Source organism: Somniosus microcephalus, unplaced genomic scaffold (genome assembly GCF_052327205.1).
Source record: "Somniosus microcephalus isolate GS21.2 unplaced genomic scaffold, FLI_Smic_1.0 unresolved_chr1, whole genome shotgun sequence".
Classification (NCBI taxonomy): Eukaryota; Metazoa; Chordata; class Chondrichthyes; order Squaliformes; family Somniosidae; genus Somniosus; species Somniosus microcephalus.
The window spans coordinates 41,322,543-41,394,631 of NW_028225179.1; the positions used below are offsets into that span (position 1 = coordinate 41,322,543).

General features: G+C 45.1%; 4 non-coding genes across 4 annotated transcripts; all 4 read right to left on the bottom strand.

Annotated features, from left to right (window-relative positions):
* Positions 1–13,363: 13,363 nt before the first annotated feature.
* trnat-agu (transfer RNA threonine (anticodon AGU)) lies at positions 13,364–13,437 on the bottom strand. Its single transcript has one exon. It is a non-coding gene; the product is annotated as a tRNA-Thr (tRNA).
* Positions 13,438–28,160: 14,723 nt separating this feature from the next.
* trnas-gcu (transfer RNA serine (anticodon GCU)) lies at positions 28,161–28,242 on the bottom strand. Its single transcript has one exon. It is a non-coding gene; the product is annotated as a tRNA-Ser (tRNA).
* A 2,440-nt stretch (positions 28,243–30,682) lies between these two features.
* Positions 30,683–30,756, bottom strand: trnat-agu (transfer RNA threonine (anticodon AGU)). The gene has a single exon. It is a non-coding gene; the product is annotated as a tRNA-Thr (tRNA).
* Positions 30,757–43,394: 12,638 nt separating this feature from the next.
* Positions 43,395–43,489, bottom strand: trnar-ucu (transfer RNA arginine (anticodon UCU)). The gene is made up of 2 exons: positions 43,453–43,489; positions 43,395–43,430 (listed from the first exon to the last, which is right to left on the bottom strand). It is a non-coding gene; the product is annotated as a tRNA-Arg (tRNA).
* Between the last annotated feature and the right edge of the window lie 28,600 nt (positions 43,490–72,089).

Sequence of the window (72,089 nt, forward strand, 5' to 3'; positions counted from 1 at the left end):
TCTCTCTCCGATTCACGATCTCTGTTTCACCTTCATTTGAGAAGGTGAAGAATTCCAATGGCCCGTGATATATAAACAAGATATGAACAATGAAGAGGCCAAGACCAGTGGTTTAGACGAGTTTAGAATTTAAAGCTAATTTTATGTAAGATTCAGTCAAATGCTGGGGAGGTTTATCAGCATCAAACATTCAACACAATAAATAAGCACAATGGATTAGCATTCCATCGTCTTAACCTCTCGTCTCCCGTCTACGACAACTCAGCCATTCCATTTCCTGCTTTTTGCATCCAAACAGAAATACTCCGCAAGAAAGTCCCCTTTACCGCTTGTCCTGCCCGTGCACCCAGATCAACAATGCTGAAAATGTAGAATCAGCTTCTGCAAGCAAAAGGCATTCCATTAATTCAGGAAGGCAGTAATGCGCCTGATCGAAAGAAGAGGTGCGCACCCCCTTTAATCAGACCAGGCAGGCTGGTCATGCCAGTTTGATTGCAGGCCAGTACAGAACCCTGTACGGTTTGAATTCGGCACCCAAAGGACCAGTTCACAAGCCAGCTTCTCACATCCTTTCAGCGCTAGAGAAAGCATGACTGACTAATATTCAGGGAAGAGGCTGTATCAAGAAGATTGACGCCGAATGTAAGTTTATCCCAATTCAGGCCAGCTCATGGGTGCAGAATGCAAAATGTAAAGGTCCCGCATTGGCCGGAATCCAACACGGGTCCAAGACGTCCAATGATACACCGAGCAGAATACACCTGGAAGCCTTTAACTTTTCTCAGTTGGTTTGTTTTCAGTTGCTTAAGTGAAGCTCTATGATTTCGAAATATATGGGCAAAATGACACGAAATCTCATGTTTTTAATGGAAAGTATTTATGGTTTCTGAAATGTCGATCAGCTGTAAGAAGCTGAGTTTTGACTAAAATCTAGCGGGGTTGTTCCGGGATTTGAACACGGGGCGTCTCGCAGCTATGAAACACCAAAGCAAGAATGTGAGCAAACCTGTTTCAAAGAGATATCGAATGATCTGCTCCGGACGGCAATCCCAATTACGATTAGCAATGACGTCAGATGCTTTATCCATTAGGCCAAGAAAATTTCTTGTGCAATCCGGTTGTTTTGCTTCCAAAAGCCAGCCCTGCTTTCTAAATGCTTGTCTGTCGAGCGGTCCCGTAGTTCTAAATGAATCGACTGGTCTCAAAGCATCAATTCAGATTGCTGCGAATGGGACATGTGCCGTCAGGAACAGCGGTGGTAGCAGAGCAAACTTAACGGTGTAAGTCGGTGAAAGTAAGTGTTAGGCTAAGGTAATGCCGCATGAAAGTGACAAAGAAACGGAAGGAGGAAAGTGAAGGAGGGCTATAGATTGTGGACGGAAGAAAAAGCTGGGACAAGAGGCGTGTTTGAATTATGGAGCATCAAGCTCAGGCATGTGAGAGCGCACATTTTGAAGGAGTAAATAAGTTTTCACCATCAATAAAAAAATACTGTTTGATGCAGAGAAGATTGATTTCTTGCTGTGCTCTATCAGCAGGTGCTGCAGAGAACAGAAGATATAAAGCGAACTATACCGTGATTTAGATTCAAACTAAGGTTGCTGTGGCCGCAACGCAGAGTACTGGACCACTAAACGATCCTGCATCACACATCAGCTGCGCCAGCTCTGCCCTGACCACAGCCAAGTCACGCACGGCACTGCTTAGAAAAGATCGATTTTTGGTGAAGATGCCAAAATCAGCACCGCCAGAAATTTTGACACCGGTGGAATCCGACCCATGACCCGCAGCGAATGGAGCCTTAATCCATAATGGGAAGTAGTGCAGCCGCAGTTACATTAAAAAGGATTGTATCCCTTTCGCACGAGAAGAAACTCACCCCTGGAGATTCATTCGGACAAAGAAAAAGGCCCTGCTGGGAGTCGAACCCAGAATTATTCTGTTTAACCACAGAAGCGCTTTAACCAGCTAAGCCACGAATCCAAAACACACCTCAATACTTCCGCCTCCTCTCACTGTTATCTATCAGCTACCTGTCACTGTCTGTTGGAGGCTGAGGCCGTTTATTATTGATTCTCCTCTCCTGTCTATTCCGCCATGTATCCCGATGTTGTCTGTATGTCACTGTGTTTATCTCAGTTTCAATCTGTGGGTTGATTCTGAATGAATACCTGTGTTAGTGTCTTACATGAAATAAATGAGGGGATCAGACAAATCTTCCTCTGACACTGGGGAACTAATGAGCCAACATTTTTAACAAGATTTTGATTATTGTGATGCAACAATTACAATATTCGAACTTGAATGATTTAGGTTCAACTCTGTGCAAAAACACCTGTGATCCCAACGGAGGAAGCGGGAGAGGCAAGAGAGACACAGGAAAGATCACCTTGGAAATTACTGGCCCCGAATCTACTTTAAATCCCCCACTGTATTTAAACACATTTAATGTCATATTTACATATTGATGCATTTGAGCAATATAGGACATCTATCGCTGTCTCTGGTCTAAAATAACTGATTTATATATTTGATCTCTCCCGCTGTGTTCAGTCTCTATCCTGAATATTGATCTCCAAACGTAGAATCAGTTAATAATCTGGAGACAAGGTTTCTGCAGCCGGTGGGCGGGGAGCAGAGGCTGAGGCTGATCTGTGTCTTGTGGCAGCAGAACACAATGTTCCTGCTGTTTATTGTCATTATCCTGCAGAATATTCCGTACTGTTCTCAACATCTTACATTACCGTTAAATATCGGAAGTTTTGTTTTATTGTAATGATGATCACTGTGATTCTTCTGGACTTGCTGAACTTGCAGCAAATTAAATATCACGAAGCTGTCATCACCAATAATAAACAGGGTCAACGATTTGAGAATTTAACTTGTTGGAGATAGCGTTTTTGCAGCTGCGATGGCCGAGTGGTTATGTCGTTGGACTTGAAATCCAATGAGGTTTCCCCAGGCAGGTTCGAACACTGCGCACAGCAGATTCTCTCATTATTGTAATTAATTACATCAAATAATTTATTTTCTTCAATCTTCTCCCTCTGGAAGGATTTTGGAATTTTCAATGCAGGTTTTAAGGAAACTAAAGGATTGCCGAGAGACCTGGATCACTTACTTACTTCAAGTATTTTTGCTGACCGAATTCCAAAAGTGTTCTGCAGATTGTCTGGAAGCTCCAGATAAGGAGGCCTCGACAGTCTCTGAGGTACCTTCGCATACACTCGGTGCTGTCCGGTAGTATCAGTCTATGTAACCATGGGAGAGAGAGAATGGAAAGTCACTGGAAGGCTTGTTTCTGTCAGCAGCAATGGTACAAGAGCAGCAATTCTAAAGTGAAAAGCAGAACACATTCCAGGAGACAGGCCAGGAGACAGACACACGGAGTGGAGATCTGGAAGACTGACCAGAAAAACACCAAGAAGGACACCAACACATAATTCATCTCTCCGTCTCGCGAAGCAGAAGAATTGACCATTCTGAGTTTTGAGTTGCACCACTGAGGTTGTACAAATCTCTCTCTGTAAAACTTGTATTATTATGTTAATAAAACGATTTGTTTGAAAAGTTTAAAGCTTTGGTTGATCTGAGCTCTGATTACCCTAAAGTGTGAAGAGAGCTAAAACTAAAACCCTACAGATCCGTCTGTCCAAAGTCACATTTTCCTCCCAAGCTTGCTACACTTAGCTCATGGCACGGCTTAAATTACTAATATATAGGTGGAATGGAAAATCTTGTCCAACTATGGGGGAGAGCAGCGGAGTGGTTCGCGGTCTGTTCACTCACTGGGCGGAACTTGTTCTTCTCTGCTCTGAATCCAGCTTAAAACCGACCATTAAATCCGACGGTCATTCGTACTAATCCATTGTGCTCTGGACTCGTGGGGTTGAATCCCATCCTCATCATTGCTGGCCACACTGGGATTTTCAGTCTGTGCCTCTGCGCTGTTCATGCGAATACTAAAATGAACACGGGCTCATTGCATAAACGTAGAACAGAGATCGCAAATCACAGATACACCATTTCCTCTCTATTCTTTCCTCTGAGATTGAAACCCAATGAAAGACTAGCGGGAAAACAAATGATTAGAAAGCAGAAGCATAATTTTAAATTTTAGGAAAAAATGTAATTTTAAAAGATTTTATCGACAGTAATGACCAGATTATCTGTTTTTTTCTCTTTCGTTGAGAGATAAATAATGGGCAGTGCACTGGGGAGAAATCCTCGTTCTTTTCAAAATAGTGCCATGGTATCTGAGGTCTCGGTGTTACGTCTTTTCAGAAAAACGGTCCCGTCGTAAGTGCAGCACCCCCTCAGTACTGCACTTGAGTATCAGCCTGGATTATGAGCTCAAGTCTCTGGAGTGGGGCTTGAGTTTGCTACCGCTGAGCCACGGCTGACACCTAAACTCAGTTCATTCGGCTCAAGTGAAATGGCGAAGACAAATAAATGACAGTGGACTAAAACTTCAAGCTGGGGCCCAAGAATAAACCACATCATTGTATAACTGTTTAAAAGGGATGAGCTGTCATTCCCGGATCATTCTGTGTCTGTTTAAAAGGGATGTTCTGCCAGTCCCGGATCATTCTGTGTTTTTTTAAAAGGGATGTACTGTCAGACCCATTCATTCTGTATCTGTTTAAAAGGGATGTGCTGTCAGTCCCGGATGATTCTGTGTCTGTTTAAAAGGGATGTGCTGTCAGTCCCGGATCATTCTGTGTCTGTTTAAAAGGGATGTTCTGCCAGTCCCGGATCATTCTATGTCTGTTTAAAAGGGATGTTCTGCCAGTCCCGGGTCATTCTATGTCTGTTTAAAAGGGATGTTCCGCCAGTCCCGGATCATTCTGTGCCTGTTTAAAAGGGATGTTCTGCCAGTCCCGGATCATTCTGTGTCTGTTTAAAAGGAATGTTCTGCCAGTCCCGGATCATTCTGTGTCTGTTTAAAAGGGATGTTCTGCCAGTCCCGGATCATTCTATGTCTGTTTAAAAGGGATGTTCTGCCAGTCCCGGATCATTCTGTGCCTGTTTAAAAGGAATGTGCTGCCAGTCTCGGATCATTCTGTGCCTGTTTAAAAGGAATGTACTATCAGTGCCGGATCATTCTGTGTCTGTTTAAAAGGGATGTCCTGCCTGTCCCGGATCATTCTGTATCTGTTTAAAAGGGATGTGCTGTCAGTCCCGGACCACTCAGAGTCCGTTTAAAACAAATGTGCAGTCAGTCCTTGATCATCCTGTTTCTGTTTAAAAGGGATGTGCTGTCACTCACATATCATTCTGTTTCTGTATAAAAGGGATGTGCTGTCAGTCCCGGATCATTCTGTATCTGTTTAAAAGGGATGTGCTGCCAGTCCCGGATCATTCTGTGTCTGTTTAAAAGGGATGTGCTGCCAGTCCCGGATCATTCTGTGTCTGTTTAAAAGGGATGTGCTGTCAGTCCCGGATCATTCTGTGTCTGTTTAAAAGGGATGTGCTGTCATTCCTAGATCATTTTTTAACTGTTTAAAGGGAATGTTTAAACAAGGAAGGAGGTTGTATGATGCATATCAGGCGAAGGCGAATTCTTCAAGGCAGAATCAGACCAAATATAATAAGTTGAGAGGGGATGTGAAGATAAAAATAACATTGGCAAAGAGAGTATGAGAGTAGAATGGCGCGAAACATAAAATGGAACCCAAAAATCTACTACTGGCATGTAAACAGTAAGCGAGTAGTAAGAGGCGGAGTGCGGCCTATTAGAGACTTGCCATAATTTTCCAATCTTCCCTCGATGCGGGGGAGATGCTTGAGAACTTGAAAGTGGCAAATGTGACACCATTTTTCAAGAAAGGATGTAAAGATGATCCAATAACTACAGGCCGGTTAGTTTAACATCAGTGGTGGGTAAAGTTTTAGAAACAAAAGTCAAGGAAAAAATTAACGGGCACTTGGAGAAGTTTAAGCTAATTAAGTAGCGCCAACACGAATGTGTAAAATGCAGAACGTGCTTGGCTAATCTAATTGAATTTTTTGATGAAGTAACAGAGTAAATTGATGAAGTGAGTGCAATGGATGTTGGCTACATGGATTTTCGGAAGGCGTTTGACAAAGTACCACAGAAAAGGCTGGTTAACAAAATTGAGGCTCATGGAATAGGTGAGTCAGTGGCAGCTTGGATAATGAATTGGCTTAAGGACAGAAAACAGCGAGTTGTGGTAAATGGCTGTACTTCAGATTGGAGGATGGTAGACAGTGGTTTTCCCCAAGGGTCAGTGCTCGGGCCACTGCCTTTTTTTAAATATATATAAATGACCTGTATATTGGAATACAGAGTAGAGTTTCTAAATTCGCCGATGACTGCAAACCTGGGGGTGTGGCAAACAGTGATGATGATGCCAATCGACTGCAACAGGACATAAAAAGACTAGCAGAACGGGCAGACAAGTTGCAGATGGGATTTAATACAGAGAATTGTGAGGTGATGCATTTTGGCAGAACGAACAGGGAGAGGGAATATACACTTAAAGGCACAGTTTTAAATAGTGTGCAGGGACAGAGAGACCTGAGAGTTAATGTGCATAGGTCCCTAGATGTGGCAGGACATATTGAGAGAATGGTTAACCAAGCATTTGTGATCTTGGGCTTCATATATAGAGGTATTGAGTACAAAAGTAGAGAAGTTATGCTAAGTCTTTATAGAGCGCTGGCTAGGCCACAACTGGAGTATTGCGTCTCATCTGGTCACCACACATTAGGAAGGACGTGAAGGCCCTTGAGAGGGTGCAGAGGAGATTTACCAGTTTGGTTCCGGGGAAGGGGGATCTTAGCTACAAGGACAAGTGGGAGAAGCTGGATGTGTTTTCATTAGAGTAAAGGAGGTTGAGGAGTGATTTGATAGAAGTGTACAAGATAATGATGGGTTTCGATAGGCGAGACCGGGAACGGCTTTTCCCACTAGTTGATGGTACAAGGACTAGGGGATTTAAGATTATAGGCAAAAGATACAGGGGGGGGTGAAGAAACAAAGTTACGCACTGGTGATGACCTGCAATTCACTGTCGTTGGAAGTGGTGGAATCAAAGACACTCAATGTTTTCAAGGGGAGACTGGATCGGCATTTGAGGGAAATAAACTTGCAGAAATACGGCGATAGTGCGAGGGAATGGTACTGACTTGATTGCACTACAGAGAACCGGCACTGGTTTGCGTGGGTTTCCTCCGGGTGCTCCGGTTTCCTCCCACAGTCCAAAGATGTGCGGGTTAGGTTGATTGGCTATGATAAATTGACCCTTAGTGTTAGGGGGATTAAATACGTGGGGTTACGGGGATAGAGTGGGATATGTGTTGGTGTAGGGGTTACGGGGATCGGGTGGGATATGTGTCGGTGCAGGCTCGATGGGCCGAATGGCCTCTATCTGCACTGTGGGGTTTCTGTGATTCTGTGATTCTGTGATTAAATCGGGTGAGTGCACAGTCATGGATCATCAATTGTATAAGTCTTTTTAACAGGAGTGCGAAATTAGCTGTGATGACCCCGTTGTTAAGGTTGGGGTTCAGGCTGGGATTTGAATCCGGGATCTCTCGCATTTTTTAAGCAGCGAAATTTCCTGAACGAGAATCAGACCTCTAGACCAACGAACCGCCGATTTTGGGCACGAAGTTGTATTAGGTTTCCCTGCGCTGTTGCGAACCCAGTTCGCAGGGGATCTGTTCATTAATATGAAATATGTTTATATTTTCCTAAATCCACTGCTTTATATGAGCCGTTTCCCTGAATCTGCTCACAATTCTCTCCACCACAAGAAGATGGTCACGTGGCCAAATGGATAAGGGGTTTGACTTCGCTGCAAATCGTTCAGTTAGCAGATGATTGCAGATTCGAGTCCTGCCGCGGTCGTTTAAATAACTAGGCGAAACTTTTTCTTCCCTGTTCTGAATCTGACAGCCCCTCACCTGAAGATAACGGAAGGCCTTTTCCTTATATGAGCTGATTGTACGTTTTCAACATTGTAGATCTGTGTGCACGGGAAGGACAAGCGGTTAAGGGGACTTTCTTTCAGAGTATTTCTGCATGGATGCAAATTGCAGGAAATAGAAACATAGAAACATAGAAGATAAGAGCAGGAGTAGGCCATTCGGCCGCTCGAGCCTGTTCCGCCATTTAATCAGATCATGGCTGATCATCCAAATTCAGTACCATGTCCTCGTTTTCTCCCCATATCCCTGGGAAGGGTTGAGCGCAGTGTAATCCATTATGCTTTGCACGTGAGGGTTCGAATCTCGTCCTCGTCGTCATTCCATTACACGTTTGATGTGGATAAACCTTCCGAGCATTTCACAGAATTTTGCGTAAAATAGGCTTTGTAATCGCAATCTCGTCAAAATCACACTGGTGACTCAGGTCTGTGCCCCTGCACTCTTCATATTTTGTTAAAATTAAAACAGACCACTGGAGTTCTTGAATGAAGGTAGAGCGGGAATCGGAGATTGAGAACCATCCCTACCTGTCTTCCTTCCTCTGCGATTGGCACCAAATGAAAAACGAGTGGGAACAAAGACAAATGATTAGGGAGCAGAAACATATCTTTATCGTTTAGGAGGAAAAGTAATTTCAAAAATATTTATCAAACTTAATAAGGAGATGTTCTGTTTTAGTGTCTTTAGTTGAGAGATAAATAATGGGCAGTACAATGGGGAGAAATCCTCGTTCTTTTCGGCATACTCTCATGTGATCTGAAGACTCAGTTGAACGTCATACTAGAAAGATGGGACCGCCGACAGTGCAGCACTCCCTCAGTACTGCAATGGAGTGTCAGCCTGGGTTATGTGCTCAAGTCTCTGGAGTGGGGCTTGCGTTTGCTACCGCTGAGCCACGGCTGACACCAAAACTCAGTTCATTCGGCTGGAGTGAAATGACGGAGCTAAATGGAAAAATCATAGTGGAGTAAAACTTCAACTTGGCGCCCTAGAAAAATCGCGCATCGTAATCGGCCGCCCGTTATACAAACTGCCCGATTTATCTTTCCATCGATTTCATAAGCAATAAAATCAGGCCTGTCTATAATGGGCGGGCTCGTGGTCAGTCAAGGTTCACTCTGGGTCTGTTTCAACCGGGTGCGCTCACAATCCCGAATCATGTAGCGTGTTAGTCCATTTTAAAGAAAAGCAATTCCAGTTGTGATGACCGAGTTGGTGAGTTTTAACTAAATGCGGCGGGGCTCTCGCATTTTAATTTGCAAAATTCCCTCAGCGAGAATCATGCCCCAAGACCAACGAGCCGCCGATTTTTGTACGAAGTTGCATTAGGTTTCTCTGTTCTAGTGCGAACCCAGTTCACAGAGGACGTGTTCATTAATTTGAATTATGTATCTCTTTTCCTAACTCAACTTCTTTATATGAGCAGTTTCCCTGAATCTGCTCACAATTCTCCCCATAACAAGACTGTCGGCGACAACCTAATTGTGGTATGGTGTTTGGGCGATTGTCTACACGTAACTTCCGTCCTTGTAATTCTCAACATCATGTTCCGGTGAATCGTTGTTTGTGTTCAACATGATGTCGGAAAAATGTACAGATAACTCGTGAGTTTACACATCTTCTCACTTCTGCCAAAGAGTTAGTCACTGCGTTCAAATCGAATCTATTTCCATTCACATTAGTGCTGTAAAACTCTATGACTCTTTGACATTATTCTTTGCCTGATAGTTGCTGGTTTAACAGTTAAAAGTGGCCCCACCTGCCCTCCTGTCAATAAGTAACACTGAAGGGCTCCTTTAAACCTCCCATCCGTTATTGGAACACGGTGGGCCTGAGAAACCTAAGAGCCCACGTGGAACAGCTAATAAATAGATATTTGTGGAAACACCACTCATAGCTTCGGCTCCGGTCGAAATATCACACCGCAAAAGCATTGACTGCTCTAGGTGAAGCTCGAACGCACAACCTCGGCATATCTTGAAGCCTGGCACTGCTTTATAAATACCGCACGCTAACCGGTTGCGCCACTAGAGTTGCGCTTGATTGGTGCTAGTTTTCGGTGCTCATTTACTTGCACATCTCAGGTTGTCCAATCGTGCAGGGGCGCAATGTTGTTTAATTGAGGCGCATTGGCTGGGTTTATAAGAATGATTGAAGCAGGAGTTACTCTCATGTGTTAGCGAGCTGGTGAAGTTACCAAAGGCTGCAACGAGACCCTGGTGTCATAAGCACTGAACATTTTTCCCCAACTCCTAAAATACAGTCTGCAAAATGTGAACCGATGAAAATTCATCACATGCAAAACAATTTTTTTTTTAAAGTTTTGCCCATGAATCGTTAACCATGTGAGTTACCGGTTGATTAATGACGATTACAACAAACTTCTCACACAGTCTAATTAGATGTATGTAATAGAATAAACAATTTTCGTAAAGTTTACTCCTCGACGTGGAATGGAATCTGTATTGCAGGGTAAGAGTATTTGTAGATTACAATTGCTGTTCTGAGCTGTTTCTCTAATTATTTAATGAGCAGCAGTTTCCGAAGTGTAGCGATTATCACTTCCGTTTAAAGTACAACAGGTCCCTGGTTCAATCATGTTTTGCAGGTAGAGATTAATAAAACACATTAACAGCCACACGGTATTCTCCTTTTCTCTATACAGTTCTGTACACACTCAAAATCTACAGAGACACCGACAGTGTGAGAGGTTATTACAGAATCCTGCAGCGCTGCCTCGGTTAATAGCAACAGTTCGGAGCCGCATTTCAGACGTGGCAACAAACCCATGAGTTTGTTTGCTGTTCCCCAGCTCCCGGAGTGAGTGAGGCCGCGACAGCAGCGAATTTCAGGCCACCTGTCCGGCCCCGTTCTCTCAAAGCGCCCGCTGCCAGCGGAAAGAAGCGATTACAGCCTCAGAGAGCATAAATTGCCCATCGCTGCGAAACAAGAAATCACTGAAGCAGAGGAGCGCAGAGATTTGCATCTATAGCGTGTAGGTGAGGATGTCGAGTTTGATATCGATCGACTCATTGTTTTAGAACCGTTGAAATTCAATCTCTCTCCGGCAGATGTTGAAAAGTGCCCTCGAGGTGCAATCGACAAATTTGGAGAGGCCGTGTAGTGGGACAACTTACAGGATCAGCACAGTTAATGCCGAGAACAAATTAAACAGTAGCTCAAGCTGATGAAACATGCACTGGTGGAAATCCTGGAGTGAGATTTAGAGGAAGTGACAATGGGAAGGGCTGTACTGCGATTCTAACACTTCTCCAAGCACATTCCGGGCAAGTCATCGACAGTAATAAGTGGGCTTGGAACCGGAATGGAACCGCGGGCACATGTCTCAGTCAAAATGCAATGGACAATAAATGACAAATCCATTTGATTTGCCTTTGATAACCAGTTGATTGGGCCTGTATTTTAGACAGAATGACTCTTTAGTCTAGGGTTATGAATCTCGCTTTGTGGATTGTAGATTGAAATTTACGAAAGGTGAGCCTCTTTATAACGTCGACTTCTAACTTTGGACTTGCGCTCAAAAGTTGTTCTAATCCGCCTAGGAAATGATTGATCAGGACCAAAATCATTCTCCATCAATCTCCAGCGGCTTAGGAGGAAGGTCAATGCAAACTGTCATGTAAATATCATGGGTTTAAAGACAAACAATTAAAGTATTTTTTTATCAAACAATCACCGGTGATGGTTGTAAGTATATTTGTGTGTGTCCATAATAGATACGAACGTATTTGTGAGTTGATGTTGTGTTAGATGTAAATGCATTTGCACTTCTGTTGATTACAAATATGTTTAGATGTATCTGCAATATTTATTATTGTGTTGAGTGGGGGAATCTGTGTCAGTTATAGATGTATTTCTGAGCGCTTCAAATATCCAGTCCGGCCCCACTCTACCTTGTCATTGCCCCCACGTGGGACACGGCAGACCATCTGTTACATTCGGATTCAACTTTTGCTTTTATTGACACTTAAAAAATGTGAGGTTTAGAAAGTAATAAATCTGCATCCATCAGCCTCTCTGATACCTCTTGAGCGTCCCTTACTCTGTCTGATTGGCCCTGAGCGTCCCTTACCCGCTCCAGAACCTCTTGAGCATCCCTTACACTGTCTGGTACATTCGGAGGGTCCCTTACCCTGTCTGGTAAATCGGGAGCTTCCCTCACCCTTTCTGAAACATCCGGAGCATCCCTTACACTGTCTGGTGCATCGGGAGCTTACATTACCCAGTCTGGTACATCCGGAGCGTCTCTTACCCTATCCGATGCATCCGGAGCATCCCTTACCCTGTCTGATACATCCGGAGCGGCTCTTACCCTGTGAGATATATCCGGAGTGGCCCTTACCCTGTCTGGTAAAACAGGAGCGTTCCTTACCATGTATGGCAAATTCGGAGCGTACCTGAATCAGTCTGGTACATCCGGAGCGTCCCTTACACTATCTGCTACATCCGGAGTGTCCCTTACCCTGTCTAGTACAACAGAAGCATCCCTTACACTGTCGGGTAAATCCGGAGCGTCCCTTAAACAGTTTGGTTTATCCGGAGCGTCCCTTCACCTGTCTATTACATCCGGAGCGTCCCCTACTCTCCTTGATAAATCCTGATCCACCATTTTAATTTTTGATACCAAGTTTGCCAAAATTGCACATTTCACCCTTCATCCGCAGCTAGGTAGCGCATCCCGTCGCTCACGCTCATCAACTGTTTAGGGAAAAGCGGCAACTACCAGGTGAACAATCCCAGTTGTTCAGTTAGCCTCCCCAGTGCACTTCATTTCCCAAGGAATGTTCTTGTACAATCGGGCTGCTTTGGTTCCAAAGGCCGGTCCTGCTGTCGCAGACCTTGTCTGTCGACAGGTCCCGCTGGTCTAAATCAATCGACTGCTTTCAATGCACCAACTCAGACTGGGGAGAATGGCACATGTGCCCCAGGAACAGCGCAGGGAGCAGAGCATATTTACCGGTTTAAGTAGGTGAAAGTGAATGTTAGCAGGAAAGTTACAATGACATTGAAGGAGGAAGCTAAAGGAGGGCTATTGATTGTGGAAGGAAGAAGAATCTGTGCCATGACTCGGATTCGGACCGAGGTTGCTGCGGCCACAGCGCAGAATACTAACCGCTATACAATAACGGCGCGACACATCAAGTACTGGAGCTCTGCTCTGACCACCACAAAGTAACACATGGCACTGCTTAGAAAAGATGGATTATAGGTGAAGAGTTATAAATCAGCACCGCCAGAAATGAGGAAGTGGTGAAATTCGACCCAGGCCCCACAGCGATTGGAGCCTTCATCCAGAATGGGAACTAGTGCAGCCGCAGTTACATTTAAACGAATTTTAGCCTTTTCACACGGGAAGAAGCTCACCCCTAGAGATTCATTAAAAAAATGGCCCCGCTGGGAGTCAAACCCAGGATCTCCAGTTTACTAGACAGACGCTTTGACCAGCTAAGCCACGGGGCCGAATCCCAATACAATTTCTCGCCTCCACTCATTAATATCTATCAGCTACCAGTCACTGTCTTCTGGACTCTCAGACCGTTGTTTATTTCTCCAGCTCTCTTGTCTATTCCGCCATGTGTTCCATTGCTGTCTGTATCTCCCGTTTATCTCAGTGTCAATCTGTGAGGTGATTCTGAATGATTACCCTATGTTTGTGTCTTATATGAAATAAATGAGGGGATCAGACAATTCTTCCTCTGACACTGGGGAACTAATGAGCCAACATTTATAACAAGATATTGTGTATTGTGGTGCAGCAAATACAATATTCCATCTTGAAAGATTCAGGTTCAATTCTGTGCAAAAGTAACTTTGACCCCAACGTGTTTGCATTTGGCCGCCTTTTAATTTGACGCCACAAAAGCCACCATTGCACCTCAAGGTGATTAATATCTAAGAATCAGAGAAGTCAAGCAGTGAAAGTGTATTTCTAGAAAGGGTTGTGAGACTGTGGAATGCACTGGCCCAGCAGAGCAGCAGATTTAAAACAAGGTTTAAAAACCGGCTGCGTGTGTGAGGAAGGGGAGAGGGAGGCAAGACAACCACAGAAGATCTCAACAGAAAATGCTGGAAAAACTCAGCAGGCCAGTCAACATCCGTGGAGAGAGAAATAGAGTCAACGTTTCAGGTGGAAACACTTTGACAAGACTGAAAAAGCACAGGAAATGAAACAGATTAAAATGCCAGGCTGGGAGAGAACAAAAGAGAAGTGAAGAGACATTAGGAGATATACAAAACGAGACGAGATGATGATAAGAGTAGTGGAGACAAAAGATGGCTCGAGATTAGCTGTGAAATGCGCTGTCAGATTGGGAGACAGCTGGCATGTGGGAGAGAAAAAAAGGGGGTGGGCAAAAATAAAGGTGTGGATAAAAAATATAAGTGAAAATGTAATGGGGGCCGAGGTTATGATTTGAAATTTTTGAACTCTATGTTGAGTCTGGAAGGCTGTAAAGTGCCTAATCGGAAGATGAGGTGCTGTTCCTCGATCTTACGCTGAGCTTCCGTGGAACAATGCAAGAGGCCGAGGACGGTGAGGTCTGAGTGGGAATGGAGCGGTGAATTACAATGACAGGCGACTGGAAGGTCGGGGTCATCCTTACAGACTGAACAGAGATGTTCCGCACAGCAGTCACCCAATCTGCATTTGGTCTCCCCAATGTAGAGGAGGCCACATCGTGAGCAGTGAATACAGTATACTTGATTGCAAGAAGTAAAAGTAAATCGCTGTTTCACCTGGAAGGGGTGTTTCGGGCCATGGACAGTGGGAACGAGGGAGGTATAAGGGCAGGTATTGCATCTCCTGCGCTTGCACGGGAAGGTGCCGGGTGAAGGGGCAGGGGTGTTGGAGGTGATGGAGGAGTGGACTAGGGTATCACGGAGGGAGTGGTCCCTAGGGAATGCTGAAAGGGGAGGTGAGGGGAAGATGTGTTTGGTGGTGGGATCACGTTGGAGGTGGCGGAAGTGGTGGAGGATGATCCGTTGAATGTGGAGTCTAGTGGGGTGAAAGGTGAGGACAAGGGGAACCCTATCATGGTTCCGGGAGGGAGGGGCAGGGGTGAGGGCAGAAGTGCGGGAGATAGAATGGACACGGTTGAGGGCCATGTCAACCATGGTAGACGGGATTCCTCGGTTGCGGAAAAAGGAAGACATCTCGGAAGTACTGATGTGGAAGGCGGCATCATCGGATCGTATGCGGTGGAGATGGAGAAACTGGGAGAATGAAATAGAGTCCTTACAGGAGGCGGGGTGAGGAGGAAGTGCAGTCCATGTAGCTGTGGGAGTCAGTGGGCTCGTAGTGAATTTTGGTCAATAACCTATCCCCAGAGATGGAGACCGAGAAGTCGAGGAAGAGGAGGGAAGATTCGGAGATGGACCATGTGAAGGTGAGGGAAGGGTGGAAATTGGAGGCAAAGTGAATGAACATGTCTAGTTCAGGGCGAGATCAAGCAACGGCACCAATACAGTCATCAATGTACTGGAAAAAGAGGTGAGGGAGGGGACCCGAGTAGGACTGGAACAAAGACTTTTCTGCATACCCCACGATCAGGCAGGCATAGCTAGGACCCATGCGGGTACCCATAGCAACACCTTTGATTTGGAGGAAATGAGTGGAGTCAAAGGAGAAGTTGTTATCGTACATTGAAGATCACCTTGGAATCCACTGGCACCGAATCTGATTTAAATCCCCCCACTGTATTTAAACACATTTAATGTCATATACACATTTTAAAGCACTTGAGCATATTTTTGAGATTTAACATAGAAACCTAGAAGATAGGAGCAGGAGTAGGCCATTCTGCCCCTCAAGCCTGCTCCGCCATTCAGTGCGATCATGGCTGATCATCCAAATACAGTACCCGGTCCCTGCTTTCTCCCCATACCCCTTGATCCTTTTTGCCTTAAGAAATATATCCAACTCCTTCTTGAATATATTTATTGAATTGGCCTCTACTGCCTTCTGTGGTAGAGAATTCCAGAGGTTCACCAATTTCTGGGTGAAGAAATTCCTCCTCATTTCTGTCCTAAATGGCTTACCTCTTATCCTTAGACTGTGACCCCTGGTTCTGGACTCCCCGACCATCGGGATCATCCTTTCTGCATCTAGTCTGTCCAGTCCTGTCAGAATTTTATAAGTTTCAATGAGATCCCCTCTCATTCTTCTAAACTCCAGCGAGTATAAGCCCAATCGACCCAATCTCTCCTCATACGTCATTCCTGCCATCCCAGGTATCAGCCTGGTGAATCTTCGCTGAACTCCTTCCATGGCAAGAACATCCTTCCTCAGACAAAGCGACTGAAACTGCACACATTACTCAAGATGTGGTCTCATCAAGGCCCTGTACAACTGCAGCAAGACATCCTTTTTCCTGTACTCACACCCTCTCGCTACGAAGGCCAACATACCATTTGCCTTCTTAAGTGCCTGCTGCACCTGCATGCTTCACTTCAGCGACTGGTGCACAAGGACACCCAGGTCTCGTTGCACTTCCCCTTCTCCCAATTTATTGCCATTTAGATAATAATCTGCCTTCCTGTTTTTACCACCAAAGTGGATAACCTCGAATTTATCCACGATATATTGCATCTACCATGCTTCTGCCCAATCACCCAACCTGTCCAAATCATCTGTAGTTTCTCGGCATCCTCCTCACAACACACATGCACACCCAGCTTTGTGTCATCTGCAAATTTGGCGATATTACATCCAAATCCCTTGCCTAGATCAGTAATATATATTGTGAATAGCTGGGGTCCAAGGACTGATCCCTTCAGTACCCCACTAGTCACTGCCTGCCACTCGGAAAAAGACCCGTTTATTCCAACTCTTTGCGTTCTGTCTGTCAACCAGTTCTCTATCCAAGTCAATACCTTGCCCCCAATCCCATGAGCCTTAAGTTTACATGCTAATCTCTTATACGGGGCCTTATCGAAAGCCTTCTGAAAGTCCAAATACACCACATCATCTGGTTCTCCCTAATCTATTTTACCAGTTACATCCTCAAAACATTCCAGTAGATTAGTCAAGCACGATTTACCTTTTGTAAATCCATGTTGACTTTGTCCGATCCTGCCACTGTTTTCCAAGTGCTCTGCTATTACATCTTTTATAATGGACTCTACCATTTTCCCCACTACCGATGTCAGGCTTACCGGTCTGTAATACTCCGTTTGCTCTCTACCACCTTTTTTAAATAGTGGGGTAACATTAGTTACCTTCCAATCCATGGGTACTGTTCCAGATTCCATCGAATGTTGGAAGATGATCAGCAATGCATCTAATTTTTCTAGGGCCACTTCCTTAAGTACCCGAGGATGTAGGTTATCAGGCCCTGGGGATTTATCAGACTTCAATCCCATCAATTTCCCTAACACCATTTCCCTACAAATACTGATTTCTTTCAGTTCCTCCCTTTCATCAGACCCTATGTTCCACAGCATCTCTGGGGGGTTATTTGTGTCCTCCTTTTTGAAGACAGAACCAAAATATGTATTTAATTGGTCCGCCATTTCTTTGTTCCCCATTATAAATTCCCCTGACTCTGACTGCAAGGGGCCTACGCTTGACTTCATCAATCTTTTTCTCTTCACATATCTATAAAATCTTCTACAGTCAGTTTTTATGTTCCCTGAAAGCTTACTCTCATATTCTATTTTCCCCTTCTTAATTAATGCCTTTGTCGTCCTTTGTTGAATCCTAAACTGCTCCCAATCCGCAGGTTTACTGCTTCTTCTGGCCAATTTATATGTCCTCTCCTTGGATCTTATGCTATCCCTAATTTCCCTTGTTAACCACGGTTGAATCACCTTTTTTGTTTTATTTTTATGCCAAACTGGGATGAACAAATTCTGTAGTTCATCCATGCGGTCTTTGAATGTTTGCCATTGCATATCCACCGTCAACACTTTGAGTGACATTCCCCAATCAATCCTACCCAACTCGTGCCTCAGACTATCATATTATGATCGCTCTGACCCAAGGGGCCTCGTAAAACAAGATTGCTAATTAATCCTTTCTCATTACATAATACCCAGCCTAGGATGGCCTGATCTCTGGTTGGTTCCTCGACTTATAGGTCCAGTAAACCATCCCGTAAAGACTCCAGGAATTCCTCCTCCACAGTATTGTTACTAATTTGGTTAGCCCAATCTATATGTAGATTAAAGTCACCCATGATGATTGCTGTGCCCTTATTGCACGCTTCTCTAATTTCCCTTAACACTGTCTCTGATCTACAATATCTGCTTTATGTATGTGAAATTATCATTGCTGGGGTTAAACAGATTGTGCATGGTTAGCGGTTCTCAGCTCGCAGGGTGTGTTTCACGTTTTGGGACTTCACATCAATTAAAATGCAAGTTCACACAGAACCCACAGTGCAGATAGAGGCCATTTCGGCCCATCGAGCCTGCACATATCCCACCCGATCCCCATAACCCAACGTATTTAATCCCCCTAACACTAAAGGTCAATTTATCATAGCCAATCAACCTAGTCCACACATCTTTGGACTGTGGGAGGAAACCGGAGCACCCGGAGAAAACCCACGCAAACACGGGGAGAATGTGCAAACTCCACACAAACAGTCACCCGAGGCCGGATTCGAACCCGGGTCTCTGGCGCTGTGAGGCAACAGTGCTAACCACTATGCCACCGTGCTGCCCTTGTATCGGGTTCAAATCCCAGACGCGCCCCAATATTTTAATAGAAGCACTTTCCTCGGCCAGGAGACATTCATCAAGTCTTCAAATAATAACTGCCAGAAAAATCAGCGTGTGTTCAGTACATCGCAAGAAAACGGCAATTTTATTATTTAAAGCAGTAATTCAGTCCCAGAAGTGCCGAAACTGTGAGGTAAATATGTAAATCCATTTGTTTCCAGAAGCCTGCTCCACATTTTCCACATTGTCAATCTGGGAGCATGGGCAGGACCTGCGTGCGGTAAAGTGCCTTTATTAAAGGTTGTTTCTACCATTTGGAAACAGAAATAATGAAATAAAAGGGATTTTTGGCTGAGTCCTTTTGGATAATAATGTTAGTTCGAGGTTGGTAAGAGGTTAAAGTCTCAGGACCATTAATCCGGTTGGAAGATACGAAGACTAAAAATGTTACAGTCCCCAAGTTAGACGATATTTTCTCTCCCTGATTGGTAAACTTCTCCCAATTTCTCAACCTAATATTTCACCCCGCTCTAATGGAAAGAAGCTTGAATCGAGAGCGCCTTCCTCCTTCCTCCCTTCCTTCCCTCCTTGCTTCATTCCCTTCCTCCTTGTTCGTGGTTTCCTGCCTCATTGGACAATGAGCCTGACTTTGATTTTAACTCTCTGATCGACATCTTATCAGTTGCAGTCCTAACCTCGTCTTTTTGCAGATTTGTTCAAATCTATTTGATGGAAACTCTCCAACATTTAATAAAACCGTCCATTAATGCCTGTGAGTTAAAACAGGCGTTTTAATGGTGAAGGGAATATTAGAGGGCCAGAACAACTCCTGCAGCAATCGAAATAGAGTCAGTGCCCAGCTCTGCTGTTTGGCGCAATCCTCGACTCCTCGTGTTTCATTTTCACTTCGATGCGAATAGCTGAGAGCGAACTCCAATCTACACGGGCTTTACAAATGTTAACAGACATAAAACAAAGAGCAGGGATAAACGAGTCGTTTTGAGGATGGCAGGCATTGACTGGTGGGTTACCGCAAGGATCGGTGCTTGGGCCCCACCTATTCACAATCTATATCAATGATTTGGATGAGGGGACTAAATGTAACATTTCCAAATTTGCTGATGATACATAGTTAAGTGGCAGGGTCGGTTGTGAAAAGGACGTGAGGAGGCTTCAAGGGGATCTCGACAGGCTCAGTGAGTGGGCTAGAACATGGCAGATGGAAGATAATGTGGATACATGTGAGGGTATCCACTTTGTTAGAAAAAACAGAAAGGCAGAGTACTTCCTAAATGGTGAACAATTGGGGAATGCAGAGGGTTAAAGGGACCTGGGTGTCCTTGTATATCAGTCACTAAAAGTGAATGTGCAGGTGCAGCAAGTCATTAGGAAGGCAATTGGTATGCGGGCCTTCATGACAAGAAGATTTGAGTACAGGAGTGAAGAAGTCTTACTCCAAATATATAGGGCATTGGTGAGGCCACACCTGGAGTACTGTGTACAATTTTGATCTCCTTTCCTATGGAAGCATATACTTGCCATAGAGGGGCTGCATCGAAGATTCACGAGATTGATTCCTCAGATGGCGGGACCATCCTATGAGAGGAGATTGAGTAAACTAGGCCTATATTCTCTTGAATTCAGAACAATGAGAGGGGATCTCATTGAAGCCAGCAATATTATTATAGGGTGGATGCTGGGAGAATGTTTCCCAAGGCTGGGGAGTCCAGAACCAGGGGCCACAATCTCAGTATAAAGGGTAGGCCATTTAGGAATAAGATGAGAAGACTTTTCTTCACACAGAGGGTGGTGCATTTTTGGAATTCTCTATCCCAGAGGCCTGTGGAGGCTCTGTCATTGGGTATATTCAAAACAGAAGTCGATAGTTTTCTGACTAGTGAGGGCATCAAGGGATATACCGATAGGGCCGGTGAATGGAGTTGAGGCAGAAATCAGCCATGAACTCATTGAATGGCAGGCTGGGCTCGAAGGGCCGAATGGCCTACTCCTGTTCCTATTTCTTATCTTCTTATGTTCTGACACCGCTTGAACGATTAACAGAAAAAGCAAATGATGAGGGAGCTGGAAGAAAGGGTTAAATTTATCCTTTGGAAATGAATTTAATTTCAAACGTTTATCGATCATAGACCAGTGCAGTTTTCTGATTCGCAACAAGTCAGTACATTTTATTTCTGTTAATCTTTACCCCTGCTCCCGCTCTTCATAGAGAGCACAGCGTCCTGTGCCACGAGCATTCAAAAACATTTCAATTATGGCCATCCTCCTGTAATCGCTGCTTTCACCCACTGGCGCTCTTTCCAGTTATCCTCTATTTATTTCAATCACGCACTTCAAAAGACTTGTTAAGAGTAAGACGGAACACTTCCAATCTAACTGCACCATAACAGCGGGCCAATGGCTCACATTTAAACCCTCGTTGGCAGCTAGGTAGCGCTGCCCGTCGCTCACGCACTGCAAAAGTTTTGGGAAAAGCGCCAGCCAGCATCAAAACAAAACCCAGTTCTGCAGTTAACAAGATATCGCAAGATTCTCAAAGGAAATTTCGTGAACAATCCGGCCGCTGTCGTTCTAAAGTCCAGTCCTGCTTTCGCAGCGCTTATCTGTCAAGCGGTCACACAGATCTAAATATATCGACTGGTTGTACATTGGTGCGAATGGGACATGTGCCCCCATGAACCACGGTGGTAGCAGAGAGAACTTAACCACGCAAGCACATGAAAGTGAATGTTAGATTAAGGTAATACCGCAGGCAAGTGACAAAGAAATGGAAGGAGGCAAGTAAAGAATGGCTACTGATTGTGGAAGAAGAAAAAGCTGGGAGAAGAGGCGGGTTTGAATTATGGAGCATCAAGCTCAGGCGCGGGTTTAAAAGGAGTAAATAGGTTTTCACCGCCAACAAAACATCATTTTTCACGTCGTAAAGCTTGATTTTACAGTCTGTTCCATTAGCAGGTGCCGCAGAGGACAGAAGATGCAAAGCGAGCTGTGACGTGATTTAAGTTTGAACGGAGGTTACTGCGGCCACAATGCAGGGCATTAACCATGATGTGATCACAGCGCCACACGTCAGCTTCGTGTATTTTTTCTGACCACAGCATAGTTGCGCACGGCACGGATATTTTTGCTGTTAAATATGAATAAAAGGCGACGTATGTTTGCAGCTGTTGATGTTTCTGTCCTGTTACTGTCATAGGAACATAGAAACAGGAGGAGGCCATTCAGGCCCTCGAGCCTGCTCCGCTATTCAATTAGATCATGGCAGATCTGTATCTGAACTCCATCTACCTGCGATGCTTCAATAAACCTCCACATCCTCGCTGAACACAAACCTATCGATTTCATTTTGAAATTGTCAATTGATCCCCAGCCTGAGTAGCTGTTTCGGGAAGAGAGTTCAAGATTCCCACTACCCTCTGTGTGAAGGAGCGCTTCCTTACATCATCCCTGAACGGGGTAGCTCTAATTTTACGGTTATGCCCCATTGTGTTGGACCCTCCCAACTGAGGAAATAGATTATCTCTCTCTTACACCTATTTGTTTGCAGCTCTGACCGAAGTTCTCACCCCAGAACATTAACTGTCCCTCTGATCGTGTCCCGCTAATTTGGATTTTGAGTTCATGCCTCTTTCCCTGATGATTCTTTTCGCCCTCTCTCTGCAAATGGATTTGTTGCAGATTACTGGCAGCAGGCGGCAGAAGCAATCGGGATATGGGCGCTGACAGGGAATGCTGCTGCTCAAGGCTGTCTCACAGCGCTAGGGAACCGGGTTCGAATCCGGCCTCCGGCGACTGTCTGTGTGGAGTTCGCACATTCTCCCCGTGTTTCCGTGGGTTTTTTCCGGGTGCTCCGGTTTCCTCCCACAGTCCAAAGATGTGCGGGTTAGGTTGCTTGGCTATGATAAAATTGTCCCTTAGTGTTAGGGGGATTAAATACGTGAGGTTACGGGGATATATGTTGGTGTAGGGGTTACGGGGATCGGGTGGGATATGTGTCGGTGCAGGCTCGATGGGCCGAAGTGTGATCTATCTGCACTGTGGGGTTTCTGTGATTCCCAATACCAATGCTCTGTCACGTGTGCCCACAGTTCCATACCCGTTCCAAGCCCTCTTTTTACTGTCGATGACTTGCCCGGAATGTGCTTGGAGAAGTGTTAGAATTGCAGTACAGCCCTTCCCACTTTCGCTTACTCTAAATCTCCATCCAGCATTTTCACCAATGCAATGTTCATCAGCTTGAGCTACTGTTTAATTTGTTCTCGACATTAACTGTGCTGATCCTTTAACTTGTCCCACTACACCGCATCTCCAAATTTTTCGATTTCACCTCGAGGGAACTTTTCATACGTAAACCTGAAACAAGTGCCAGAGAAAGATTCAATTTCAGCCGTTTCACCAACAATGAGTCGATCGATATTAAGCTCGACCATCCTCACATACACGCTGCAGATGCAAATCTCTCCCCTCCTCTGCTTCAGTGATATTTTGTTTTGCGGTGATGGGCAGTTTATGCTCTCTGAGGCTGCAATCGCTTCTTTCCGCAGGCAGCGGGCGCTTTGAGAGAGCGGGGCCGGACAGGTGGCCTGAAATTCGCTGCTGTCCCGGCCTCACTCACTGCGGGAGCTGGGGAACAGCAAACAAACTCATGGGTTTGTTGCCGCGTCTGAAATGCGGCTCCGAACTGTTGCTATTAACCGAGGCAGAGCTGCAGGATTCTGTAATGATCTCTCACACTGTCGGTGTCTCTGTAGATTTTGATTGCATACAGAACTCTATAGAGAAAAGGAGAATACCGCGCAGCTGTTAATGTATTTTATTGATCTGTACCTACAACAGCTGATTGAACCGGGGACCTGTTGTACTTTATACGGAAGTGATAACCGGTGCACTTCGGAAAAAGGTGCTCTGTAAAGAATGATAGGAACAACTCAGAAGAGAACTGTCATCTATAATGCTCTTAATGGGTTCCATTAACATTTAGAAAACTGCTTATTCTATTAATTATGCAAAACTAACTAATCTGTGCAAAAAGTTTGTGGTAATCGCCATTAATCAACCGCTAACTTTCTGATTCGTACGGACCGAAAAACTCACATGGTTACCGAGTCATAGGCGAATGGGACATGTAACAGGTGTTTTAAGCACCATCATCCATTTTGTCTCTTATCCCTCCTGCCTTCCATCCTATCACAGACCTTTCCTTTTGCTCTTTCCTCTCCTCCCCCTTTCCCTGCCCCGACACTTGGTTAAAAACCTGTTACAACTCCAGCTTTTTCCAGCTCTGACGGAGGGTAATCGGCCTGAAACGTTAACTTTGTTTCTCTCTCCACAGATGCTCCCTGAGCTGCAATGTATTTCGCGTTGCACTTCTAGTTAATGGTTGAAAAGGTCATTCAAAGTTTATGGGTTCCATTCCCACCAGAGTCGCTGTTCAGTACGATTTCGGTGATGAAGGTTTGCAGCAAAACCACAATTCGTTCATTTACGTCCTTCAAGGATTGGGAATCGCCAGCGAGGTCGCTTGAATTGTGAATAATTAAAATGTCAGCTTCAATCTGCTCACCACCTTAAAATATTTGCTTTATTACACGTGTGTTGTGTCGACAAACCATATGCATTCTGCCCTCTGGAGCTCAAACATTCTCTGGAGAAACGTCAATCGTGCCTTCTGTAAAGAAATAATTTGAACCAGGGAACCTCTCCCATATCAATCAATGAAATCCTTTAACTGCAGAGCCTGTGTCCAGGAGAACAAGGGGTTGACAATTTAGGACTGAGATGAGGAGAAATGTCTTCACTCAGAGGGTGGTGAATCTTTGGAATTCTCTGTCCCAGAGGGCTGTGGAGGCTCAGTCTTTGAATCTGTTCAAGACAGAGATCGATAGATTTTTGAATATTAAGGGAATCAAGTGATCTGGGGATAGTGCAGGAAAGTGGAGATGAGGTAGAAGATCAGCCATGATCTTATTGAATTGCGGAGCAAGCTCGAGGGTCCAAATGGCCTACTCCTGCTCCTATTTCTGATGTTCTTGTGTACTTAAGTGAGAATCAAAACCCCGAGACCAACGAGCCGCTGGAAACGAAGCTGTAAGATTTCGCTGCCACGCACAGCTTTCAGACCGCTTCTGTCCATCTAATACCGCTTTCTAATACAATGTTCAGCGATATCAAGCGATACACGAAATATTTCAATTCAACAATATTAGCCCCACTTCACCAGATTCGTCTTGAAAATCCATTGTTAACTTTTCAGAATTACTTCCCCTGCCGTCTCAGTCATTATTTCTTTCTTTACACTTTTCTGCTGGTGTTGCAGGTTAGATCAGCCTCGGCCGTTCAAGGAAATCTGAGAAGTCCATCAGGGTAAAACACAGCGAGACTAAGAAACAAAGACAGGGAGAGAGATGGTATCTATGGGTACGATTCTCACGCAGAAAATTTCGCTGTATTAAATGCGAGAGGCGAAATTTCAAATCCCGGATGAGCCCCTCGCTTTTTAGTCAAAATCCAAAATTCCCTCGGCTTGGCGATATTGCAGAAAACTTAAAATACAAATTGCCACAAATACTGTGCAGAGCCTGTGTCCAGTGTATATCCAGAAACCCACGATTTTATTATTAAAAACGGGAATTCAGCCCCAGGTGTGCCGAAACTGTGAGGTAAAAATGTAAATCCATTTATTTGCAGAAGCCTGCTCCACATTTTCCACATTGTCAATCTGGGAGCGCGGGTAGGACATATCTTCAAGCCTGCCGCTCACCCACAAAGCAGCACAAACTCACGGATTCAGAAATCACATTATTTTAGCCTCTTTACCGAAAATCCACCGTTTCTAAGCAGTGCCGTGTGTGACTTTACTGTGGTCAGAACAGAATTGCAACAACTAATGTGTGTCGCCGTGATCGTATATTGGTTAGTACTCTCCGTTGTGGCCGCAGCAACCTCGGTTCTCAATCCGAATCATGGCACAGCTTGATTTATATCTCCTGTTCTCTGCGGCACCTGCTGATGGAACGCAATCCCTTAATCAACACGTTAACTTTTACTAAATTAAGAAAATATTTACTGATGGTGTTACGCACAAAACGTGGGATGTGGGACAAAATAACCAGCACAAGCACGGCCGACCACATGGTTTCCTTATGCACTGTAAGTTTCTACGTAGTTTTTGATGAGGTAACAGAGAGTGTTGATGAGGGCAATGAGGTTGACGTGCTGTACATGGACTTCCAAATAGCCGTTTGACAAAGTGCCACATAATGGGCTTGCCAGCAAAGTTAAAGACCATGGAATAAAAGGGTCAGTGGCTGCAAGGATACGGAATTGGCTAAGTGACAGTGAAACAGGGAGTAGTGGTGACTGGCTGTTTTTCAGACTGGAGGAAGGTACACAGTTGTGTTCCCCAGAGGTCGGGACTAGGACCACTGATTTTCTCGATATATAGTAATGACTTGGGCTTGGGTGTACAGGGCACAATTTCAAAATATGCAACTTACTTTCCCTTAGGGAATTCCACTGACTGAAGTGCGAGAGATCCCAGACGAGCTTCTGGCTTTTTGGTCAGACATCACCAATTGCTTCAGCTTGGCGACACTGCAGAAGTCTTGAAATAATAACTGCCCAAATATACTGTGCAGAGCCTGTGTCTAGTATATAACAAGAAACACGCGATTTTATTATTAAAAGCGGGAATTCAGTCCCAGATGCGCCGAAACTGTGAGGTAAATATGTAAATCCGTTTGCATCCAAAAGCCTGCTCCACATTTTCCACATTGTCAATCTGGCAACACGAGCAGGACATCTCTTAAGTCTGCCGCTCACCCACAAAGCAGCACAAACTAACGGATTCAGAAACAACTCATAGATGGAGAATCAATGATAAGCGATACCAAATGGACCGGCAATTCCTGTAACCCAGGGAAAATGCTTTGGCTCCGTGGGTTAGTTGGTTAAAGTGCCTGTTTATAAACAGACGTTTCTGGCATGGACTCCCAGCTTTGTTGTGTAATTTGTGATATTAAGCAACAAAATAACACTGCATCTGGAAATCACGCTGACCAGAGCATGGAAATAACAATTTTAATAAAATTACCAGCATTTTTTTGAAATGATTGGTGTAAACCTTGGATCTGAGGAGAGCTCTTCGACCTGAAACATTAACGCTGTGTTTCCGTCTCCACAGATGATCCCGGACCTGCGGAGTGTTTACAGCATTTTCTGAATAATTTCATTTCCAGACTCTGTAGTATTTAGCATTATCTTTTAGCCTTGCATTATCAGAAACAAGAATGTGACTGGACAATTGAAGCGCGAAATTCGGTACGCGTTGGTGGTTCAGGGGCAAAATTTGCGCCTGCATTGTGGGAAACAAGGTTTCGACTCCCGGCCAATGCAAGTGTGCGCTTCTTACCAAAATACAGCAGCAAACTACTGCGGATGCTGGAATTCAGACTAAAGTACTTCGGTTAACATTTTAAATTAAAGAAGTTTCATGAAACACAGTACAAAAAAGACATTTGTATCAAACTTTCCGTCATTCTGTTTTCAAGGAAAAGAGTAATAATTTGAGTTAAGGAAGGTAAATCCATTCCAAACCTGTGGGAAACAGCTCCGAGCTTCCATAAGGAGGGAGACGCTGAAACCCGAGCGAGAAAGGAGAAGGATTGGGAGGAAGGATTTTGTTAAAGGCGGTTAGAGCCCGAAGCTGCGGTAATATTTTAGTGTTTGTGGTGGGTTTGCATGGTGTTTTGAATTCGGCGCCCGTGGGACCATTTCAAAAGCCAGCTTCTCACATCGTTTCAGCGCTAGACAAAGCAGCACTGTCTAATATTCCGGGCAGTAGGTGTTTCAAGAAGATTGACGCTGAATGTAAGTTTATCCCAATTCAGGCGAGCTCATGGGTGCAGAAAGCAAAATGTAATGATCCTGCATTGCCCAGAATCGAACACGGGTGTCAGACGTCCAATGAAACACAGAGACGGACACTTTAACTTTACTCAGTTGGTTTCTTTTCAGTTGCTCCTGTGAAGCTCTGGGATTTAGAAAGATAGGGTAAAAACGACGCAAAATCACATGTTTTTAAGTAAAGTATTTATGTTTTCTACAATGTCGATTGGCTGTAAGAAGCTGAGTTTTAACTAAAATCTAGTGGGGTTCGACCAAAATTTGAAGCTGGGATTTATCACAATTCAGCTGTGATATGCCTAAAGTGATAATTATACCCCTAGACCAACGAGCCGCCGACATATAAGTGTGAAACTCATTAAGTACTGGAATCTCAGATTCTGACGGTACTGAAGTAAACTGTCTCTGAGAGTGCTATCTAATTAGTCCCACTCTCCATAGACCGACAAATGTTTTCCCTTTAAAGTATATATTGGTAACTTGAGACATGACATAAGCTAAATTAATCAGGCTTGGGAGCAAAAGGTGAATTTGGACATGACGTTAAAGGTGAATGTCAAAAGAACCGAAGGTGTCAAACATCAAATATTTAACATAAACGACGAGGATGGGATTCGAACCCACGCATGCAGAGCACAATGGATTAGCAGTCCATCGCCTTAACCACTCGGCCACCTCGTCTGCCATCAGTTGTTTCGTTTACTACATTTTATATCCAAACAGAACTAATCTGCAAGAAATTCCGCTTCACCATTTGTCCTGCCCGTGCACCCAGATCTACAATGTTGAAAATGTACAATCAGCTCTGTAAGCAAAAGGCCGTCCGTTAATTCAGGTGAGGGACTGTCAAAAATGATCGGTTTGATGTCAAATTCAGAACAGAGAAGAAAAAGTTTGCTGTCGTCAAGAAGTTGTGGGGAGGATTGTGAGCAAATCCAGCGCAACACCTCATATAAAGGAGTGGATTTAGGAAAAGATTGATATATTTCGAATTAAGCGAGCTGGGTTCGCACCTGCGCAGGGAAACCCAATGCAACTTCGAACACAACACCTTAACAACTCGTACGATAGAAACATACTGCAGATGCTGGAAATCCGAAATAACAACAGAAAATGCTGGAAAAACTCTGCAGGCCTGGCAACATCTGTGGAGAGAAATTAGAGTCGACGTTTCGGGTGAACCCTTTTTTAAAACTGGAAAGGAAATCAAATAGATCGAAGGCAGGGCTGCGATAGAACAAAAGGAGTAAAGAGACATTAAGAGGTATTCAAAACCAGACGAGATGGTAATAGGACAGTGGAGACAAAAGACGGCTCAGATTAGGTGTGAAGTGTATTGGCAGGATGAGAGACAGCTGCCATGTGGGAGAGAGAAAAAAGGGAAAGGGGGGGAAGGGAAAACCCAAAACAAAGGTGTGGAAACAAATATAAGTAAAAATGTTAATAGGGGCCGAGGTTATGATCTGAAATTGTTGAACTCGATATTGAATCCGGAAGGCTGCAAAGTGCCTAATCGGATGATGAGGTGCTGTTCCTCGAGTTTACGTTGAGCTTCTGTGGAACAATGCAAGAGGCCAAGGACGGTGAGGTCCGAGTGGGAATGGAGCGGTGAATTAAAATGACAGGCGACCGGAAGCACGGGGTCACCCTTACGGACTGAATGGAGATGTTCTGCAAAGCGGTCACCCAATCTGCGTTTGGTCTCCCCAATGTAGAGGAGACCGCATCATGAGCAGCGAATACAGTATACTAGATTGCAAGAAGTACAAGTAAATCGCTGTTTCACCTGGAAAGGGTGTTTGGGGCCCTGGACAGTGGGAAGGGGGTAGGTATAGGGGCAGGTGTTACATCTCCTGCGCTTGCACGGGAAGGTGCCAGGCAAAGGGGAAGGTCTGTTGGGGGTGATAGAGGAGTGGACTAGGGTGTCTCGGAGGGAGCAGTCCCTACGGAATGCTGAAAGGGGAGGGGAGGGGAAGATGCATTTGGTGGTGGGATCATTTTGGAGGTAGCGGAAATGGCGGAGGATGATCCGTTAAATGTGGAGGCTGGTGGGGTGAAAGGTGAGGACAAGGGGAACCCTATCATGGTTCCGGGAGGGAGGGTCAGGGGTGAGGGCAGAAGTGTGGGAGATAGAACGGACACGGTCATCGCAGCTGAAATCGCATTCCCTTAAAAAAGACTAACACACAGAATGATCCGGGACTGTGAGCTCACCCATTTTAAATAGGCACAGAATGATCCGTGACTGACAACAATCCCGATTATGATTAGCAGCGAAATCAGACGCTTTATCCATTAGGCCAAGGAAATTCCGTGTGCAATCCGGCTATTTTGCTTCTGAAGGCCGGCCCTGCTTTCGCAATGCCTGTCTGTCGAGCGGTTCTGCAGGTTTGAATGTATCGACTGGTTTCAAAGCAACAATTGAGATTGGTGCAAATGGGACATGTCCCCCCAGGAACAACGACTGTCGCAGAGCAAACTTAAGTTTGCTGAAGTTAAGTAGTTGAAAGTGAATGTTAGGTTAAGGTAATACCTCAGGAAAGTGGTAAACAAATAGAAGGAGGAAAGAAAAGGAGGGCTATTGATTGTGGAAGGAAAAGAAAGCTGGGAGAAGAGGTGGGTTTGAAATATGGAGCATCAAACTCAGGCATGTGAGAGCGCGGGGTTTTGAAGGAGTAAATAGGTTTTCACCGCCAACAAATAATATTTGTTTCATGTGGTAATGATTGATTTCTTGTTGCGTTCTATCAGCAGGTGCCACAGAGAACATAATATATAAAGCGAGTTATACCGTGACTTGGATTCCAAACGAGGTTGCTGCGGGTACAACACAGAGTACTGACCACGATATGATCACGGCGCCACACAACAACTGCTGTTCTTCTGCTCTTTCCACAGCAAAGTAATGCACGGCACTGCTTAGAAAAGATGGATTTTTGGGGAAGGCCAAAATCAGCACTGCCAGAAATTATGACAGCGGTGGAATTCGACCCACGTCCCATAGCGACTGGAGCCTTTATCCAGGGTGGGAACTGATGCAGCCGCAGTCACATTTAAGAGGATTGTAGCCCTTTCACACGAGAATAAACTCACCCCTGGAGAGTGATAAAGAAGAAGAAAAAGGCCCCGCTGGGAGTCAAACCCAGGATCTCCTGTTTACTAGACAGGCGCTTTGACCAGCTAAGCCACGGAGCCAAATTAGGCCTCGTCGCTCGTCTCCACTCACTGATATCTATCAGCTGCCGGTCACTGACTGCTGGAATCTGAGGCCGTTTTGCATTTAACCATCTCTCTTGTCCGCCTTGTGTCCCGATGCTGTCTGTATCTCTCACTGCGTTTATCTCAGTGTCAATCTGTGAGTTGATTTTTAATGAATACCTGTGTTTGTGTCTTACATTAAATAAATGAGGGGATCAGAAAATTCTTCCTCTGACACTGGGGAACTAATGAGCTAACATTCATAACAAGATTTTGTTTGTTGTGATGCAGCAAATACAATATTCCATCTTGAATGATTAGGTTCAATTCTGTGCAAAAAGAAACGTTGACCCCAACGTGCTTCCAATCGGCCGCCTTTTAATTTGACGTCACAAACGCCACCATTGCACCTCAAGGTGATTCATAACTAACAAACAGAGAAGTCAAGCAGTGAAAGGGTATTTGTAGAAAGGGTTGTGAGACTGTGGAATGCACTGGCCCAGAGCAGCAGTTTTAAAACAAGGTATAAACACCGGCAGGTTGTTGGAGGAAGGGGAGAGAGAGGCAAGAGAGATACAGGTAAGATCACGTTGGAAGCCACTGGCCCCGAATCTGCTTTAAATCCCTCCACTATATTTAAACACATTTAATGTCATGTTCATACATTGATGCCTTTGAGCAATATATAATTTGTAACGAGGTCGCTGGTCTAAAATAACTGCTTTATATATTTGGACCCACCCGCTGTGTTTAGGCTCTACCCTGAATACTTATCTCCAACCTAGAATCTGCTTATAATCTAGAGGCAAGGTCTCAGCAGCCGGCGGGCAGGGAGCAGAGGTTGAGGCTGATCTGTGTCATGTGGGAGCAGAACACAATATCCCTGCTGTTTATTTTCATTATCCTGCACAATTTTCGATACTGTTCTCAACATCTTACACTCCTCTAAAATATCGGAGGGTTTAGTTTATTGTAATGATGGTCGCTGCGGCTCTTTTCAATTTTATGAATTCGTAGCAAATTACATATCTCCAAATCAGTGAACTCGTCATTGCCGAGATTAAACACTCAGAGCAGGGTCAGCGGCTCTTTGGTCTAGGGCTGTGATTCTCGCTTAGGGAATTTATATCAATTAATGAGAGACTTTTTAATAGAACCAGTTTCCTCGGCCTGGAGACATTCCACAAGTCTTCAAATAACAACTGCCAGAAAATCAGTGCAGACCTGTCTTCAGTATATCGCAAGAAAACGGCAATTTTATGAATAAAAACGGGAATTCAGTCACAGATGTGCCGAAACTGTGAGGTAAAATATGTGAATCCGTTTGTTTCCAGAAGCCTGCTCCACATTTTCCACATTGTCAACCTGGAAGCACGGACAGGACATGCGGTAAAGGGACTTTATTAAAGGTTGTTTCTACCGGTTGGAAACAGAAATACTGAAATATAAGGGATTTTTGGATGATTCCTTTTGGATAATAAAGGTAGATCGAGGTTAGTGAGAGGTTAAGGCGAGGGATTGCTAATCTGGTTGGGAGATACGTGGCCTGGAAATGTTACAGTCCCCAAGTTAGACAATCTTTTCTCTCCCTGTTTGGTAAAAATTCTCCCACTTTCTCAAACTAATATTCCACCCAGCTGCAATGGAATGAAGATCGAATCGAGATCTCCTTCCTCCCTTCCGTCCCTCAATCTTACATTCCCTTCCAACTTGTTCGCAGTTTCCTGCCTCACTGGACAATGAGCCTGATTCTGATGTTAACTCTATGATCGATATCTTATCAGTTCCAGTCCTAACCTCGTCTTTTTGCAGAGTTATTAAAAGCTGTTTGATTGAAAGCTCTCCAACATGTTATAAAACCGTCCATTTAAAGGCTGTGAGATATAACAAGCGTTTTAATGGTGAGGGGAATCTTTAGAGGAAGAGAACATCTCCTGCAGCAATATAAACAGAGTCAGTGCCCAGCTCTGCTGTTCGGGGCAATCCTCGCCTCCTCCTGTTTCATTTTCGCATCGATGGGAGGAGCTGAGCGCGAACTCCAATCTACACGGGCTTTACACCACTTGAAAGATTAACGGGAAAAGCTGGAAAAAAAGTTTTAACTTTATCCTTTGAAAATGAATTTAATTTCAAACTTTTTATCGACCTTAGACCAGCGCAGTTTTCTGATTGGCACCAAGTCTGTACATTTTATTTCTGTTTAACTTTATTCTGCTCCCGCACTTCATAAAGAACACAGCGTCCCGTGCCACGGGCATTCAAAGACCTTTCAATTATGGCCAACCTCCTGTAATCGCTGCTTTCACCCACTAGCGCTCTTTTCACTTACCCTTTATTTGTTTAAATCGCACACTTCAACAGGCCTGTTAAGATTAAGGCGGAACGCTTTCGATCTTATTGCACCGCACCACACCAGCGGGCCAATATTTCACACTTAACCCCTCGATCGCAGCGAGGTAGCGCTGCCCGTCACACATGCACCTCAACAGTTTTGGGAAAAGCGCCAACCAGCATGAAAAAAACCCAGTTCTTCAGTTAACAGGCACTCTATCACAAGATTCCCCAATGAAATTTCGTGAACAATCGGGTCCCTGTCGATTTCCCTGTTAACAAAGGCCCCGCTTTCGCAGTGCTTGTCTGTCGAGCAGTCCCACAGATTTAAATGTGTCGACTAGTTTCAAGGTACTAATGTGCATTGGTGCGAATGGGACATGCGCCCTCAGGAACAGCGGTGGCAGCAGAGAAAATTTAACGTCGTAAGTAAAGGAAAGACTTACATTTATATAGCGCCTTTCACGACCACCGGACGTCTCAAAGTGCTTTACAGCCAATGAAGTACTTTTGGAGTGTAGTCACTGTTGCAATGTGGGAAACGCCGCAGCCATATTGAGCACAGCAAGCTCCCACAAACAGCATTGTGATAATGACCAGATAATCTGTTTTTGTTATGTTGATTGAGGGATAAATATTGGACAGGACACCGGGAATAACTCCGCTGCTCTTACTTCGAAATAGTGCCATGGGATCTTTTACATCCACCTGAGAGAGCAGGTGGGGCCTCGATTTAACGTCACATCCAAAATACGGCACCTCCGACAGTGCAGCACTCGCTCAGTACTGCACGGGAGGGGCAGCCTGGATTAATATACTCTAGTCCCTGTAGGATGAATCTGAACCCACGGCCTCCTGCCTCAGAGGCCAGTGTGCTTCCCACTGAGCCACAGCTGACACTAAGTTGGTAAAAGTGAATGTCAGATTATGGGAAAACCACAGGAAAGTGACAATGAAATGAAAGGAGGAAAGTGAAGAAGGGCTAATGGTTGTGGAAGGAAGAAACAGCTGGAAGAGGCGAGTGTGAATTATGGAGAATAAAGCGCAGGTATATGAGAGTGTGGGGTTTTGAAGGAATAAATAGGTTTCACCACAAACAAGACAGATTTCTCCTTTTAATAAATAATGATGATTCTCTGAGTTTTATTAGCAGGTGCCGTAAGGGACAGAAGATGTAAAGCAAGTTGTGCCATGACTCGGATTCCAACCGAGGTTGCTGCAAACACAACGCAGAGTACTGACCACTATACGATCATGGTTCCACAGATTATGCTTCTACCAATTACTTTAATCCATGCCCCTGGTTATTGATCCTTCTGCTATGAGAAATAGTTCCTTCCTATCCACTCTATCTCGGCCCCTCATAACTTTATACCCTCAATGAAGTCTCCCATCAGCCCCCTCCGTTCCAAAAAATCAACTCCGCCTATCCAATATTTCTGTCAGGGCTGCTGTCACGGGGCCATGTAGACATGGGGCCGTGCTGTCCGGGCGAGGCTGGTTCTGGACCCAAGTGCAGACAGACAAGGCGAGAAGCAGATATGCAGTCTTAAGTAACAGTACTTTACTAGAATCACGCAGGTAAACAGTTACAAAACATAGGAGCTCAAGACAAACTAAGACATAGGTAAATGGCTAGTCAAGATAGGAACTCAACACAAGCTACCATGAGGCAACTGGCTTGTCCAAACTGAGCTCAAGACAAGCTACCACAGGGCAACCGGCTTGTCCAAAACTGAGCACCTTATCAAGACTGAGCAACTTGTCAGCACCTTGTCAAGACCGAGAACAAAGGGAAAAACCACAGATCACAAATACAAGCAAAACATAACACAGATAAACAGTTATAGACATAGGCGCTCAAGACAAGCAACTACTAAGTCAGCCGGCTTGTCAAGGCAAGCTACCACAGGGCAACAGGCTTGTCGAGACTGAGCACCTAGTCAAGACAGAGCAACTTGTCAAGACTGACTCCCTTGTCAGGACTGAGCACAGAGGGAAGAAACCACAGAACTTAAATACAAGCAAAAACAGGTGAAACCAATAAACCAGATGAAAGGCAGTTAAGTAATAAACAGGAGAAACAAGTACCAATTAACAAAGGGAAACCAACCAGTGAAGGTGCATTCTAGGTGTTACTGAAGGAACTAACCGACACCCTCACAATTTCCTCATTGGCAAAAGAACCAGAGGGGAGATGGGGAGATATTGTTTTACGTTGCGAGTTGTTATGATCTGTAATGCTCTGCCTGAAAGGGTGGTGGAAGCAGATTCAATAGTTATTTTGAAAAGGGAAATGTATAAATGCTTGAAGAGGAAATGTTTGCAGGGTATGTTGGGAAAGAGCTGGGACTAATTGGATAGCGCTTTCAAGAGCACGATGGGCCAAATGGCCTCCTTCTGTGATGTATGATTCAATGTTTCTGTGAAAGGTTTTATGAAAGTATTCATGCGAATGAGGTGGAACAGTTGCCCGCTCCACTGTCCCGCTTTATTTTTGTGCATTTGTAGCTGTGCTATTTCAACCTAATTGAAATGATTCAGAATTCGCTACCCAGGAGGCGCGAAACTAAAGACTACTGATGGCGCGGTGGCCAAGTGGTAAGGCGTCGGTCTCATAAACCGAAGATTCATGGATGCGACCCCCGTCCGTGCCTGGAGAAGTTTCATCACCTTCAATGTGACATTTTTAAAACTTTTCTCCTGATGAACTCTATCAAAATCGTTCATAATTTTCAATATTACTATCACATCTCTTCTTGGCAGTCTCTGCTCTAAAGAGAAAAATCCCAGCTTCTCCAGTCTCTTCACATAAATGAAGTCCCTCACCCCTGGTACCATTCTAGTAAATCTATTCTGCACTCTCTCCAAGGCCTTGACTTTCTTCCTAAAGCGTGGTGCCCAGAATTGAAGACAATACTCCTTATGAGGCCTGACCACTGTTTTTAAAGTTTTAGCATAACTTCCTTGCTTTTGAACTCTATTAATAAAGCCCAGAATACCACGTGCTTTTTAACAGCCTTCTAAACGTGTCCTGACCGCTTCACAGATCTGTGTACGCATACCCCATGTCTCCCTGTTCTTGCGTCCACTTTCAGATTGTGCCATTTAGAGCCGGTTAATAAAATGCAGGGGAGAGCTTTCTGACCAGTTTCATGGCCAGTGATCTCCAGAGGGAGCCGATTAACGTCAATAATTGTTCACGTTAAATTTGTACCATTTAATTCATTTTGCCTCTCCTCATTCTTCCTACCAAAATATATCGCTTCACACTTCTCTGCGTTAAATTTCATCTGTCACGTGTCTGCCCATTTAACCAGATTGAATATGTCCTCCTGTAGTCTGTTACTATCGTCTTCACTGTTTACTACATTACCGTCTTTCGTATTATTTGCAAAATTTTAAATTATGCCCTCTATACCCAAGTTCATTCATCTTCATCAAAAAGAGCAGCGGTCCTACTTTCGACCCCTGAGGAGCACCACTCTAAACTTCCTTCCAGTCTGAGCATTTAAAACCTCTCCCTGCAAAAACTTCCTGACCTGCGGAGCAATTCAAATAGACAGAGTGAGAAGCAAAAGCAGAGAAATTTCAAAACTAAGATCGATAGATTGTTGTTAGGCAAGGTTATTAAAGGTTACGGCAACAATGGAGTTAAGATACAGATCAGCCATGACCGAATTGAATGGCGGAATATATTCGAGGGGCTGAATGGTCTACTCCTGTTCATGTGTACAGAGATCCACACACACAAATCCAAACACAGCTGCACACGCACGCAGAGCTGGATAGATAGAGAAACAGAGATGGAGAGACAGGCACACAGACAGGGAATGAATCTGAGTCTGATAGAAAGATAGTGACAGAGAGAGAGCAAGACAGCAGGGAGAGAAACAGAATACGAGGCAGAAATAAGGACAGAGAGAGAGACAGAGAAGGAGGAACAGACAGAGAGTTACACAGAGAGGGAGAAACGAAGAAACAGGTGCAGAGATAGCGAGTCATTGGAGTGCACAGCACCTCAAATAGAACATCAGAAGATGTTAGAAATAACTACGAATGAAGGTGCCATTATTCACCGCTTCAACATTGCACGCGTCTGCCTCTCTCTCCAGGCTTCCCATCTAAGGAGGAGACCTTACAGGGAGCTTGTGGTCCCAGTGATTCCCCATAGTAACTCACCCCAGGACAGGCTGCGATTGCATGTCGCTGTTCAGTTATAAAGAAGGAGGGACACCGTCTGATAGAGATAGAGATTCAGACAGAGAAAGAGAGAGAAACAAACAGACAGAGACAGCGAGAGAGAGGGAGAGAGAAATAGAGAGAGAGGAATAGAGAGAGAGCGAGAGAGAGGGAGAGAGAAATAGAGAAAGAGAAATAGAGAGAGATTGAGAGAGAGAGGGGGGGAAAGAGAGGAAGAAGCTGTTGCGAATTGGCTGTAGTTTCCCAAGTCCAGGGCGGGAACACCAAGTTCTAACACAATTGGCGGTAAAGCGCTTTGGGTCATTCTGAAGTTGGGAAAAGCGATAAAATACACGTCCTTCCATTGATCATCTTTACAAACTGCTGGGGATAACAATTACATAGGTTGACAAGGATGTCTATATCTCTCTCCCGGTCTGTCCCTCTCGCTCTCCCTCTCTCTCTGTCTCTCCCTTTTCCTCCTTCCCTCTCTCTGTCTCTCTGTTTGTCCCTATCGCTCCCTCTCTCTGTCTCTCTCTCTCTCATACCCGCAGAATAGCGAATCACAGGGTCAAAGAAGGAAACAGATTTGTGTCTCTGTCCTGTTTCAAAACCGCAAAATGAAAGAATCCCACGATGACGGCTCGGGCAGAATGTTTCTGCGGGGAGTTTGACCATCCGCCAGAGGTGGCGAGAGACAAGGATGCGAGGCTATTAAGAGGCTTCGTGAAAATAATTGCATTAAAATCTGGAGCCTAAAGCAGGTGTGGATCTATGAATCTTTCAGACACTTGACATCGAATGTACAGCACAGGAAAAGGCCATTCGGCACAAGTGGTCTCTGCCGGCGTTTATGCTTCACACGAACCTACTCCCAGCCCACATCATCTAACTTTCAGCATATCCTTCTATTGCTGTCTCCCTCATGTACTTACCTAACTCCCCCTGAAATGCTTCAATGCTATTTACCTCAACTATTCCTTATGGTAGCACGTACTTTGAATAACTAACTATCTCCTGAACTCCCTACTGGGTTTATTAGTGACTATCTTATATTGATGACTTCTAGCTTTACTTAGTGTGACACAAGAGCTTTCCAATCCCCGCCAGCGCCTGGAGACCGGGAAATCCGTCAGGAGCAGCATTCACCGCCAGGGCTGAAATCTTGCTCGGTTTAAACGTCTGTTGTCAGCGGATTGCAGCACATCCAATGGTGAAAATGAGCGACAATATCTGGAAACAGGTAACAGGTCAGTGTGTTACAGAGCGGAACGGACAGTAACCTAACTATCTTAATTATATCACATCTTTATCTTCTATACCCAACGGAACACAAGCCTAGTCTGTGCAACTGTTCTTGATAATCTAACCTGTTTAGCCCCGGTGTCATTCTGGTCAATCTGCGTTGCACCCACTCCAAGGCCAATATATAATTCCTGAGGTGCGGTACCCAGAACTGGACGCAGTGCTCCAGATATGGTCTAAGCAGAACTTTATACAACATATGAACATAGGAACAGGAGTGGGCCATTTAGCCCCTCCAGCCTGTTCCGCCATTCAATGGGAACATGGCTGATCTTCGACCTAACTCCATATACCCGCCTTTGGCCCATATCCCTTAATACCATTGGTGAACAAACATCTATCAATCTCAGATGTAAAATTAACATTTGATCCAGCATCAATTGTCGTTTGTGGAAGAGAGTTCCAAACTTCTCCCACCCATTGTGTGTAGAAGTGTTTCCTAATTTCACTCCTGAAAGACCTGGCTCTAATTTTTAGAATATACCCCCTAGTCCTAGACTGCCCAAGCAGTGGAAATAGTTTCTCTCTATCTATACTCTCTGTTCCCCTTAATATCTTGAAAACTTCGATCAAATCTAGCCTTAACCGTTAAATTATCTGGAATACAACCGTAATTCATGTAATCTCTCCTCCTAAATTAACCCTTGCAGTCCGGTTTTCATTCTGGTAAACCAACACTGCGCTCCCTCCAAGGCCAATATATGTGTAGCTTTCAAAAGCTCTTATAATAATTTGTCCGTGACTGCACAAACCACTCTGGGTACAGGTATAAAGGCCCAGTAATTCCGTTCCAAACGCGTGAGTACGGCCGGGGTACTCACGCGTCTGGCTGGAGGAAATGCCGGTTTTCAGCATGCACAGCGCATGCGGGGAAAACCGGCATTTCCTGTCCTCTGAACGAAGGGGTTCAGAGGCAGAACGCGCGCGACTGCACAGGCAGTGCGTGCGCAGTAAAATTCCTTTTTTTTTTCAGAATTGCGCGCGTGTAAAGGCCTCCGGTCTTTACGCCTGGAAAAACAAAACGTAAGTATTTAGTTTTTCAGCTAAGTGGTCTTTTAGTACAATGTAGAATTTTTTTTCCACAGGTTTGTTATTTTTAAAGGATTTACAGGATGGTAAGTTCAGTTTCAGACCCTATTTTTAAAAAATTTATTTTTTTCAAAAAATTGATTAATTGTTTAAAACATTTTTAAAAACTTATTTATAGTTATTATAATCAGTGGGATGTTTTTTAAAATTTTATTTAAAGTTAAAGTAGTGTTTTGGCAGCCCATACTTTTCATGAGTTTGACAGCTCTTCCTGTCAAACTCATGAATGAGTTTCCCCTCCCCTGATTGGCTGCACGGTGCTCACCTGATCCCAGCCGGCACATCGCACTAACTACGCCGCTGGACCAGGTAATCACATCGTGCCGACAGCTGAACCGGGCCTGTGACAGGAAATGCAAGCAGGCCTGGGCTTCAGATGTCGGTGCTCAGGGTGAGTGCAGATCGGGGGCTTGCACACGCGGCAAGCCCCCAATCCTAATTTCAGGGCCATTGTGTATAATAAAACAGGATTATTAAGCATTAAACTTCCAGTAGAAAGAAGTAATACTTAACAAGATGACAGTCACAGTCTGTTCGTTGAACCCTGGTGTTCCTTCCGAGTGACTGTGGCGCAGTCTCCTGATGTATCTTGCTGTATTCTGTTGACTGAAGCGTGCTTCTTTGGGTTCTTGCTGTGTTCTGTTGAATGAAGCTGCTACCAATCTCCAATTACGCGGTGTGCGCTACTTTCTGTGTTGAAAACCTGTATCTTTATACCCTTTTTCATCTCGTTTTGCCTACGGGGTAGTAATTAACCCTCTGACACCTGATAAAAGTATTGCTTCCCTCGTTTGCCATCGTATGACCTTGTTAATCCCACTAGGTCTCTTTCTGTGCACAAAAAAGTACCCTTCACTTTTCACAGAACATTTCTTAAAATGTTTTCTAAACAGTCTGTCCATCCTATAGCTGTACCAATGAAGGATATCATCAACTTCTATCTCTTTCTCTAGTTCTTGTTTGTTTAAGCATAATATTACTGAAATCCTCTTCCCCACCAGCCTCCATAAACTTAGCACTACATTCCGTTACTTCAGTAATTGAAAACACAGCAGTTTCAGTCAGGTTGGCATAATTTCCCATCCTGCTTTTCTCTCAGCCAGTCGTCATGTTATACAGGCATGTAGGCTTTTAACATTCAACTTCACATATTAAACTTCTTAATAATGTTTACTAAAACCTACAGGTACACCCTATCCTACATATGGTTACTGAAGTGTGGTATCTCAGAACTGCTCACAGTGCTCTAGGTGTGGTCTAAAACCTTACCCAAATGACCCGGCCAAGTCCTGCTCACTTGCTTGTGAGAGCTGCCCCACAGAGTAGTCAAGTAACAACCTGACATAGGCATACTCAAGGAGCCCTTCTCAAAGAATCACACCTTTCAGCCAACGTCCCAGACTTCTCCATCACCATCCCTGGGTATGTCCTGTCCCACCGGCAGGACAGACCCACCAGAGATGGGGGTCACATGTCCCATTCGTACCAATAGTCATTGGTGCAAGAATCCAGTCGATACATTTAGATCTGCATGACTGCAAATTCTCCAATCACTGACCCTGCACCATGTGTTTCACCTCCGCAATCATTATTGCGCTGGTTTTGTGATATTCAGTTTGTCGTGTGACCACATGTCTAAAAGAATCGCATCAGTCATTAAAATAATGTTACACCTCTGATATTTAACTGTAATAGAAGATGTTGAGAACAGTACGAGTACGCTGCAGGATAATGAATATAAACAGCAGGAATATTGCAACAAAAGTAGAAAATGTTGGAAACACTCAGCAGGACAGGCAGCATCTGTGGAGAGAGACACAGAGTTATCATTGCAGATCGATGAGCTTTCATCAGAACTGGAACAAGTTAGAAATGTAACCGGTTTTAAGCAAATAAAATGGCAGGCAAAGGGGGAGCGGAGGAAAGAACAAGGGGAAGGACTGTGATAGGCTGGAAGGCAGGAAAGATTAAATGACAAAAGTGGTGATGGTGCAAGGCTATAGGGGTGGTATTGGGAGAAGCAAAGAAACAAAAGATGGATCCAGAGGAGGTGTAAATGGCAACAGCAGAGTCATTACCAACAGCTGCTGTCCACAAAATGGGAACAGTGGATATGAACTGAAATTGATGAACTGAAATTGATGAACTGAAATTGATGAGCTGAAATTGAGTCCGGATGAAAAGATGAGGTGCTGTTCCTCGAGCTTCCATTGAGCTTTATTAGAAAAGTGTAGGAGGCCGAGGACAGAAGCTCAGAGTCACGCTTGTGGTCTGGATGAAGGTGTTCCAAAAAGTGATCACCCAATCTGCGATTGGTCACCCGAATGTAGAGGAGACCCACGGTGTGAGCAGCGAATACAGTTTACTACATTGAAAGAAGTACAAGGACTTCGCTGTTTCAGCTGGAGCGAGTGTTTCAGGCCCTGGACGGTGGGAAGGGAGGAGGTCAAAGGGCAGGTGCTACATCTCCTGCTCTTGCACGGGAAGCTGTCGTGGCAAGAATCAACCTCCGCATCTGCTCCCTGTTCACCGGCTGCTGAAAACTTGTCTCCAGATTATAAACTGATTCTAGGTTAGAGATAAACATTCAGGGTAGAGCCTAAACACAGCGGTTGGCATAAATATATCTAACCAGAGGCAGCGTTAAATCTCCTGTATTGCTCAAATGCTTCAATATATCAATATGACAATAAACGTGTTCAAATACAGTGGGGGATTTAAAGCTGATTCAGGGCCAGTGGTTTCCAATGTGAACTTACATGTGGCTCTCTTGCCTCTCTCTCCCCTTCCTCCCACACGCTGCAGGTTTTCATACCCTGTTTGAAATCTGCTGCTCTGGGCCAGTGCATTCCACAGTCTCACAACCCTTTCTGCAAATACAGTTTCACTGCTTGACTTCTAAGCCTATTGGTTCCGGGTATCGAAGATAAAAAGAAAAAGGTCTTGCATTTATGTAGGATGTCCCAAAACCGCTTTACGGCCAATGAAATACTTTTGAAGTGTAGTCACTGTTGTAATGAAGGAAACGCGGCAACCAATTTGCGCACAGCAAGATCCTACAAACAGACATGAACAGATATCCTGTTTAATGATGTTGACTGAGGGATAAACATTAGCCAGGACACCGGGGATAATTACCTTGCTCTTTGTCGAAATAGTGTTTCCTGTCCACCTGAGAGGCCAGACAGGGCCTCGGTTTTTCATCTCATCCAAAAGACGGCAACTCCGATAGTGCAGCGCTCCCTCAGTATTGCACTGAACTGTCAGCCTCGATTTTTGTGCTCAAGTCTTGGAATAGTTCGTGGATTTCAGGAGACGGGAGGAATCTCCCCCAAGCTCCACCTGAAACTCCGCACAGTCGCAGGACTTGAACCATAAACCCGTCATTTTCTTTGCATGTATCTCTCTATCTCTTCCTAACTATTTCTTTTTTCTCTCTTTTCCCTGATAGATTTCGCAGGCTTCCTTGAACGGCCACTGCTGATCTAACCTGTAACACCAGCAGAAAATGGTAAAGAAAGAAATAATGACTGAGGCGGCAGGGAACGTAATTCAGAAAAGTATAATGGAATGAATAAAATATTTCAAGTAGGTGCGCAGATTGAAGCTGGCCTGTTCTTCAATCACAATTCAGGCGATCTCATTGGCCATTCCCATTCTCTGACGGGCTTCAATGAACCAGTTGTGGCTTTGCTGCAAAATTTCACCACCGGAATCTGATTAAATAACGACTCTGGTGGGACTCGAACCCACAACCTTTGAATGACTTTCCCAGAAATCATTAACTAGAAGTCCAATGCGCTATCCATTGCGCTACAGAGCCGATGACATGCTAGGGTTTCACATTACTCTATACAGGGATAGTCATTGTTCGTCAACTGCAGCAGCAAAATACTGCGGCTGAAATCCGAAATAACAACAGAAAACGCTGGAAAAACTCAGCAGTCCAGGCAGTGTCCATGGAGAAAGAAACAGAGTTAACGTTTCAGGTCGATGACCCTTCGTCACTCCAGAATGATGCGGGACTGATTAACTTTTGTTCATGTTTCTGTCCTGGAGATACAAGTGGATTGCAGCTGTCAATCATAACAGGGTTTAGGGGGAACTTCCTGCATTAATCAAACCACCAACAGCCTCCAGCTGTCAATTAAATCTCCCCATCAGAGAGAGAGAGAGAGAGAGACTGTCAGAGAGCTTCCTGCATCCGGCCCTGAGTCTGTTACACGCACCAGCTGCTCACCCACACCCCGCTGTCAGAAACACTGAACATTTTTACCGAGACCCTTCAAATACAGTCTATAAAATGAGAAAAGGTCAAAGTTCATTAAAATTCGATAGAATGGAACAAAGTTAATAAACTTTCCACCATCACTCGGTAACCATGTTCGCCATTCCTTCAATCGGTGGAATAAATTATCGGCTGTTAGAATTTTTTTCACTGGGTTGAATAATTTTTGTGTGAGGAATGTTCCAGCGTCGTAAACCAGGGGAACGCGCCGACCGAGCTGTGCCTTGATCGCTTCTGGGCAGTCGGACAGTTCGTCCTTCATTCTGCTCTGATTCACTTTCCCAAAGCGGATCGACAGATCCTCAAATCTACTGACTGGGTTTTCTGTTTTTGGTTCCTTTCGATTTGTCCCGCTCCCGACTGGCAATGTATTCCAGACCTCGTAGCAACCCTCCCCCTTGCATCGTGTCACAGCCTCGATTGAAAGCGACCCACAGCAACCCGAACCTCGTCACCTATCCGCTGACAGACACACCGCGGTCACACTCTGCTTCAGTAAGATTAATGTCCAGAGCGGGTTCAAGGTCCAATTCAATTGCGAGCAGAGCGCAGCACTTGAGAGCGAAACAATTTTGCCTTTTGTAACTGTCTTCTAAAGCGCCGCACTGCTCCACTCAGACAGTTCATTAGGACGATAATGTATCCCAATAAGTTTATCCCAATTCAGCCGTTCTCAGGGGTGCAGAAAGCAAAATGTGAAGATCCTGCATTGGCTGGAATCGAACCCGGGTCTAGCACGGCAGGCAAAACGTCTCTGTTTGAACAAGGCAATGTCCGCACAGATCCGCGCAAGTGCCCAGTTAGAAACCTGTCTGAAAGAACATGCAGTCTGACAGAGCTCCTGTGATTACCCAACCCAGTCTGATCTACAGCCGTTGCACCGGCCACTGGCAGCTGCGATCACCGAGTGTTTAAGGCGTTGGACATGAAATCGAGCGTCATGTGTTCTGCGCAGATGCGAATCCTGCTCCCAGCGCCGCTGCTTCAAGCTCTCTTCCTGAACCGGTCTGAAAGAATGGCTGATCAGCTGTGCGAGGCGGTGCTGTGCTGCCCGTCATTACTTTCAGTAACTCGTTGTCTGTCAGCTGGCTGCACGTGTCCAGTGTGAAACCTGTCTGAGCGCCCAGCAGACTGACTTTAGTTTAACCATCTTTTAAAGATGTTTTCCAAGAGTTGCCCTGAGCAGATGGTGAGTTTCTTTCTGAAGAGCGGTTCGCCAATCCAGCTCCGAGGGAAAGTGGGTTGTGACTGGAGTCACTTGCGTAACAGGAAGTGTGAGGGCGGCAGTTTCCCTTTCTGAAGGACATCAATAACCAGTTGAAGTTTTACTGCATAATCTCCCTGTCGAGCCCTGACCTGAAACAGGACTCGAACCCATAACTTGTCAATGCTGAATCTTGATTCACAAGTCCAATGAGATCTCCATTGCGTCACAGAGCTGATTTCAACGCAAAGCCTTTTCATTTACCTGGCTGGTTGGTTTTTATGCTGCTCCCTTAAAGCTCGGGAATTTCGGACAATGTGGGGAAAACGTTGCGAAATCTGCGTTTTTCTATTTAAAGGAATGTTATTTCGAAAGTGTCGATATGCTGTAAGAATAACCAGTAATAATAAATGGGGCGTCTCCAGGATTTGAACCTGGGACCTCTTGCATTTCAACTTTTAAATCCCAAAGCGAAATTCATACTCCTAGATAAACGAGCCGTCGACCAAGTGCCTTTACCCTCATAAGAGCATAAGAAATAGGAGCAGGCCATTCGGCCCCTCGAGCCTGCTCCGCCATTTCCTAAGATCATGGCTGATCCGATATTTGGCCTCAACTCCACTTTCCTGCCGGCTCCCCATAACCCTTGACTCCCATGTTGCTCAGAAATCTGTCTATCTAAGCCTTGAATATATTCAATGATTCAGCTTCCACAGCTCTTTGGGGTAAAGAATTGCAAAGATTCACGATCCTCTAAGAGAAGAAATTCCTCCTCATCTCCGTCTTAAATGGGCCACCCCTTATGCTGAGACTAGGCCCCCTCGTTCTAGATTCCCTGATGAAGGGAAACATTCTCTCTAAATTTACCCTGTCCAACCGCCTCAGAACCTTATATGTTTCAATAAGATCTCCTCTCATTCTTCTAAACTCCAATGAGTATATGCCCAGCCTGCTCAAACTTTACTCATACTCATAAGACAACCCTTCCATCCCAGGAATCAACCCAGTGAACCTTCTCTTAACTGACTCCAATGCAAGTGTATCCCTCCTTAAATAAGGGGACCAAAACTGTTCACAGCTCTCTAGGTGTGTTCTCACCAGCGCCATATACATTTGTAGCAAGACTTCCCTACTTTTATGCTCAATCCCCCTTGAAAAAAGGCCAACATTCCATTTGCCTTCCTAATTACTTGCTTCACCTGCATGTTAACTTTTTGTGTTTCATGTACGAGGACAACCAAATCCCTCTGTACCACCGCATTCTGTAGTCTTTCTCCATTTAAATAATATTTTTCTTTTCTATTCTTCCTACCAAAGTGGATAACTTCACATTTTCCCACATTATATTCCATCTGCCAAATTCTTGCCCACTCACTTAACCTATCTATATCCCTTTGCAGACTCATTATGTTCTCCTCACAACTTGCTTTGTATCATCCGCAAAATTGGCTACAATACACTCGCTTCCTGCATCCAAGTCATTAATATAGATTGAAAATAGTTGAGGCCTCAGTACTGATCCCTGTGGTACGCCACTAGTTACAAATTGCCATCCTGAAAATGACCCATTTATCCCGACTCTCTGTTTTCTGTTAGTTAGCCAATCCTCTATCCTATCTAATATATTACCCCAACACCACGTGCTCTTATCTTATGCAGTAACCTTTTATGTAGCACCTTGTCGAATGCCTTTTGGAAATCCAAATACACAACATCTACTGGTTCCCTTTTATCCACCCTGCTCGTTACCTCCTCAAAGAACTCTAATAGATTTATCAAACATGATTTCCCTTTCATAAAACACCTGTTTGATTGTATTATGATTTTCCAAATGTCCTGCTACTACTTCCTTAATAATGGATTCGAGCATTTTGCCCATTGCAGATGTTAGGCTAACTGGTCTATAGTTTCCTGCATTCTGTCTCCCTTCTTTTTTGAATAAGGGAGTTATATTTGCGGTTTTCAAACCCGCTGGAACCTCTCCAGAATCCAGGGAATTTTGGAAGATAACAACCAATGCATTCACTATCTCTGCAGTCACGTATTTTAAGACCCTAGGATGCAGGCCATCAGGTCCAGGGGACTTGTCAGCCTTTAGACCCAAAAGTTTGTCTAACACTTTTTCTCTACTGATAGTGATTGTGTTAAGTTCCTCCCTCCATTTTGCCCCTTGATCTTCTACTGTTACTGGGATGTGGATTTAGGAAAAGATGATCACATTTCCAATTAATGAACAGGGGCGCTGCGAGCTGGGATCTCACCTGCGCAGAGAAAACTAATGGATCTTTGAACACAACACCTTAACAACTCGGGCATCCCAGCTGAAAACGCACTCTTTTTAAAAAGACTAACGCACAGAATGATCCGGGACTGTGAGCACACCCAGTTTAAACAGACACAGAATGATCAAGGACTGTGAGCACTCCCGGTTTAATCAGACACAGAATGATCCAGGACTGTGAGCACTCCCGGTTTAAACAGACACAGAATGATCCAGAACTGGGAGCACTCCCGGTTAAACAGACACAGAATGATCTGGAACTGTGACCATCCCGCTTTAAACAGACACAGAATGATCCGGGACTGTGAGCGCTCCCGATTTAAACAGACACAGAATCATCCGGGACTGTGAGTACTCCCGGGTTAAACAGACACAGAGTGATCCGGGACTTTGAGAACTCCCGGTTTAAACAGACACAGAGTGATCCAGGACTGTGAGCACTCCCAGTTTAAACAGACATAGAATGATCCAGGACTGTGAGCACTCCCGGTTTAAGCAGGCACAGAATGATCCGGGACTGTGAGCACTCCCAGTTTAATCAGACACAGAATGATCCGGGACTGTGAGAACTCCCGGTTTAAACAGACACAGAATGATCCGGGACTTTGAGCATCCCTTTTAAACAGACACAGAGTGATCCGGGACTGTGAGCACTCCCAGCTTAAACAGACTCAAAATGATCCAGGACTGACAGCACATCCCTTTTAAACATATGCATAAGGATCCGGGACTGACAGCACATCCCTTTTAAACATATGCATAAGGATCCGGGAATGAAAGCACATCCCTTTTAAACAGACACAGAATGATCCGGGACTGAGAGCACATCCATTTTTAACAGACGCAGAATGACCCGGTACTGGAAATCAGAAATAAAAACAGAGAATGCTGGAAACACTCATCAGGTAAGGCAGCATCGTGGAGCGAGAAACAGAATTAACGTTTCAGGTCAATGACCCTTTGTCAGAACTGAAACAAGTTAAAGAAGAGAGATTATTAAGGAAGTGCAGAGGCAGGGAAAGGGAGGAGGGGAGAAAAGAACAAAAGGGAAGGTCTGTGATAGGATGGAAGGCAGGAGAGATTAAATGACAAAAGGGATGGTGGTAGAAGGCGAAAGGAGATGGTAATGGGACAAGTTAGAAACAAAAGTGAGTCTAGATTTGGTTTAAATGGCAATGGCAGAATCATCAACAGCTGCCATGTGAGAGGCAAAAGCCAAGAGAAAAATAATAGGGGCAGAGGTTATGGTCTGAAAATATTGAACACGATGTTGAGTCCAGAAGACTGTAAAGTGCCTAATCGAAAGATGAGGTGCTGTTCCTCGAGCTTACGCTCAGCTTCGTTGAAACAGTGTAAGAGCCCGAGTCCAGCGAGGTCAGAGTGGGAATGGAGTGGAGAATTAAAGTGACAGGCGACCAGAAGCTCGGGGTCACTCTTACGGACTGAACGGAGGTGTTCTGCAAAGTAGTCACCCAATCTGCATTTGGTCTCCCCAGTGTAGAGAAGACCGCATCGTGAGCAGCGAATACAGTATACTAAATTGCAAGAAGTACAAATAAATCGCTGTTGCACCCGGAACGAGTGTTTGGTGCCCTGGTCAGTGGGAAATGAGGTTGGTAAAATTGCAGGTGTTGTATCTCCTGCGCTTGCACAGGAAGGTGTCATGGGGAGGGGAGGGGCTGTTCTGTGTGATTGAGCAGTGGACCAGGGTGTCGTGGAGCGAGTGGTCCCTTCGGAATGCTGAAAAGGGAGGGGAAAATGTGTTTGGTGGTGGGATCACGATGGAGGTGGAAGAAATGGATGAGGATGATCTGTTGAATGTGTAGGCTGGTGGGGTGAAAGGTGAGGACAAGGAGAATCCTATCGTGGTTCTAGGAGGGAGGGGAAGGGGTGAGATCAGAAGTGTGGGAAATGGAATGGACATGGTCAAGGGCCGTGCCAACCATGGTAAAGTGGAATCTTCGGTTGAGGAAAGATAAAGACATATCGGAAGCACGAGTATGGAAGGTGGCATTGTCAGAACAGATGCAACGGAGTGGGAGGAACTGGGAGAATGAGGTCGAGTCCTTACAGGAAGCGGGGTGGGAGGAAGTATAGTCCAGGTAGCTGAGAGAGTCAGTGGGCTTATAGTGGATATTTGTCGACATCCTATTCCCAGAAATGGAGGCAGAGAAGTCGAGGAAGGGAAGAGACGAGTTGGAGATGGACCAAGTGAAGGTGAGGGAAGGGTGGAAATTGTAAGCAAAGTGAATGAAAAAGAGGTGAGGGAGGGCACCTGAGTATGACTGGAACAAAGAATGTTCCACATATCCCAGGAAAAGGCAGGCATAGCTGGGACACATGTGGGTTCCCATAGCAACACCTTTAATTTGGAGGAAGTCAATGGAGTCAAAATAGAATTTGTTCAATGTGAGAAGAATATCAGCCAGGGGGAGGATGGTGGTGGTGCATGGGGACTGGTTGGGCCTCTGTTCAATGAGGAAGCGGAACGCCCTCAGGCCATCCTGGTGGGGAATGAGGGATTGGAAGTATATAGTCAAAAGGAGATGATTGGGACCAGGAAACTGGAAACTGTTAAAGTGACAGAGGGCATCGGAAGAGTCGCAGATGTAGTTTGGAAGAGACTGGACAAGAGAAGGGAAAATAGGCTTGAGATAGGAAGAAATCAGTTCCATGCAGAAAAACAGGCTGAAACGATGGGTCTACCAGGGCAGCCCTGTGTGGGTCTTGGGAAGGAGGGAGAAGCGGGCTGTGCAAGGGTGGGGGGACTATGAGGTTGGCGGCCATGGAGGGAAGATCTCCAGAGGAGATGAGGTGAGTGACTGTCTTGGAAACAATGGCTTGATGTTCGGTAGTGGGGTCATGATCTAGGGGGAGATAGGAGCAGGCGTTGGAGAGCTGGCATTCAGCTTCCGCAAGGTAGAGGTCAGTTCGACAAACAACTGCAGCACCCTTGTCAGCAGGTTTAATGACAATGTTGGGGTGGAGCTGAGAGAATGGAGTGCTGCAAGTTCAGAGGAAGGTAGGTTGGAGTGAGTGAGGGGAGCAGAGAAATTGAGATGGCCAATGTCAGGCCGGAAATTCACAATGAAATGATCGAGAGAGGGTAAGAGGCCAGAGGGAGAGGTCGAGGTAGAATGAGAAATCTGAAAATGGGAGAAAGGGTCCACTATGAGGAGGGAAGTCTCCTGGTCAAAGAAGTGGGCACGGAGACGAAGGTAATGGAAAAAGAGCTCAGCGTCGTGCCGAGCACGAAATTCATTGAGGTGGGGGAGTAAGGGGATGAAGCTTAGGCCTTTGCTGAGGACTGATCGTTCAGGGTTAGAGAGGGGCAGATCAGAGGGGATAGAGAAAACACAGCAAGGGTGTGAGATTGGAAGAAGGGATGTCAGAGGAAAGTGAAGGGGACGAAGCATCCCCAGGGACGTTGGTGTCTAAGAGTTGTTGAAGCTCGCGATCCTCGACACCTGAAAGGAAGATAAAATGTTTTGTTGTTGGAGCTGCGGACGAGGCGAAGGATGAAGTGGGACTGTGGACCAGGCCAGCTCTGAGATAGAGTGAGTCGGTGCTGCTGAAGGGAGAGGCGGAGAGCATGCATGTGGCGGCGCCTGGCGTGGAGCGCGGATCTCAGGCTGTGGCCAGAGCCTTGGGTGGAGTAACGCTGAATATTTGGGCGATGTCTGTAATCCCGGGTGGATCCGGGGCACGAAGCAGGGGAAGTCAGTGTGGATCCCGGTGGAATAAGTGGGGGCCGGTGACAGTTGCTGAGGAAGGAGATGGGGCTGTGAGAGCCAGTCTGGCAGATGTCTGATCAAACACCAGAAGGGAAACAGAAAGCAATGGAGATGAAGAGGGTCAAAGAAGCAAAGGGGAATCCCGCCCGTCAGAGAGGCCAGCAGAGCCTCTTCAAGGCGGACATTGCTGGGGGAGAAGCGGCGGTGAATGAAACACTGACATTACAGCCAAAGACTGCAGCTGTTGCAATCTGAGCTGAACACAGAGAGCGCTGGCAACACTCAACGGCTCAGGCAGCCTCTGTGGAGAGAGAAGCTTCAGTTCCAAGACCAAATGGAGCCTCAGGCCACTGTCCGACCTTGCAATGCTAATCAGAGAGCAGCCCGGACCGCCAAGGACCAATCACAGCGCGGCTCTTACCCACCCCACCCGCGCCACCCGCAGGCCAGCTGACGGACAGCTGATTTAAACAATCGACGAGCGCCGCCGCCGCGCTTCGACCAATCGCAGCACAGCCGTGCGGTTAAGGTCCCGCCCGGCGTAATTGCGTCTTTAACGTTCTGCGTCATTCCGTAATTCCGCTGTGACGCATGGACGAGTCGCTGCTGGTCCCCGGAACCAATGACAGAGCGGAGGCGAGACAGCGCTCTTAAAGCGGAGTCGCATTCTGAATTGCGGTTGTACAGCTATATTTCAGTGATGATCATTCAAGCGGGAACCGGACTGCGGAAAGTCAGAGGGTGAGAGAGGCGGAAACCGGGAGAGAGGAAGGGGTGAATAAATGTGGGGAAGGTGGTGTAGCTTCCAAAAGTTCTTACAATAATTTGTCGGTGACTACACAAATCACTCTGGGTACAGTATATTGTTTTTTAGCATTAAAGCATTAAACATGCAGCACAAAGAATTAATACTTAACAAGGAGATAGTCACAGTTTTGTTCTTTTGTGCCTCGGCGTTCCTTCCGAGTGAATGTGGTGCGGTCTCTTTATTCTCCTGCTGTTTTCTCTTGACTGAAGCTCCTTCAACTCTGATTCTGGGTTCGTGCTGCCTTCAGTGTTCAATATCCATATCTTTATACACTTTCCCTTCCTTTATCTACGTGACTACAAACAGCTATCTGACACCTGGTACATGTTTTATGACCTTGTTGATCCCACTAGATCTTGCTTTGTGCATTTTAAAGGGCCCTTTATCTTTAGTTGTTCTTTCCAAAGACCATTTCCCAAGATGTTGTCTAAACAGTCTGTCCATTTTATAGTGGTATCACTGAGGGGTGCCTTAAATTCCTCTCTCTCTTCTCTTCTCCTATCTCTTTGCCATCACCTTACTGAATACCACATTCCTGACAGTCTCCATAAACCTAGAATTACATTCCATTACTTCAGTAATTGAAAACAGAGCGAGTTTCAGTCAGGTTGGCATAATTTCCCATCCTGCTTTTCTCTCAGCCATTCGCCGTTTGATACAGGCTTTTAGGCTTTTAACATACAATTTCACATATTATAGTTCTTAATAATGTTTACTAATCATACAGATACACCCTATCCTACAGTGGAAATAAATAAAGAGACAGAGAGGTTTAGGGAGGGAATTCCAGAACTTTGGGCCTTGGCAGCTGAAGGAACGGCCGCCAATGGTGGAGCGATTAAAATTGGGGATGCACAAGAGGCCATAATTGTGGGAACAGAGATATCTCGGGGAATTCTAGAGCTGGAAGAGCTTACAGAGATAGGGAGTGGCAAGGCCATGGAGGGATTTGAAAACAAGGATGAGATTTTAAAAATCAGGTGTTCTGGATCAGGAGCCAATGTAGGTCAGTGAGCACAGGGGTGATGGTTAACCGGGACCTGGCGCAAGTTAGTGTAATGATCAATAACATGTCATTCTATAATGTACACTAGGTGGAGCCGTAGAACTGTGTAGAGCTGTATATAGCTATATGTATAAGACTACACTACCCAGCTGTATGCATATTAAGACTACATTACCCATGAGGCACTAGGCTACCCACAAGGCAGCAGTCAAGATGGAAGCCTCTACAGATACTGTACCTACTCCACATGTGCTCAATAAAAGTGTCTAGCAAAAGCTAGCTGTGTTCATAATAAGAATGTCTATTTATTAATGAACATAAGATGGTACCAGGGTGGTGAAGATCTGCTGAAAATTGTGAAAAGCGAAATGGAGAATTTGAAGCCACCAGAGCATTTGAAACTCACAGGAACTACAATTGGCAGACTTTTAAACAACAATTCGAACTCTACATTGCAGCCATCAGATTCGGTACAAAGCCAGACGCAAGGAAGATAGCGTTGCTGCTTACGGTTGCAGGCCCACAGGTGATAGAGGTATCTAATACATTTGTATTTAATCCAGAGGAGAACAGAGAAAAATTAGAAGATGTGCTAAAAAAAATTTGATGCACATTGCTCTCCCAAAAAGAATGAGACCTATGAAAGATACATCTTCTGTTCTCGGACACAGCAGCAAAATGAGACTTTTGATAGCTTTATAACTGATCTGAAACTGAAAGCACGGACATGTAATTTCTCTGAGCTCAAAGCATCCATGATTCGTGACCAAATTGTGTTTGGTATTCATGATAAAAAAAAGTCAGGGAACGTCTGTTGAGAGAAACCGAACTAAATTTGGAAAATGCAGTGAAAATATGCAAGCCAGCAAGCTAGCTCGAAAGCACGCGAAGACTTTCAGTGAAATCAATAATGATGCGATTGTAATGAGTGATAATGCTGCCGTCGGTGCTGTGTCCTACAAGGGGAAGAAACGTGGGCAGAACAGAAATGAAAAGCCATTGGAGGATGAAATTTTTAATTGTAAACGCTGTGGTTACAAACACCAGTTAAGACAATGCCCAGCGCTTGAAAAAATGTGCACAAAGTGTAATGGAAAGAATCACTTTGCCAAACAATGCTTTTCAAAAGTAAAAACTAAGAAAGGGCAACGAGTTAATGTAATTGAGGACACTGATTTAAGTGAGACATTTTTTGTACGAATGGTGTCATGTGACAATAGCAAAAAGGATACAGAAAATGTGCAGCCCTCAGAAATGGACAATGCTGAACATAAAGTTAATGCAGTAAAAGATGACAAATGGATGATCCCACTGCAGGTAAATGGAGCATTAGTTACCTTGAAACTAGACACTGGGGCAAAAGCAAACTTAATCAGTATGAGTGACATTAACAATATGAAAGAAAAGCCCAAAATACAGAAAAAGTCAGTACTACTGAAGGACTATAATGGACAGAAAATAGATAGCTTAGGTGTATGCAGGCTTAAAGTAACAGTCAAAGACAAAGTGCATCATCTCATGTTTTCTGTTGTGGCTGAAAGACTTGATTCGATGCTAGGTGACAAAGCTTGTGAGGACTTAGAACTGGTCAAAAGAGTCTACCGTATAAACTGTGCCATAAGCAGACCAGATGACTCAGTGGATTCTGTAGTGAATAATTTCCAGGATGTGTTCAAAGGATTTGGAGTTCTACCATTCACTTACAAGATCCAGCTAAAGGAGGATGCTCAGCCAGTGGTACATGCTCCACGAAGAGTTCCAGCACCTCTGCGTGACCGGCTCAAGAATGAACTGGACAGAATGACCACACTAGGAGTCATCAGGAAAGTCGAAGAGCCAACAGACTGGGTTAACTCCATGGTATGTGTAAAGAAAAGAACAATGATCTAAGGATATGCATGGATCCAAAGACTTAAATGCAAACATAAAACGAGAACACTACCAGATTCCCAAGCGAGAAGAAATCACCAGTGAAATGTCAGGTGCCAGATACTTTACAAAGCTCGATGCCTCACAAGGATTTTGGCAACTAAAACTGGATGAAGAGAGCACCAAATACTGTACCTTCAACACACCATTTGGCAGGTATTGTTTCCTCAGAATGCCTTTCATGATAATATCTGCATCTGAAATCTTTCACAGAGCGATGAAACACATAATTGAAGGTCTGGAAGGAGTTCAGGTCTATGTTGATGACATCATCATCTGGGGCTCCACACTGAAAGAACGCAATGAGAGACTGACTCAAGTGCTACAGAGCATACGCTGGAATGGACTGAAGCTCAACAAAGCCAAGTGTCAGTTTGGCGTCGAGGAAGTCACTTTCCTAGGAGATAATCTATCTGGTAAAGGAATAGAGCCAGATATGGAAAAAGTAAACGCCATACTCAAAATGCCCCGCCCCACTGACAAAAAAGGAGTGCTACGCATCATGGGGATGATAAACTTCATTGGAAAGTTCATTCCTAACTTGTCAGCCAAGACAGCCTGCCTGCGAGACCTGCTACATAAAACAAATGAGTTCGCATGGACAGAAAGACATGAACAAGAGTGGATAAACCTCAAAACAGTGCTGACAACCACACCTGTACTCAGCTTCTTTGACCCAACAAAAAGAATCAAAGTGTCAACAGATGCATCAAAAGATGGCCTAGGTGCGGTCTTGCTACAAGCAAAGGTTGAAGATTGGAAGCCTGTTGCCTATGCCTCCAGGTCTATGACTGATACTGAGTGTTGATACGCCCAGATTGAAAAGGAATGTCTAGGCTTGGTAGTTGGACTAGAAAAGTTTCATGGCTACATATATGGACTTCCCACCTTCACAGTTGAGACAGTCCACAGCCCTCTGGTTGCCATCATAAAAAAAACCTGAATGAGATGTCTCCAAGGATTCAACGACTCATGATGAAGCTGCAAAAATATGACTTTGAACTGATCTACACACCAGGCAAATACATAGTGTTAGCAGATGCACTATCCCGAGCACCCACAATGAGTCATGTGAGCGCTACTGAAGAAGACGTGGATGTTCATGTGAGTATGGTCACTGCTGCGCTGCCCGTGTCAGACACAAAATCAAAGCAAATAGCAGAAGAAACAGTAAAAGATACAGTATTACAAACAGTAATAGAGAACATTCATCATGGTTGGCCAAAAGGTTCCTGTCCAAAATATTTTCACATAAGGTCAGAATTGAGTGTCGCAAGTGGACTATTACTAAAACAGAACAGATTAGTCATTCCACAGGCTCTACGTCAAGACATGCTCAAAAGGATTCATGAGGGACACCTTGGAATTGAAAAATGTAAAAGGAGAGCAAGAGACACTGTTTATTGGCCTGGCATAAATAAGGACATTGAGAACATGATAGGCAAATGTGAGACATGTCAGAAACACCAAAGCAAACCAGCAAAGGAACCAATGATAGTAGCTGACATACCAAAAGCAGCATGGCAAAAGGTTGGTATGGACCTTTTTCATTTAAATGGTAAAGACTATCTAATAGTGATTGACTACTATTCTAACTATCCTGAGATGGCGCTGCTCTCAAGCACCACAGCAAGCAGTGTCATAATGCATGTGAAATCCATCTTCGTCAGGCATGGAATTCCCAGGATTGCCGTTAGCGACAATGGTCCGTGCTTCAACTGTAAGGAGTGGCAACAGTTTGCAGCACATTATGACTTTCAGCACATCACATCCAGTCCTTTGTATGCTCAGTCAAATGGTAAGGCAGAGAAAGGTGTTCAAGTTCTCAAGCAGCTACTGAAGAAAGCGACAGAAAGCAAGTCTGATCCTTATCTCGCCCTGCTGAGCTACCGAGCCTCACCTGTAGACTGTGGTTCTTCACCTGCTGAACTACTAATGGGTCGCAAGTTGCGCACCACGCTACCCTGCTGTGCAAAAGAACAGCAAAGTGAGGAACTGAGACAGAGACTTCAACTGTTAAAGCTGAAACAGAAATCATACTATGACAAGTCATCCAAAACACTAAAACCATTGACAAGGGATGATGTTGTCAGGATTGAGGATCCAGATGCATGGAACAGGAAAGCTACAGTTCTTGAGGAAGTAGGACCAAGGTCATACACTGTTAGAACTGAGGGAGGACAGATTCTCAGGAGGAACCGCCGTTCCCTCCTAAAAATACAAGAGACTATTCAAGACCAGATTGATGACAATGCCGCAACTGCATCTTGTCATTCACCGCCAGAACAATCTCATGAAGACACATCAGACTTACCCGTGTTGAGAAGATCCACACGTGAAGTAAACGAGCCTGATAGACTTCATCTTTGAGTACAATGTAAAGCTTTGAAAATGTGTTGACTGTTTTGAAAATGTTTATGTTTATAGAGCACTAACAAAGTGTTACTGATATTATCTTTATTGTTTTCTTGAAAGTTGATTGATATTGATTTTGTTAAACCTCAAAGAAAAGGGGATGTAATGATCAATAACATGTCATTCTATAGTGGACACTAGGTGGAGCCGTAGAGCTGTGTAGAGCTGTATATAGCTATATGTATAAGACTACACTACCCAGCTGTATATATATTAAGACTACATTACCCATGAGGCACTAGGCTACCCACAAGACAGCAGTCAAGATGGAAGCCTCTACAGATACTGTACCTAGTCCACATGTGCTCAATAAAAGTGTCTAGCAAAAGCTAGCTGTGTTCATAATAAGAATGTCTATTTATTAATGAACATAAGAGTTAGGATGCGGGCAACAGAATTTTGGATGAGCTAAAGTTTCTAGAGGATGGAAAATGGTAGGTCAACCAGGAGAGCATTGGAATAGTCGAGTCTATTGGTGACAGAGGCTTGGATGAGGGTTTCAGCAGTGTTTGAACTGAGGCAGGGTCGGCACTGGGTGGTGTTGCATTGCTGAAAGTAATCGGTCCTGGTGATGGATCGAATATTTTGTCGGAAGTTTATCTCAAGGTTGCGAACACTCTGGTTCAGCTTCAGACAGTTGCCTGGGAGAGGAACGGAGATTGTGCTTGGGACAGAAGACAATGCACTTGGTCTTCCCAATATTTAGTTGGAGGAATTTTCTGCTCATCCCGTACTGGATATCAGACAAAGCAGTGCGACAAATCAGAGGCAGTGGAGGGGTCGAGAGTGGTGGTGGTGAGGTAGAGCTGGGTGTTGTCAGTTTACATGTGGAACCTGATGTTGTGTTTTCAGAAGATGTTGCCGAGTGGCAGAATATAGACGAGAAGTAGGAGGGGCCAGGGATAGATCCTTGGAGAACACCAGAGGAAATGGTGCGGGAGTGGGAAGAGAAGTCATTGCAGTTGATTCTCTGGCTAAGACAGGAGAAATAAGAATGGAACCGGGCAGGGCAGTCCCACCCAGCTGGGCAACAGTGGAAACGTGTTGAAGGAGGTTGGTGTGGTCAACCGTATCAAATCCTGCAGACAGGTCGAGAAGGATGAGGAGGAATAGTTTACCATAATCACAGTCACCTAGGGTGTAATTTGTGACTTTGATAAGAGCCATTTCAGTACTGTGGCATGGGCGCGAACCTGATCGGAGTGATACAAACATGGAGATGCAGGAAAGATGGACAGGGATTTGGGAGGCAACAACATGCTTAAGGAGCCACCGGGGCAGCACGGTGGCATAGTGGTTAGCACTGTTGCCTCACAGCGCCAGGGACCCGGGTTCAAATCCGGCCTCGGGCAACTGTCTGTGTGGAGTTTGCACATTCTCCCCGTGTTTGCGTGGGTTTACTCCGGGTGCTCCGGTTTCCTCCCACAGTCCAAAGATGTGCAGGTTAGGTTGATTGGCTATGATAAATTGACCCTTAGTGTTAGGGGGATTAAATACGTGGGGTTATGGGGATAGGGTGGGATATGTGTTGGTGTAGGGGTTACGGGGATCGGGTGGGATATGTGTCAGTGCAGGCTCGATGGGCCGAAATGGCCTCTATCTGCACTGTGGGGTTTCTGTGATTTCTGTGATTTCTGAGTTTTGAGAGGAAAGGGATTTTGGAGATGGGGCGGTAGTTTCCAAGGACAGCGGCGTCAAGAGTGTTCTTTTAAGGAGAGGGGAGATGAAGGCAGATTTGAATGGGAGGGAGACAGTACCTCCTTTAAGATGCTTCTTAAAACCTGCCTCTTTGACCAAGCTTTTGGTCACCTCTCCTGCTATCTCCTTCTGTGGTTCGGTGTCAAATTTTGTTTGATAATCGCTCCTGTGAAGCACCTTGTAAAGTTTTACTATGTTAAAGGTGCTATGTAAAAGGAAGTTGTTGTTTATTGATATGTATATCAATATGAGAGTGTTTTGAATTAAGTATCCACAGCATATAACTTAATGTTTTATATGTATACTTCAAATCAGCATTTATATAATTTAAAACATTAAGTATGAAGAAATTGGCCTATCTATAACTCACAACATTAGAAATATAAATCCAAGCTACATATATATTAACAAAAGCAGCCTGTGTACAATGTAACTGGGTATACTTATCTCCCAACATAGCATATATATCGGCAATGTTTTATTTATAAGCTAACATTGTTAGTGGAAACTATATATATGTGTGTATGTAATTTACTGCAACTTATCTATAAATTGAAATGGCATATCTTAAATTTCAGAAAACAAGTCTAACTTTAAATAGTTGATAAATAATTTAAAACCATGTATGAATTAAAACAGTTTGTACCTATTTAAAGTAGCTTTCTTGTCATCGGAACCAGCCATATTTACACATCATATCCATCATTTCAACCAGCATGTGCCTATCGATGGATATCATCTAATTTCAAAATACATGTTCCAGTGTTTCTTCCTCTTTATATGAGCAAGTTCAAGGCCACGGGACACTGACCGGTTCAATGGGAATAGGAGAGAATGAATGACTTTAAAATGGGGATTCAATCTTCACTTCCTCCAATTACACCCTACTCTTTCACCCAGCTCAGTTGGTCGCTCTCCCACCTCTGAGTCAGGAGGTCATGGATTTGAGCCCCACTCCAAATAATTGAGCCCCATAATCCAGGCCAATACTCCCGTGTCACTACTGAGGGAGTGCTGCACTGTCGGAGGCGCCGTCTTTCAGATGAGACATAAAATCCGAGGGCCCCGTCTGCCCCCTCAGGTGGAGGTAAAAGATCCCAGGACAACTTTTGGACGAAGAGCAGGCGAGTTCTCCCTGGTGTCCTGGACTGATATTCATTCCTCAACCAACATCTAAAACAGATTACCTGTTCATTTATCTCATTGCTGCTTGCTGTGCACACATTGGCTGCCGCATTTCCTACATTATAACAGTAACTAAACTTCAAACGTACTTCATTGGCTGCAAAGCGCTTTGGGGTGTCCTGGGGTTGTGCAAGGCGCAATATAAATGCAAGTTCTTCCTTTCTTTCATCTGAGGACTACATGTGATCTTTCCTCCAAACTTGTTCAACAGTTCCTTACCAAAATATCTCGGGATTCGCTCTGCTTCATATCCTTGGCATCTCAGAGAGATGATCACAGTCTTCAGTCTGTCCGGCATCTCCTCATCCAGTAGAGAGAGCTGGTCTTCCACTGAACTTTGCTCACACAAGCTGACTCTACAGTTCCAACACTGTCGATCCTAGGACAGGACATATTGTCAAGGAAACTTTCTTACTGGTCACCTTCTGAGTCCAGATCTCAGCACGTTTGGTGGATACTACACACTGAACTGGTTACATTTATATAACAATGTTATGTGACATCTTTATAAATCACTGGGTTAGGCCTCAGCTGGAGAATTGTCTCCATTTCTTGGGCACCACACCTCAGGAAGGATGTCAAGGCCTGGGAGAGGGTGCAGAGGAGATTGATCATAATGGTATCAGGTATGAGGGACTTCATTTATGTGGAGAGCTTGGAGAAGTTGGGATTGTTCACCTTAGAGCAGAGAAGGTGAAGTGGAGATTTAATAGGGGTGTATATAATTACAAGGGGTTTTGATGGATTAAATGAGGAGAAACTGTTTCCACTGGCAGGAGCGTCGGTTACCAGAAGAAACAGATTTAAGATAATCGGCAAAAGAACCAGAGGGGAGATGATGAGAATTGTTTTTACACAGCGAGTTCTTATGATCTGAAATTCACTGCTTGAAAGGGCAGTGGAAGTAGATCCAATAGCATTAAATTAAATTAAATTAAATTAAACTTATAAAAGGGAATTGGAGAAATACTATAGAGTTATGGAGAAATAGCAGGGGAGTGGGAATAATTGGAGAGCTCTTTCAAAGAGCTGGCACAGGCACGATGGGCCAAATAAAAAAGGCTGAGGGGTGACCTAATAGAGGTCTTTAACATTATGAAAGGTTTTGATAGAGTGGACACAGAGAAAATGTTTCCACTTGTTGGGAAGAGCATAACTAGAGGCCATCAATGTAAGATAGTCACCAAGAAATCCAATGGGGAATTCAGAAGAAACTTCTTTATCCAAAGAGTGGTGAGAATGTGGAACTCGCTACCACGGGGAGTGGTTGAAGTGAATGGACCACCCGCTGGTCCATTACTCTCTTTCTCCTGGCTGCCTCATTCTGCATTATCCAGAGCCTGTCTGCAGTCCATGTTTACTGCCATTACACGCACTTCGCATGCTCGGAACTCAGGCGGGTCCTGCACCTGCGCGCTGGGCTCCTGTAGTCTGGGTGCGGCACATTCTCCCCCACGGGGAATGCTGGGTAAATACCCTGCCATTGTAAGTCCACATTAGTGAATAGAACAGGTTTACTAGGATTGCATTGAGCACTGAATCATGTTCATTCTGTCAGTTAGAGTGTATTTCTGATGATCTTAATAATCCCTGTGACTGGGCTGGAGATTAATATTCTGTATAAATATTGAATAAATCAGCTTTGTTTCAAACACAGTTTGTCGAATATTTGATTTCTCCATGATAAGAGGAGACTAATTGAAGTCCTGTTACTGACTGTTCATTTTTGGCCCCTTTCTTACTCTAATTTATATCACTTCTGACGTTGTTCACTCCCTAGCACATCTAACCCCAAGCTTGTTCCGTTTGAGTTCATGGCTTGTGGGTGTCATGGACTGACCTGTAGTGTCTCACTTTACACTCATCTGAAGTTCCTTTGAACAACCCCTTTACTGAATTGTCTTGCATAAGATTTGAAATCCGTTATACTGCATCATTTAACCCTTTTTGGTCCGATCTTGTTGATTTAATCTCTTGTGACTAACATACCTTGCACTATTTCTTTAATGGAGATATTTGTTTCAAATACTTCCTTTATCAGGTCTTTAGCTCCCTCATTGAGCCCTGTCACTAATCCTTGCTTAGGGTTAGGGCTGGGTGTCAGGGGTTGGCGTTAGGAGCAGGGTTTAGGGTTAGGATGTTAGGCTTACGAGATAGTGATTATCTATAGAAACTACTATTCACAACGCCAGTGTCTCTGGAAACTCCTTTTTCATTTCATGTTTTTTAACCTCATGCAGGCAAATCGCAAAACAGCCTCATGAATTGTTCATTCAAGGAACCTTCTTTCTGGCCCGAATGTGATTTCCTCTCTTCTTTCACACCTCTACATTTCCCACAGATTTTGCGACAAGACCATGCGGATCCAGGTGTGACCCCAAGGCTTTGTCACTGTGACATGGTGGTAACGTTTCCTTGTATCACATCTCCATACACATACCATCTCCTTACACATCCCCTTTCTACATAATTGCAGCAGACACGGGAAAGGACGTGAGGCTCTTTAAAATACATCAACATTTCGTAGCAGCAAAGATTACACTGGGACAAATGTTCAGTCATTTTCCGTTACAAGCACGCTGGCCCCGCCCCCACACAGAGCGGGGTCCCCAGGCCCCGCCCCCACACAGAGCGGGGCTTCCCTAGGCCCCGCCCCCACACAGAGCGGGGTCCCCAGGCCCCGCCCTCACACAGAGCGGGGCTTCCCTAGGCCCCGCCTCCACACAGAGCGGGTTCCCCAGGCCCCGCCTCCACACAGAGCGGGTTCCCCAGGCCCCGCCCCCATACAGAGCGGTTTCCGCAGGCCCCGCCCCCACACAGAGAGCGGGTTCCACAGGCCCCGCCCCCACACAGAGAGCGGGTTCCACAGGCCCCGCCGCCCCACAGAGCGGGTCCCCCAGGCCCCGCCCCCACACAGAGCGGGTAGCCCAGGCCCCGCCCCCACACAGAGAACGGCTTCCCCAGGCCCCGCCCCCACACAGAGCGGCTTCCCCAGGCCACGCCCCCACACAGAGCGGGTTCCCCAGGCCCCGCTCCCATACAGAGCGGGTTACGCAGGCCCCGCGCCCCCACACAGAGAGCGGGTTCCACAGGCCCCTCGCCCCCACACAGAGTGGGTCCCCCAGGCCCCGCCCCCACACAGAGAACAGGTTCCCCAGGCCCCGCCCCCACACAGAGCGGGTTCCCCAGGCCCCGCTACCACACAGAGCGGGTTCCACAGGCCCCGCCCCCACACAGAGCAGGTGCCCTCTGGGTCAGGATATAAAGAGACTGCACGCTCATCCTCCTCCCATTGAATGGGGCAGATATTTAAAGGGACACGGACTCCGCTTTCTGTGCATGTTTATTTTTAAAGGGACCGTCTCATTTATCCTGGAGTGTCCGAGGACATCACTAACAGAGCTGCCATTAACAGTCGCTCCCTTCTGTACTGTGCAGTGATTGTAAACCTGTCTGTTTCAGTGACTTGAGCCTTTCTAAAATGTCTCACTATTTTTGAAGCTCCATTTGACTTGCTTGTTTAATGATGAAAGATTTCAGAATTTTGCAGAGTGATGAAGGTTTCGTTTAAAGGTGGAGTGATATTTCTTTCTAAATATTATGTTCGAATCCCCCCTCCTCCACTTTAAACCACTCTGCTCTACTGACTGGGAAGGTCCCACATTCAACACTCGATCTGTGTTGTTAATTAATCTCAAGGCAGCTGTTCAGGGGCTATAATTGGCCTCAGTACCGCTGGGCTAACTAAGAGTAAAAAACAGCCAGTGCCCCTGCACTTCATGACGATCCAGTGGCCTCAACTTGGAAGTGTATGGATGTCAATTGAGGGCAGGATTGGACTCGGCTCTGATGCCGGCCACAGTGGAAATCCTGCTGACATTCACTGTGTTGGCTGATGCTGAAACTATAGAGATTAACTAATGTTTGTGGAATTGCACCCAGCCAGATTCAGCATCTGCTGGAATTAAAGAGAGGAATAAAATCCCAGACAGTGCAATGAATTTTGTTGTTAGACAGTAAGGATGGAGGGAGAGTATGTAGAATGGGGGATTTACAGTTTAGGAGAGACAGTAGGGGACAGAATCGTCTATAGAAACTAGATTTGTCTGTTCTGAATTTATATCCTGTTGTAAACACCATTTACAGTGTATTAGAAGAGGAGGATTTGCTGTGACCAAGGCTGGGAAGTCAACATCCAGGAGTATTCAATATTCAGGAAGGACAGGGAAAAAGGAAAAGGAGGTGGGGTAGCATTGCTAGTTAAAGAGAAGCTTAACACAATAGTAAGGAAGGATATTAGCTCTGATGATGTGGAATCTATATGGGTAGAGCTGAGAAATACTAAGGGGCAGGTAACGTTAGTGGGAGTTGTATACAGACCCTCAACAGTAATGCTGAGGTTGGGGTGGCATTAAAGGGGAAATTAGAGATGCGTGCAATAAGGGCACAGCAGTTATCATGGGTGACTTTAATCTACATATAGATTGGGCTAACCAAATTAGTAACAATAATGTGGAGGAGGAATTCCTAGCATCTATATGGGTTGGTTTTCTGGACCAATATGTCGAGGAACCAACTAGAGATCAGGCCATCTTAGACTGGGTATTATGTAATGAGAAAGGATTAATTAGCAATCTTGTTGTGCGATGCCCCTTGGGGATGAGCGATCATAATTTGATAGAATACTTCATTAAGATGGAGAGTGAAGCAGTTGACTTAGAGACTAGTATCCTGAATTTAAATAAAGGAAACTATGATGGTATGAGGCGTGAGTTGGCTAGGATGGATTGGGGAGCATTCCTTAAAGGATTGATGGTGGATAGGCAATGGCAAATATTTAAAGATGGCATGGATGAACTACAGAATTTGTTCATCCCTGTTTGGCATAAAAATAAAACAAAAAGGGTGACTCAACCGTGGCTAAAAAGGGAAATTAGGGATAGCATAAGATCCAAGAAGAGGACATATAAATTGGCCAGAAAAAGCAGCAAACCGGAGGATTGGGAGCAGTTTAGGATTCAGCAAAGGAGGAAAAAGGGATTCATTAAGAGGGGGAGAATAGAATATGAGAGTAAGCTTGCAGGAAACATAAAAACTGACTGTAAAAGCTTCTCTAGATATGTGAAGAGAAAAAATTGGTGAAGTCAAGCGTAGGTCCCTTGCAGTCAGAATCAGGGGAATTAATAATGGGGAACAAAGAAATGGCAGACCAATTAAATACATACTTTGGTTCTGTTTTCTCAAAGGAGGACACAAATAACCTCCCAGAGATGTTGGGGAACATAGGGTCTAATGAGAGGGAGGAATTGAATGAAATCAATATTTGTAGGGAAATGGTGTTAGGGAAATTGACGGGATTGAAGGCCGATAAATCCCCAGGGCCTGATAATCTATATCCTCAGGTACTTAAGGAAGTGGCCCTAGAAATAGTAAATGCATTGCTGGTCATCTTCCAAAATTCTATAGACTCTGGAACAGTTCCCATGGATTGGACGGTAGCTAATGTAACCCCAATATTTAAAATAGGTGGTAGAGAGAAAACGGGGAATTTTAGACTGGTAAGCCTGACATTGGCAAGGGGGGAAATGCTAGAGTCCATTATAAAAGATGTAATAGCAGAGCACTTGGGAAACAGTGACAGCATCAGACAAAGTCAACATGGATTTACAAAAGGTAAATCATTCTTGACTAATCTACTGGAATTTTTTGAGGATGTAACTGGTAGAATAGATAAGGGAGAACCAGTGGGCGTGGTGTATTTGGACTTTCAGAATGCTTTCGATAAGGTCCCGCAAAAGAGATTGGCATGCAAATTTAAAGCACATGGGATTAGGGGTAAGGTACTGACTTGGATAGAGAACTGGTTGGCAGACAGGGGTAGTGGGGTGCCGCAGTGATCGGTGCTAGGATCCCAGCTATTCACAATATATATAAATGATCTCGACGAGGGAACTAGATGTAATATCTCCAAGTTTGCAGATGACACAAAGCTGGGTGGGCGTGTGTGCTGTCAGGAGGATGCTGAGAAACTCCAGTATGATTTGGACAGGTTGGGTGATTGGGCAGATGCATGCAGATGCAGTATAATGTGGATAAATGGGAGGTTATCCACTTTGGTGGCAGAAACAGGAAAACAGATTATTATTGGAACACCAATAGATTGGGAAAAGGGGAAATGCAATGAGACCTGTGTGTCCGTGTGCACCAGTCGCGGAAGGTAAGCATGCAGGTGCAGCAGGTGGTTAAGAAGGCAAGTGGTATGTTGGCCTTCATAGCAAGAGGATTCGAGTACAGGAATAAGGATGTCTTGCTGCAGTTGTACAGGGCCTTGGTGAGACCACACCTTAAGCATTGTATGCAGTTTTGGTCACCTTATCTGAGGAAGGATGTTCTTGCCATGGAGGGAGTGCAGGGAAGATTCACCAGTCTGATACCTGGGATAGCAGGAATGACGTATGAAGAGAGATTGGGTCGATTGGGCTTATACTCACTGGAGTTTAGAAGAATGAGAGGGGATCTCATTGAAACTTATACAATTCTAACACGACTAGACAGACTCGATGCAGGAAGGATGTTCCTACTGGCAGGGGAGTCCAGAACCAGAGGGCACTGTTTAAGGATAAGGGGTAAGCCATTTCGGACTGAGATGAGGAGGAATCTCTTTACAAATAGAGTGGTGAACCTGTGGAATTATCTACCACAGAAGGCAGTTGAGGCCAACTCATTAAATATATTCAAGGAGGAGTTAGATATATTTCTTAAGTCTAAAGGGATCAAGGGATATGGGGAGAAAGCAGGGACAGGGTACTGAATTTGGATGATCAGCCATGATATCATTAAATGGCAGAACAGGCTCGAGGGGCCGAATGGCCTACTGCTGCTCATATCTTCGATGTTTATACAAACATCGCATCAAGATCTGACAGAGTCACCGGATTCATCAGGATCTGAATATCATCTGCCTTTGGATATAGAAAGGAATAGCACCAATCACAGTGGGGAGAAACAGGGCACATGCTCTGTGTGTGGATCCACCTTCAACCAATCGTCCACCCTGTGAGACTGGTGCGCCCACCTGAAGCAACAGTGTAAAGACTGTGGGAATAGTTGCAGTTGGCCATCTGAGGTGGAAACTCATGGATACAGTCGCACCGGGGAGAGGCCATTCATCAGCTGAGCATGGAAAGAGAGTCATTTGCTCATCTCACCTGCTACAACGCCAGCATGTTCATAATTATGAGAATCTGTTCACTGCTCTGAATGTGAAAAGGGATTCAATCGATCAACCCATTTACTGACACACCAGCACAGTCACTCCGCAGAGAGATGGTTTAGATACTTCGCATGTGGGAAGGGATTGACTCCGTTTTCCCAACAGTTGACACTCCAGAATGTCCACATTGCGAACAGTTGCTTTATGTACTCTGACTGTGAGAAAAGCTTTCAAAATCAAAGCAGCTGATGCACGAACAGCCCATTGATACTGTGTGTGGGATCAAATTCACCCCAAATGCCGAGACTCCACTGAGTTCACATGTGACCGCAGGCGGCTGGATTCTGTTGTTAATCACATCCAGGACTGAACCATGGCAGAGTGCACTTGGGTTTCTGTGTGAATTATTGCTGAATTTTCTCTTAATCGGATCACAGAAAACATTTCCATTCACGAATTGGGGCTTTCAATGGCGGGACTATTCCCCAGCATGGCCCGCGAGGGCAGAATGTGCCCTATCCACACAGGTGGAGCCCAGCGCGCAGGCGCAGTGCATGCCTGTATTTGGAGTATGCGCAGTGTGACCGTGATCAGGGAGTGCGGGACGCGGACAGCGGCTTCAGACGATTGCGCCGATTACGAATCAGCGGGGCGCAGTGAGGTAACCCACTCGGCGGGTGTTTTTCTTATAACTACCTGGTGTAGGCCGCAAGCCCCGAATAAGAACCTACAGGCTCAGCGTTTGGAACTCCGCGGCTTTTTCCCGGTAACAGTCCCTGCTTAACGGTCGCCAGCTTTGTAAAGGAAAGCTGCTCGGTTCAGTCTGCCGCCATAACAACAGAAAATGCTGGAAAAACTCAGCAGGTCAGGCAACATCCATAGACAGAAATTTGAGTTGACTTTTCGGGTCGACCCCTTCTTCAAAACTGGAGTCTGCCGCCATCTTGATTCATCCAGCGATGGAGGGAACGCGCGGCCATATTTGTAAGGGAACAAGGAGCAGTCAGGGCTTCAGGGTCCGAGTGCCCAGGAGAGAAAAGCATTGATCATTGATTTTATTCTCCCTCTGCACACAGGGGCTTTCTCACCATCTCTCCTGAAGGCGCTGGGAAGGGCCGGATTACGGTTTGCAGCCCACATAATTGTAACAAAAGGGCCCCAAATTTCGTCCCCTTGTGCTCAGAACAGATCACCGAGACCAGTCCTAGTTCAATAAGGAGTGCAGAAGGAGTTCACGTGAAAGGACAGCGACCTGAAACGTTAACTCTGTCTCTCCCTCCATAGATGCTGCCTGAGTATTTCTAACAGTGTCTGCTTTTACATCAGTTTTCTAGCTGCCACAGTATTTTACTTTTGTACAAGTGTAGAACTGAACCCAACCAGAGTTGGTGATGAAAACTGGTAGCGGGGGACAAACAACCTTGAGACGTGCAATGTGTTTGAATTTTAGAATAGGGAGGAGGGACAATGTGTGGGATGGGAATTTACAGCTTTGGAGGAATGAGAGGAAAGAATGTTGCATAGAAACTAGAATTGTCTGTTCTGAATTTCTGTCCTGTACTTAAACTGATGACTTTATTAAACTCGTTTTACAGGGTATTAGAAAGGGAGGATTTGCAGACGGGAAACTCAAACCAAACATCACGTCAAGATCTGACAAAGTCACTCGATTCACGAGGACCTGATTATCGTCGTCCTTTGAATGTGGAAGGAGAAATGTTGGTCGGTTCTTTCTGTGGGAAAAGATTTCAAACTTCAGTGTGACTGGAAAAACACTGAGACAAACACACCCGAGTGAGACTGTTCCAGTGCACTGACTGGAAAGAGCTTTAAGCAGTTACACAGTCTGAAAAAATATCACAGCTTTCACTGTGGGGAGAAACCTTACACTTGTTCGGTGTGTGGACGAGGCTTCAACCGATCGTCCAACCTGGAGAGACACAAGGACACCCAAACCACGGAGAAACCGTGGAAATGTGGGGACTGTGGGAAGGGATTCAATTACCCGTCTGAGCTGGAAACTCATCGACGCACTCACACTGGGGCGAGGCCGTTCACCTGCTCTGAGTGTGGGAAGGGATTCACTCAGTCATCCGCCCTGCTGACACACCAGCGAGTTCACACTGGGGAGAAACCCTTCACCTGCTCTGAGTGTGGGAAGGGATTCACTCTGTCATCCAGCCTGCTGATACACCAGCGAGTTCACACTGGGGACAGACCGTTCACCTGCTCTGAGTGTGGGAAGGGATTCGCTCAGTCATCCGACCTGCTCACACACCAGCGAGTTCACACTGGGGAGAGGCCGTTCACCTGCTCCGTGTGTGGGAAGGGATTCATTCAGTCCTCCACCCTGCTGAAACACCAGCGAGTTCACACTGGGGAGAGGCCATTCACCTGCTCTCAGTGTGGGAAGGGAATCCCTTCGTCATCCAGACTGCTGACACACCAGCGAGTTCACACTGGGGAGAGACCGTTCACTTGCTCCAAGTGTGGGAAGGGATTCACTGAGTCATTCCGGCTTGTAACTCACCAGCGACTTCACTTTGGGGAGAGACCGTTCACCTGATCCGCTTGTGGGAAAGGATTCACTGAGTCATTCCAGCTTGTAACTCACCAGCGAGTTCACACTGGGGAGAGGCCATTCACCTGCTCTGGGTGTGGGAAAGGATTCACTCAGTCATCCGACCTGCTCAGACACCAGCGAGTTCACACTGGGGAGAGGCCGTTCACCTGCTCTCAGTCTGGGAAGGGATTCACTCGGTCATCCAACTTGCTGAGACACCAGCAAGTTCACAAGTGACTGCAGGTGTTGGATTCTGCTGTTGTTGCTGCTGCTAATGACATCCAGGACTGAATCATTTTCATCCTGACAGCTGGAGTTTGTTTCTGCTGATGTTAATAACAACTATAAGTGGGCTGGTGTTTAATATTTTGATATTTCAAATAACACGTGTGTTGATATTTGATGCCTCCAAGATAAGAGGAGACTAATTGATGTCCTATTACTGACTGTTCCATTTTTGGGTCTTTTCTCCTTTCGAACTCTAGATTATTTCAGTTCTCATATCTTCGGTTACTCTCATGGACAAGTCGCAGCTCCCCATACTTTCCAGAGTGCCTCTCCTAGCCTTGGCATCCAGGGAAGGTCTCAGTAACATGCGCGGGATCACTAATTACAAAACCCAGTCTGTTAATCACTTTCAGCTACTGGACTTAGCGTGTGCCCCACAGCATCTCTCTCACCTTCGATGTGTGAAGAGAGCATCATACCTACCAGCATGGTTTCAATTTAAATTTGAATCCACTCAGGAAGTGTATTTAAAAAGAATATGTACAAGGTAACAGATCACATCAAATAATTGGCAAAGGTTCAGAGTCAACAAGATGAACAAGTAAACACATCACGGCCCAAACACCCCAGCTTTATATTCACGGGAGAAAATCTGTTATCTAATTCCTGAAGTGGACCGAATAGAGAAAGATCCCAACCCTAAGAACATCTAGAATCTGTTGCAAATATCTTTCAAATCCTGACTGGTTCAATCTGTCGTTTTCCTTTCAATTGACGTGAATGGAAGATGAGAGGGGGTTGGAGAGTAGGGATGAAAGAGGAGTTGGGGTGAGGGGGGTTGGAGAGTAGGGGTGAAAGAGGAGTTGGGGTGAGGGGGGTTGGAGAGTAGGGGTGAAAGAGGAGTTGGGGTGAGGAGGGGGGTTGGGAGAGTAGGGTCGAAGCGGAGTTGGGGTGAAGCAGTAAACCATATCTCTGTTAATATTATACTAGACCCTGTCTCAGTTTATATTACACGAGACCCTGTCTGTGTTTATATTGCACTAGACCCTAACTGTGTTTATATTACACTAGACCCTCTCTGTTTATATTACGCTAGACACTGTCTCTGTTTATATTACACTAGACCCTGTCTGTGTTTATGTTACATTTGACCTTGTCTGTTTATATTTCACTAGACTCTGTCAGTGTTTATATTATACTCGGGCCTGTCTGTGTTTATATTACACCAGACCCTGTCTCTTCTTATATTACGCTGGACCCTGTCTCTGTTTATATTACACTAGAATGTCGCTCTTTTTATATTACACTAGACCCTGTCTCTGTGAATCCCTTCCCCCACACGGAGCAGGTGAATGGCCTGTCCCCAGTGTGAGCATGCTTGTGTGTCAGAAGGTGGGATGATGGAGTGAATCTCTTCCCACACACGGAGCAGGTGAATGGCCTCTTCCCAGTTTGAACTTGCTGGTGTTTCAGCAGGTGGGATGATGGAGGGAATCCCTTGCCACACACAGAGCAGGTGAACGGCCTCTTCCCAGTGTGAACTTGCTGGTGTTTCAGCAGGTGGGATGATGGAGTGAATCCCTTGCCACACACGGAGCAGGTGAACGGTCTCTCCCCATTGCGAGTGCACCGATAAATTTCCAGCTCAGACGGGTAATTGAATCCCTTCCCACTGTCTCCACATTCCCACGGTTTCTCCGTGGTCGGGTGTCCATGTGTCTCTCCAGGTTGGACAATCGGTTGAAGCATCGTCCACAAACAGAACATGTGTACGGTTTCTCCCCGCTGTGAATGGTGCGACGATTTTTCAGGCTGTGTAACTAGTTAATGCTCTTTCCACAGGCAGTGCACTGGAACATTCTCGCTCGGGT